Genomic DNA, 72,089 nt, shown 5'->3' with positions numbered 1-72,089 from the left:
TTCTTTTCTCATTTTTCTCTTTTTCTTATCTCTATCTCTCCCTTTCTCTCTTCTCATACTCATCTCTATCTCTCTTTTTCTCTCATCTTTCTTTCTTTCTATCTCTTCTTCTCATCTTTATCTCTCTCCTTTCTCATCTATCTCCCTTTCTCTCTTCTCTTTCTCGTCTTTATCTCTCTCCTCTTTTTCATCTCTACCTCCCTTTCTCTCTCCTCTTTATCATCTCTATCTTTCTTTCTCTCTCTTCTTCTCATCTTTATCTCTCTGCTCGCTCTCCTTTAAAACATAGCTGACGATGCTACTACCGACTGTGTTTTCCTTCTTCTCTTCCTCTAAACACAGTCGACAAAGCCTAAGCGCCGACTGCATCTTCTCTCTCTTCTCTGACTAACACAGCCGATGATGCCCAACGTCGACTGTATCTTCTCTCTTCTCTCTTCTCTTTTCTTTAAACATAGTTGACAAAGCCTAGTGTCGACTGTGTCCTTTCTCTCTTATATCTGATTAGCATAACCGACGATGCCCTGCACCTATTGCATCTTCTCTCTCCTCTTTTCTTAAAACATAACGAACGAAGCCAGTGCCAATTGTGTCCATTCACTCTCTTCTTTGATTAGTACAGCCGGTAATGCCCAACGCCGATTGTGTCTTCCCTCTCCTCACTTCTTAAATACAACCGATGAAGCCTAGTGATGACTGTGTTTGTCTCTCTCTTCTCTTTCCAACCCAGCCAGCAATGCCTAGCGTTACCTGTATCTTTCCTTCTCATCCTCGTCCAACACAGTCGGCGATGCTTAGTGTCGACTATGTCTTTCACCTTATTTTCTTTTTCTTTCTCCCTTTCTTTCTCTTCTCTTTGTTATTCTCTTACTTCTTACTCTCTCTTTATGATTTTAATTCTTTTTGTTATCCTTTCGTTTGATTAAGAAGGGTTGAGATTAGCCTCTTATGGTAGTCCTGTCGTCTAGTTGTAATGTTGTTGTGTCAAAATTACTGCACTCGCTTTATCACCTTGACAGACTAACCATCGAGTCTAACTAGTCAGTATCAGTATTGACATCTAGTAGCAATTCTGTTGAGCCGGTCTGAGTTATCGAGCCCGTTTTACTACCACGTCAGGCCAATTACCCACCAGCTTAGTCAGTGTGTTGATCTCTCTGCTTGGTCGAATTCTTCTTTCCCGCAATCTTTCTTCTCTCGTTCTTTCTATCTTCTTTTGAATGTGCACACCTGTGTACGTTCACCCGAAAGGCCAAGTGAGGTCCACTGACACAATTGTCCTATAACCTTTGCCATATATGTGGGATTGCAGAAAATAGGAGAATACAAGCCAAGGGAGGTGATTCCAAACCAATTTTATTACTAGGGGCTTTCTTCGTGATCTAAGAGGGCGCCCACGTGAGCCAGCCCGAGTAAGTTCCGAACCCACCTTAAGTTTCTCTCTCAATGGTTAGTAATACTTGCTCTTGTTCTCGAACGAGGTTTTCGAGAGAGCGATTTCAAAAGTCTCGAGTCTCCCCTAAAACCTGAGATGCGTGCCGCTCAATCATCCAGATCCGGAGGGCGAGATCAAGGCACCTAACAAGTGACCCTAGATGCTAGAAGGTCTTTCGTAGTCTCAGGGGTTGCTTCTTGCCTGCCATTTTGTTCTGGGCAATTAGAGTTAGTGGGGGAAGCTTTGTCTTAAGGGGATGACATCATGACCTCGGAGAGGTGGTAAGGTATACTTGGGTAGATAGGTGTTAAAGAGAGGATTTTGCCTTGTCTTTCATCTTCTTTGAACATGTCTGTGATCATTCACCCCAGATCTTCAACATCATCATGAGACGAGGGTCCTGTCTCTCTCACAAGCTTCCCATCATCATCCTTTGACTTTTCTGGTGCTAAAAGGTCTATGAAATAACACTTAACATCAATATAATGAGTCTTGGCTATAGGGAACAGTCTTTTATCAGCATAGACCATGTGTTGTCCTCCATCTCGACTGTACTTAAAGCATTGGTGTAGTGTGGAAGGAACCACCCCCTGATCATGAAGTCAAGGGATGCTGAGGAGGACGTTGTAAGATGTATTGGTGTCAATTAAATGAAACTGAGCGTAATCATTTAGGTCACCAAACTGTCCCAACTATCTTTTCTCTTGATTGGTTGAACCCTCATACAGTGATGTGAGTAAGAGTGAGGTCATCAAATCCTAATCCCAATCAAGTGAGGATTCTTCTTGAGATTAGGTTGACTGCTGATCCTCCATCCAGCATGATCCGATTGATAGGGAAGGCGTGTAGTTCACCATTCACGAAGAGGGGGTGATTATGAAATTTTCCTCCCAACTAAAGGTCGTCTTCAGAAAAAGAGATTGTCAAGCACCCACTCAGGACAACTGGGACAACCTCAATAGGCTCCAATTTAGTCTCGTATACCTCTGGGTTAGAAAGAGCTTACACCAGGGCCATACGATAGTCTCTACACAGCAGAAGGGCATCATAGATACTTAAAAGGACTGGAAGCTTTCTCAAGTGCGCACTTACGTGCTATTTTACTTTATCCTCATTAGTCTTCTGGGTTCTTGATCTGGTCATTTGTGTAGGTGGTAGGGTAGGCTTAGGAACAGGTTTTGGTTGATTTTTGGTTTGTAGCACTGGCTGACTTTGTTGTTCAGCCGGTGCAGTCTGAGTTGATGGGGATGTAATAGGGATTTGTACTAGGGATGTAGAGGTATGAGGTTGAGGCCTAGGGAAAAGTGAAGGATCTTGAAACTTGAGGACCTTGAACTTTTGAGGTGTGGGATGTAGCTTCTTCCCCGATCTCAGGTCCATTTGCCTCGTGATGGATGGTACTTTCAAGATCTGCACCATGTAGGAGGCCTCTTTGGAAGAGGATCTTGAGGATGGCTCGATTTTGGCATGGGGAGCCAGGGTGTCAGCGACTGTAGAGAATCCAACCGACTGGGCCAGCATCTTTCTTAGGTGTTTCCGTTGCGACCTACTAAGGCTGGTACCTCCAAGCTCTTTGTTTAGAGCATCGAAGTTTGGGCATTGTCGAGTTGTACCTGCATAAGAAATAGAAGAGGAGGGAGGAGAAGAAGAGTTAGATTGTTCTGGGCAGCTTTTTACGTTGTCGTCGGAATTGAACGTGTGCAGGGGGTATTATAGGCCTTTCCCCGGCTTTGACCGTTGTAGGGTGCTTTTATCATCGTCACCCATATTTGATGACTCTCGAGTCGTTGATAACTCAGGGTCGTCCATCAATTTGGACGATAAGATAAGGTGAGCTGCACCCGGGATGAAGTTCTGTAAGGTTGGCAGTGGTGGAAAAGCCTGAGGAATTCTTACTCAACTGGTGGCTGAGGATGTGGTTCCTTCAACGGGCTGACCTGGGTGCTCGTCTCCATCTAAATCCCTAAGGAAGTGTTTGGTCCACCTTATAGGGATGATGAGTAGTCCTAGCTTTGTGGACTGCATCACACTTCAGAGATTTGAGCCTACTTCGACCACGGTAAACTTCTAGGGGTTGAGAAGTCAAGGGCTCTGAAGGATCCGGTGTATGCTCGTAAGGGACAAACAATGTGGCCTTCTTATACCTTATGAGTGACTATAGCTTCGAACCCAGTGCAGTCTTTTAGCTCGTGGCCCCATACTTGGTGATATGGGCACCAGAGATTTTCCGTTGCATGGGTAAGGTGCTTAGGTTGCCCAGCGGGCTTGGGAGTGACTAGACCCTATTGGCGCATCACCTCGAAGAGGGCCTACAGAGGGTCTAACTCGACGCTTCCCAAGGCTTGCGTCGGAAGATCCTCTTACACTGATGGGGGAGGGACTTGAGGATGTCCTTCTGAGTTACCATGGACTTCCTGACATTGCTTCATGTTCTTTAACAAGAGCTCATGGAAGCCAATGCATTCGCTCAGGTCATGGCCTCGTATCAGGTGATACGCGCACCAGAGGTTATCAGTTCCTGGAGGCAAGAACTTGGGCTACCTTGTCGACTTTGACGTGATGTGTCCATCTTCGAGCATTATGAAAAATAGTGCACGAAGGATAGCAGGTGCCCCATCATCTTCTTGGATGGTCACTATGTGAGAAGCCTCAATTTTCCTGAACGCCTTCTTTAACTCTTCGAGTTTTATCTGACCCTTGTTAATAAGGGCTTCGATAGTGTCTTTGAGCTTATATCAGTCCTGATTGGGGTGGCCTACTTTCATGTGATAAAGGCAGTACCTCTCGTGTGTCTCTTGTCCCGCTTGTTCTTCAGTGTTGACCTCTGTTGTAATAGTAGTTGAAGCAGTGCAATCACCCACTCCTTATCGAAGGGGTACACCTTATTCTGGTGCTGGATCCAAAAGTCATTTCGGTTAATATTTTTAGGAAGTGAGACGTTATTGTAGGACTACTGCTTGCCCCCTGCTTAAGGCGTTTGTTCCTTAGAGACGTCCAGGGTTTGATAGGCGGCATTCTTAGTGTCAGCCACAGTGACACCCGCATTGATCATCGCTTTTTGCTTGTTGCCCAGACTGTTGGAACGAGAATTCGAGCCGGAGGGTTGCTGATGAGATCTTCCATGGTACTTGAACAGACCCTCAATACAAACTGCTTTAGAGATAAGCTCTGACATTGAGGGTGGATTGGAGGCCTCGACATGTCAAGCGATCTCGGGAAGCATATTTCGTATGCAGGTCTGGCAACTTCGTTTTCGGTCATGGGAGTGACATGAAAGGTTGCCAACTCTCTCCATCAGGCGATGAACTTGTCAACCAGCTCATCTGGGTTTTGAGTCAGAGCGAGGAGCTCGATGGCTTCCATGTTTCTTTGGACTTCATAGAAGCCTTGATAAAACAACTTCTCCATTTCCTTCCTGGTGTGCACCGAGTTTGGAGACAGCTGAGCATACCACTGGAAGGTTGGCCCTTAGAGAAACTCAACGAACTGACGGAGGAGGAGTGGCCCGTTAGTTGTCGTTTCTTGACAAGCTGCTTGGAAGTGAGCTGTATGCTGATGCAGGGATATAGTGTTTCCCCTTTTGGCATTTTGGGGGAAACGACACTTGGTCGATGTAGGAGGGGTACGACTTTTAGAAAGCCACGCCTCTTGCATGCCCGGGACTTTGTTCTTGAGACTATGGGCCAACATGGCATCTATCTCGGTTTGGGAGACCCCACAAGAAGCAGAGCTGTCTTAAGAGACCGGGGGAGTTTGCTTGGGAACCATGTCTTCCCTAGATGGGGGACCGGTCTCATGGTGAGAAGAAGCGGGCCTGGAGGCTTCTAGGCGATCCATCTTTTTGAGGATGGACTGCATCATTACCTCGAACCTGTTCATCTACTCTTCTTGGTCTTCGTCAAGCTCCTTGATTACCATGACACTGACCATTTCTTTTGAAGGATCAGAGCCAAGTGGAGTAGTAGACTACCGGGGTTGGCACGTCATACGAGGCAAGTCGGTCTGCAGGGGCTTGGCATGCCCCGACTAAAGTCTAGCCTTATATGTTGACCGTGTGAGGAGAAGTTCTTGACGATCTTAGAACCGTGGCTTCTTAGCAATGATCACCGACAAATATTCTTGAACCTGCTCAAGATCTGAGATCCGCAGAGGGAAGAAGAGATTATGAGGAAGGAAGTCACCAAAGGTGGTAGCCTCAACTGCCTTAGGGGCTTGTTTGGTCAGGATCTGAAGACCTTTCCTCTGCTTAATCTTGAGGCCGTTATGGACCTCACTCCAAAACTGAGCCTGAGACTTGGACTGCCCCATATTTCTTGAGCTGGCGAGGGCCGTGTCAATTAGCTAGAGCAAAGAATGGGGTCCAAGGACAGAGAGCAACCTAGGTCGCTGCCTTGGAGGCTGCTGGCTGTAATATGACATCAAGCCCTTGCCCCGCATTCCCTTGTGAGTCTCGAATGTATGTCTAACCTGGGGCTGCTGACTTAAGATGGTATTCTTAGAGAAGACCTTTGAGTATCAGGTCTCGAGGTACTTGCCTGGTGAAGGAAGAGTGACAGAAGAAAGAGTCGGTTCATGACTCTGCCATAGTCGGGATCAGGGAGGAACCTGCAAAGTCGGTGCCTATGCATCTTTGAGGTTAGCCGTCTGGGTGACTTGGGGTTCAGCCCAGGTTTTCTCAATTAATTAGACCTTAGGAGGTCGAGACCCACGAGATTGTGACTGTGAGAGACTAGGTAGGAACCTATCTCTCACAAGGTGAAGTTGTGTGTGGTGAAAGGGAGGACGAAGTGGACAACCCTCTTGTGCTCGAGCTGGTGCAGAACTAGTGCTGCACTGAGCTGTGGGATGCATGGCGCACACAGGGTTTGGCCTGAGAAGGCCTAGCCCTAAACGCGAGCTCGAGGTAGCATGAAAGTTGCCCCAAGGTGTGGCTCGAGTGGTTGGACCACAAGCCTTTAAGTGTGTGTGAGAGGTGGAGGCCATAGGGTCTCTCCGGCTCTGTGTGCCGAGCCTCTAGGTGTAGAGGTTCGGGGTAGTGAAAGAGTTCGGGGGGTAGCCTTGTGGCGACCCTCAGAAGCGATGTCAACTTACTTGCCTTTTGCAAGAGTGGGCAGGGCAACCTTCTAGCGTACCTCAACAATATGACATGCAAGGGACTTGCCAGTAGCGGGGAGCGTGTTGCGTACGGCAGTGAATGTGCTGCCAATGCAAGGGGCCTTGGTAAAGAGTCCACCAGGGCGAGGAAGCGGGGAGTCAAGGACCTTTATGTCCCTTCTCGTACCAACTCAGGAAAGTACTGAGAGTCGGACTGTGGGTCCTGAGTCAAAAGGATAGTAGGGAAGGAGGCTTGCTCAGCTCGCTTCCCTAGGACAGCCATGAATGCAGGGATGAGAAAATCCTCGACATGGATGAACGAGTTGAATAACCCAGATGCCAAAGAAAGTAATGCAGAAAGTAAAAGTGATACTGATCAAACAAGAGCGAACCGATGAAAGGGTAATAAGTCCCTAGTGGAGTAGCCAAGCTGGTTAGGTTCCTCGATCTCGCCCCCTCGGATCTAGGCGATTAGGTGACACGTGTTTCGGGTTCGATAAACCCAGAACCTGAGTTCACTCTCTAGGGAACCTCGTTCATAGAACAAGGGCAGGTATCCAGCCAGTGAGAGAGGAATTTTGGATGTGAGGTGGGGACAAACCTCACCTGGGTCTGTGACTCACTCGGGATGACTCGTGTGGGTGCCTTCTTAGATCACGATAGAAATCCCCCCAGCTGCTTCGCTGGTTCGGAATCATCTCTCTTGACTTGCAATCTCCTTGTTTTCTACACAACACTACTGTGATTAATTTACAAGACAAGTTGGCCAAAGGACCCACCTTTGTCTTAGGGCAATGCACCTTCATATGGATGAGAAGGTGAGAAGTTAGGGTGATGAAAAGAAGAGGGTTTGAATGAGAAGAGAAAAGAAGAGGGGACTCGACAAGGAGACGGGACTAGCATGATAGATGTACCAGTGCAATGACAGACTCGGAGTGGTAGCATGACAGGCAAGGTGACTTAAACCGGCGCGACAACATTACTACTCGAAACCAAGTTCGATATGACTGTCCTAATCTGGTTTGGTAGCAAGACGGGCATGGTACTCAGGACCAACACGACGAAAATACTGCTCGACAGTCAAACCGTTATGACAACGCTAGACCAAGTCTACCTTCAGCCAAGTGAGAAGGGAAGAGAATGAGTAGAAGGCACGAGATGGTAAAGGGAGGAGGTCCCGATGGCGTTGGAAACTGTTACTCACGGTGAAAGGGAGCAAACAGTGGACTGTAGTCGGTATTAAGTATCACCGTGGGCAACGCGAGAAGGTAGCATGTCCCTTTGCAGGCGATGATAGCTTCTTGTGAAGCGCATGACGATAGTCGTAGGACGTAGAGAGGGGCATGTGCATGGCTATAAGCACCGAGCGCACGAAGAAAGATCGCGGACTGCGATAGGCACCGAGTGCAAGGAGAAGCTCGCAGTCAACGATAGGCATCGAGCATGTGAAGAATGCTAACGGATAGCGATAGGAACCGAGCTCGAAGAAAGCTCGCGGACAGTGATAGGCACCGAGCATGCAAAGAAAGCTCACGAACGACGATAGGCACCGAGCTCGTGAAGAGAGCTCGTGGACAGCGGTAGGCACCTATCATGCAAAGAAAGCTCGCATATGGCGGTAGACACCGAGCGCAAGGAGAAAGCTCGCAGACTTGATTGGAATTGTCGCAACCCTTCATGGGCGGCGATAGGCATCACCGTCTGTGATAGGCACCCACAGGATGAGATCCATGAGGGCGACAATGGGCTTCACCATCTGTACTCCTCACTGAGGTGTCAAGAACATATTTGAGGATGGCGATGAGCAGCGGCGTCTGGAAACCATGCTGAGAGATAGAAGGAACGAAAAGGAAGAAGAAAAGAGCTCGCGCATAACACTACCATCGCCATGCATGACCTGTGAAACCATAGGAAGGTGAGAAGGAAAGAGGCATGCATGGCACTGCCACTGCCTTGCATAGCCTCTAAGAGAAGCTAGACGAAGAAGAAGAAGAAAGAAAATAAGAGAGAGAAGATTTACCATGAGCCTAAGGGTACCGATCCAAAAGTTTCTCTCTCCTTTCTCTCTCTCTCTCTCTCTCTCCAAACATGACGCAACAATGAGAAGAAAGAGAAATTTTATTAACCAAAGTTCTCCTTCATGAATGAATGAGGGGGTTTGTGTACAATGATAGTACGTGGTATATATAGAACTGTGCCCAAACATGGGTGGATTGATCAAAATTAAACCTAATTGCTAGAAATTAATATTTAATTGAATTAAAAGAAATAGGAAAATAAGTTGAAAAATGACAGATTTCCCCCTTCCTAACAATTTATGGAATTTCAAAACAGTTCATGTACTGTCCTAGAACGTGTGTGATTTTTCATGGATGGTCCAGGGTTGTTTTGATGCCCGCTTGATAGAAAGATACTTGTTTTCTTGTAGGGCCCGATATGACGATCGATTTGATACCAACTTCGAGCCATGGATTATGCTTTTAGGCCACGATCATGTGACTTGAAATTTGAATGAATCTTGAAACTTTGGATCGATAGTGTGCTCGTTCCTTAATGTTTTTCACTAATTTCTTAGCTAGATCACACTAAGCATGCTGTCACGATCACGTGACAACAAACACAGCTCGATTCCATGTCCGGACAAAGATTTTGCAACTTTGGAGTTTTGGTCGGAATCTGGAATTTCATTGCCAGAATTTGCAGTCACTTCGTCGGCTTCGTGTGCGGAATTCGATTATTCATCATGTACCCAGGACCCATGATGATGAAGAATTTCTTTCAACAATAATCAATCTAAAAAGTTATAATAAAGTAAAGAACCATAGACACCATCCACAACAGTAGATAAATATAATGAAAGAAAGTAAGAGAGGGAGTACTCAAAATGAATGCCCCAAATCCTAAGCAACAACCCATCTATGAGAAATTTACTAAACAAGGAAACATCCACATTTTTTATTTGAATCCCCTCATCTATGAAAGAAATCAAATGTTATTTAAAAGTGAGTCATGGAGAAACATGATCCAACCATATTAAAACCAATGCCCAACAAATGCAACATAAATTACTAGGTAACAATCAAAACAAAGAAGCACACAATGTAGCCACATGACACTCGCCCCACTACACATATGAGCATGTACTGCGCTACACTTAGCGCTCCCATGTGACTTCAACTCACTCACGGGTTTATGCTCAACATCAACATGGTTAGGGGTGCCATACTTGTGCGACCCCTGACCAATCATGTGAGGTGCACCCATGCACCTTTATTCGATGCCTGTGCAGCTTCAGGAGATGAGTCCATGTGGCTTGCACATTCTGTGAGCCCTTGCATTTGCACGGCCTCTGTAGAAGACCAGCTTGGGCTAGTGCACGCATGAACTATGAGATCAAAGGCTCTCATATAAAGGTTCTCTAATATGGTGTGAGAAAATATTGATTTTGTGTGTGAACTGTATAGGGAGTTAGGTCTAAGATATAACTCACTGGATATGGCTTTATGAGAGGATTTGATTTTCTCATCCTCTATAAGTGAACCTCTATAAGGAACTTCACTGCCAATGTTCGCCTTGTAGGTGATTCACGAGACCTCAAATATCACACACGGAACTAATAGAGATTTTATACCTTTCAAAGCGTGATCTTCTTTTCTTTGGATTTTTTTCATTCCTTCACAGCTCTGTACTAGTATTCAAAAAATCGACTTGGCCAACGTACTCAGTCCTTAGCTGACGCGATTTATTAAGGTGAGTTCGAGTAGCTCCTCCGAGTCTAGCTCACTTTTTACTTTAAGAAAAATCAAGAGAAAAATTGTGTATATAATATGAGTGTTAGTTTTTAGTCTACTCAAAACTATTCTAGAGACACCTCTACAATATTCTAGGACAAGAATCCAAACCTGGCTGCTCTGATACCATAACTGTCACGACCCCACCACCTAACCCCTGTCGTTCCCAACCAGAGGGCGACAGAGTGCGGGATCACAAACGGAGTTCATGTACGTCACTCAGGTGAGAGTGGCATCAACACAGTTTATAAATGTGGAATCAAAGCAAACCATAAATGAAAATAACTCATAAATAAAGGGCCACAAGAAAAGTAGAAAAGAACCTTTTATACATATTCAGTCTTCAAAAATTCTTCTACAAAAGGTTCAAGGCGCTATTGGTCTAACAAGAAAGATATTGTGGCAACGCCACCAGACACCTACAATCAATAGATTTCTAGTTAGAACTTGAACTTTAAAAGTCTGCTACCACCGTCCAGTATTCCACACATGAGCTATTGGCTCTCACTCTACAAAGAAGGGGAAAAGAGAGGTATGAGCTAAAGCCCAATAAGTAGGTCACAACTCTTGTGTTCTTGACTATTAGCATATAAAACCATAACATGGTCGATGGATCATCAAAGGTCGTAATTGCATCAAAAAGTAGAGTCATGCATCAGAATATGCATACTAGTAGTATAAAATGAGTATTGCTCAGTGTTTGAACGTATTTTTCAGCACCTTGATCCCTAGTAGGGAGCAAGTCAATAAAAGCTTACAAAATAGTGGAAATTCTTGAAAGTCTCATAATGGCTCCAGCATCGGTCAGGATCATTATCAGTACTTTAAAAGACCACTTGCCAAGTTTCATGGCAATCAGACATGCCTAAGGTAGTGAACACAAAGAAACAATTTCAGTAAAATCGGTCTTTGGCACCCTAAAATGGACCCCATAATTAGAGCTATACTTTTGGTGCATCAAACAACTATGGGACTACTGCCATTAGATCTGACACAGTAGAAAACCCCTATGGGTCAAGTTTCGGCTCAATCAGGCACTCCAAGACAAAGTTATGGGTAAAATACTGAAAAGGGGTAGGCTGCACACTATTCCCATGTGGCCACCTTGCACTAAAACACCATTAAAGGTGGCTGTTTTCAAAGTCGCGAGCAGTCACTTTCGGAGCCTATATCTCACTCATTCCAAGTCAGATCGCTCCCAAATTTGGTGAGCATGTTCGTCTCATCAAGATGAACAATTCGATATGTGGTACGCCCCGTGACGACACCCAAGCAGAGAGAAAAAATAAATGAAAGTCTATGATCCATGAAGGAAGTTGGAGAAAAATTGGCAGTAGCATGCCTCGTTCAAGCAACCAGATCACGATGCTTGCATACCTAATCGGCACGAAATCAATTGCATTACGTACCTGAGGTCTGAGGCTATCTCTGATCCGAACCTCGTGTATGATAAACTGTTGGATTTCACACGCGAAGGCGTCACAGCTACTATAAGTTCTGGCCACCGGATTTCAAGATTCTAGTCGAAAACTAGATTACAAAATCTTCATCCGAACATGAAATCATGCTACGTTCAATCGTAAAGGCATGCTCAGTGTGATTCAATGAAGAAATCACTAAGAAACATCAAGGACCGAGCACACAATTGATCTGAAGTTTTCAAGATTCATCCACGATTATAGTCTCATGATCATGGCTCAAAAACATGATTCATGGCTTGAAGTTGGTATCAAAATGATTGCCATGTCGAGCCCTACAAGAAAATAGTAATCTTTCGATCAAACGGCATCAAAACGATCTCATGTCAGCCACAGAGGATCACGCAAGTTCTCGGGCAGCAGCAGGGACTATTCTGGAGTTCCACACATTGTTAGGAACGGAAAAACAGTCCTTTTGCACCCATTTTTAGAATTTTTTAAATTCAATTAAATTGTAATTTCCTAATTTCTAGGTAGTTTTTCGGCACCCATGTTTTGGCCCAATTCTATATAAACATGCAAAGCAAACTTGTAAAGAACCTTCAGTTCATTTTTTATTGATTCATTAAAATTTCTATTTCTGCTTAAGTTTGTGGGTACGTCTTGAAGAGAGAGAGCAAAGAGAAGATAAGGGCCGATACCTTTGGGGCAGGTAGCTTTCTCTCTCCTCTCATCTTTCTCTCCTCTCCCTTTCTCTCTCTTCTTCTCATCTTTATCTCTTTCTCTCTCCTCCTCTCTTCTCATCTCTATCTCTTTCTCTCTCTTCTCATCTCTATCTCTTTCTCTCTACTCCTCTCTATCTTTTTCCCTTTCTTTTTCTCTTTTTTTCTCATCTTTATCTCTTTCTTTCTCCTCCTCTCTTCTTGCATCTATCTCTTTCTCTCCCCTCCTCTCTTCTCATCTCTATCTCTTTCTCTCTCTTCCTCTCTGCTCGTCTCTATCCTTTTCTCACTTTTCTTCTCATCTCTATCTTCATCCGTCCTCTTCTAATGCAAACGGCAAAAATTAGCACCGATTGGTTTTCTCTCTCTTCTTTTATCAATCAGTAAAATCTAGCTTCGACTGGTTTTCTCTCTCTTTTTATGTCATTCGATCAAACCTAACGTCGACTGGTTTTCTCTTCTTTTGTCAGTCGGTGAAATCTAGTACCGTCTGGTTTTCTCTCTCTTCTTCGGTCAGTCAACAAAACCTAACGTTGACTGATTCCTTCTCTCTTCTTCTGTTAATGAGTGAAACCTAGCACCAACTGGTTTTCTCTCTCCTCTTCTATTAGTCCACAAAACTTAACATCAACAGGTTTTCTCTCTCTTCTTCTGTCAATCAGTGAAACCTAGCACCGACTGATTTTCTCTCTCCTCTTCTACTAATCGGTAAAGCTTAGCACCGATTGGTTTTCTCTCTCCTCTTCTGTTAATCGATGAAGCATAGTATCAACTGAATTTCTCTCTCCTCTTCTATCACAATCGATGAAGCTTAGCATCGACTACACCTCCTCTCTCTTCTCCTCTGTATAACACAGTCGGTGAAGCCTAACGCCTTTTCTCTCTCTTCCTTTAACACAGTCGACAATGCTTAGCCCTGACTGTGCCTTCCTTACCTCTCTCTCCTTTATCCTCTCGTCTTTCATACTCTTCTCTTCCTTTCTTCTCCCTCCTTTATTTCCCTTCTTCTCTTCTCATTCTTTCCTCATTCGTTCAACTAAGAGGGATTGAGGTTAGCCTCTCATGGCAGTCCTGTCGTCTAGTCGTAATGTTGTTGTGTCAGGATTACTTGACCCGCTTTATTGCCACAACATACTGACCATTGTGCCTAGCTAGTCGGTATTGGTAATGATGTCTAGTAGTAATCTTATGAGCCGGTCTTAGTTACCGAGCCCATTTTTCTACCACGTCAAGCCAATTATCCACCAGCCTAGTCATCGCTCTGATCCTCTCACTTAGTCAAATTCTTCTCTTCCCCGTCTTTCTTCTCTTCGTCTTTTTGAATGGGCATGCTTGTGTACGTTCATCAAAGATGAAAAGGATGAGGTCTGGCACACCTGTCTTATAACCTTTGCTATATATGTGTATGATTGCAGAAAAGTAGAAAAATAAGAAGAATACAAGCTAAGGGAGGCGATTCAGAACAAGTAATATGCGGAGGGGCTTTCTTCGTGATCTAAGAGGGTGCCCACGTGAGTCGGCCTTAGTAAGTCTCAAACCCATTCTCGAACGAGGTTCCCGAGAGAGCAATCTCAAAATCGCCCCAGGTTTTCCCTTGAAACCTGAGACGCATGTTGCCCGATCCCCTGAGGATATGGAGGGTGAGATCGAGGCACCTAACCAACTTGGCGACTCCACTAGGTCGGATCATTCTAGTTTGTCTAGTTTCTTCTTTTATTATCTGCTTTCATTATCTGTTCACATTTTATTATGGCTTGCAGGTTTTGTAACTCATTTACCTGGATCGGGGATTTTCTTATCCCCGTATTCGAGAGCGTCCCTTGGGAAGTTCCTTCAACTTCATTCCCAACCATCCTCTTGAGTAAAGACCCCTTGTCTAGCTCCCAAGTCTTAACTTGGACCGGTGTGAGGCGGGACCTAAAAATCCCTCACTCTCCATCTCCTCGCTCTAGTGGAAACTCCACCAAGGTGCCCTGCATCGGCAACACTTCTGTTGCCCCACACAACAAGCACCCAACCACTGGCAAGTCACTTGCCGGTCATGTTTTTGAGGTACGTCGGAAGGCTGCTCAGTCCCTTTCTGCAAAAGGCAAACAAGCTGCCATAGCTTCTGTGGGCCGCCATAGTCCCCCACGTTTCTACACCAATGGTCTCTATCCCTAGAGGCTCAACACGTCGAGGCAAACACCCCACGGTCTCCATCCCTCACACTCACCATAAGGCTTGTGGGTTACCCACTCGAGCCACACCTCGGGGCAACCCCTCTTTCATCTCAAGTTTGTGTTCAAGATTGAATCTTCCAAGGCTAGGTCCTGCTCATGCTACTCATATGCATCTCACTGCTCGCTACTCATATGCATTTCACTGCTCGGGACAATGCCATTGCCACGCCAACCCGAGTACACTGGCACACACACGCGCACCCTGTAAGGGACAGGCCTACATCTGTTCTCTCACAGTTGCTTGCCAGACCACTTGCTCGACCCCAGGTTGACCCTCAAATCACCCGTAAACCTTCTTCAAGGTGCACATGCATCGCCACCACATATGCCCTCTCACCCTCAATTCAGGCCTCCTTATGATTCAACCCTGCTCTGGTCCACTCCTTCTTCATCGAGAAAGCACCTTCAGCTTTGTTTCTCAAAGGTTTTGCCTAAGAGTACCATCTTGAACCAGCCCCGTCACTTTGGTCATGTCTTTCAAGCCCATAAGAGACCTCGGGGCATCAACCTGACGGAAGATCGAGTCCTTCATCTTCCCCGACCCAAGATGACTCTAGTTCTGGACCCTCATCCATTGCCGCACCTGATAGAGACAACTCTCTCCAATGCAAGAAGAGCTGACCAGTCGCGACCTAGATCGCAGTTTTGGTGCGAGGTCCATCAAAACCTCAAGGCTAAACACAATAGAGGTCTGCAAATTTTGACTAAGGAGGCGACCGAGGCAGTCAAAACAACCAATTCTGACGACCCTCTTTGCCTGAATCCCTTCTAGCCCCTTCAGACAATGAAGCCTAAAGAAGAGCACCATGAGCCCTGTGTTGTGGTTACTGTTGTAGAAAAAGACCCAGCCACTCAACAGCCACGGTCCCAAGACTATCGAGAACCGATCCAAACACGATCAGCATACAAGAGTCAAGTTCAGTTAGAGCATGCTGGCTCCCAGCTGACTAATTTACCACGTAGGACCCGTCAAGTTTGCAAGCCTTCTGTTGCCAGTAACGTCGACCTCCACAGAGAAATGGTCAGCGTAATGGTCGTAAGCAAGCCCAGTGATGCACAGGAAGTGCGCATGAACAAGTTTGAAGATATGGTGCGCACGATGATGGAAAGGATAGATCGTATCGACGCCGCACGCCAGTCAGCTAACCATGAGGTCAATTCTCATCACTCTGATGGTGCACCTCTACGGCATTCCCCTCCTTCTACCTCATAGGACAATTATGTCCCTCATCCCGTCTCTCAGACAGACATTGACTCTATGGCCACCCATAGCTAAAAGAACAAACAAATCCTTAGGATACAAGGCGTGTTGCCTTATCAAAGGCCATACCCCTCGTATATTAATGAGGTCTCATTTCCCTCAGATTATAAGAAAGGGAAGTTTCTTTTATTCAACGGGACCATGTTCCTGAACCAGCATATTGCTCACTTCTAGGCAGCACGTCAAGAAACAGCGGCTGACGGGAGACTTCTACTCCGACAGTTCATTGAGACCCTTGACGGCCCAAGCATTTCAATGGTATGCCCGATTTCCTCCAAACTCAGTACATACATGGGAGGAGATGGAGAAACTATTATATCAATGCTTCAATGAGGTAAAGAGAGAGGTTCAAACCATCGAACTTCTCACCCTGACTCAAGACCCTGATGAGCCCGTAGATCAGTTCATATCAGGATGGAGAAACTTAGCTTCCCGCTATCCTAATCCTATGCCTGAGATGGAAGCAATTCAAACTTGTGTGCGAAACATGTGACCCGAGATCGCTCTACATGTTGAGGTCTCTAATCCGACCTCCATGTCAGAGCTGATCTCTAAATCAGTCCGCATAGAACTTCTATCATTCCACCATGGTGCGACACGACAACCATCTACAAGTTCAGCAAACAACCGGAGCAATGGTATCTCTCGGAATGACACTTGGGGCAGTCAACATAAAGGAGTAATCAGTGCAGCCGTCATGGTTTCTGATTCAAAGAAGTCTCCCTCCCAAACTTTGGACCTCTCTAAAGGGGTAAGCACAGCAAAGGTAACACACCAATCTGGCAAGCAACAACAGTCATAAAATCGGGTACCCCCAACCTTGATCGGGGTAATTATTTCACCAAGCATAGGAACAAGGTCTACCCCTTTGAGAAGGAATGGGTCCCTGCATTGCTCCGGTTATTATTGGAACAGAATATGATCCAGCTTTCAAAAACCAAATTCCCTGAGCAACCTGGACTGACAATTAGGTGAATTATTGTGCCTACCATCAGAGGATCAATCATCACGTAGATGACTGCTACACACTGAAGGATACTATCGAGGCCCTGATTCTGGAAGGTTAGATAAAGCTTGAAGACTTAAAGAAGGCCTGCGGGGCAGCCGAAGCCTCTCATGTTGTAACTATGCAAAAGGAAGACGAAATGCCTGATATCCTTTACGCCTTCTTCATTATAATGCTTCAAGAAGGCATAATTACACTGAAGCAAGCAAGGCAACCTCGCCGCCTTGCTAAGGGGATTGTTGGTGCCCATACCATCAGATAAGAGGCCATTACCTATCAAAATGCACAAGTTTCCTTGATATATTTGCAAAGAAAAAGGGGCACTGTCAGGAGTTTTACAATCTCCCCGTAAGTGACCCCCAAGTCACTTCTCCATCGGGGAGAGGAGATCTCCTAAAGCAGGACCTTTCTATCAATGATTTAGACTCTGTGAAACCCTCGATTCCCCAACAATGGATACTCTACCATGGCAAAAGCAAACTCAAGTCTTTCAAGCAGTTCTCCAAGCTAGGGTTGTTGCCAGCCCAGCGAGATGAATCAAACATCACCTCAAAAAACTAGAAAAAGACGGGCACTAAGGGCTATTCACCAAAGAAAAAAGACCGATCAACCCACAATTGAGTAGGAATTTCTCAGGCCCCTTCCTCCACTGTCAACTTTATTGGAGTTCATCCCTGACACGATCCTTCTTCCTTCTTCATCCTGTAAAGAAGACATCTCCATGCCATCTCCAACTCAGCATATGTCCGATGAGGCTGATGACATTAAAAGCATTCCCCAACGGGCAAAGCAAGGGAAAGACCTAAACGGCCCTCTGCACCCGTCCAACCTTGATGATGACGTAAAAAGCTACCCAGATTGGTCTAATGAGGGGAACGACCTTGAAAGTCCCCCACCTTCTAACCCTTCTTGTCCTTCTTCTCTTGCTTCTCATTCTCCCTCTTCTACATTCCCTGTAGGTACAACCTTGATATGTCCGTACTTCGAGGCTCTAAACCGAGAACTTGCAGAATCCAATATAAGAAGGAGGCAGCAAAAACCATTGAGAAAGACCCTCGCATAGGTAGCAGGATTCCTAACAGTTGCTGATGCCCTGGCAACTAAAGCCAAGGCAGAGCCTCCTTCTTCAAAGAAGCACAAGAAGTCGAAGTCAAAGAAGCCCCTCTAGCCACCTGAGCCTAACTTGAAGCAAAGACTGAGAGAATCAGATGGGCAAAACTCCTATCCTCATGAAGCTTGCCAAATGGTGCAAATCTCAAGAGAAACACCCAACATGAGGCAGATAAATCTCAGATCGGGGTGGACGCTGCAACCTCTACCGTAGAAATCGGGCACCTTGAAGTTCTCTAGTCCACCACTGCCCCCTAATCTAAAGACTAGTCTGCCTATCTTACAGCTCCCTGGCCTCCTTCCTAATCCCAATACTTCAAATAATACACCTATTCTCCAATTCCTTGGGACCCCCTTGACCCCATGTACTCAGTCTCTTTTAAAACCTCAAACTTCCATTACTAAAAACCAAGCCCGCTGTGCAATCAAGTCTGCCAACTGGCCAAAATAAACCTTCTCAACCCAAACCTGCTCCTCAACCCAACATACCATCCAAATCAGTGGCAGGACCAGGAGCACAAGGCCTTGATAAAAAAAAGGTGAAATATGATGTGATAGGGCATCTACGGAAATGTCCGGCTCTTCTTATTGTTTACGATGCCCTCATGCTCTCAAAGGACTACCAGATGGCTTTGATTCAAGGTCTCTCTAACCCAGAAGTGTACGAAGTAGAAGTAGAACCCATAAAGGTAGGCTAAGCGATTCTACAAGGATGTATGCAAATCACCTTTTCAGAGGACGATCTGCTGCTGGGAGAAAAGTTTTATAATCTCCCTCTCTTCATTACTGGCAAATTACATGCATGTCCCATCAACTAAATTATGTTAGATGGAGGGTCGGCAGTTAACCTTATTCCGAGGAGGATCCTTACTCGATTAGGGTTGGGGTCCGAAGATCTTACCCCGACCCATGTCACAGTTCAAGGGTTCAACCATTCAGGAGAGAAGCCAACTGGCACGGTACGCCTTCGTTTTAAGATCAGTGAGCAGAACGATTACGCCCAGTTTCATGAAATCGACACCGACACTTCTTACAATATCATCCTTGATCGGCCATGGCTCAACGACCAGGGGATGGTTCAATCGACATTACACCTATGTTTCAAGTATAGCCGAGATGGGAGACAGCATACGATCTATGTTGACAAAAGACTGTTCCTTGTGGTCGAAACTCACTATGCCGATGCTAAATATTACTTCACAGATTTGGCATCACCTCAGAAGTCGAATGATGAAGGTCACAAGTCTACAAGGAAGACTACGTCCTTGCCTCATGGAGATGTTGAGGATGTTGGGAGGATGTTAGTGAACATGTTCAAAGAGGAAGAAAGGTAGGGCAGAATTTTACCCAAATGTCATCCAAGAAACTCCTTCTTCGCTTGAAAAGGAGTCTTCCCCCTCTGCCCCCAGTTCAGAGACACCTTGGACGGAAGATGAGCCAGAGGTCATCCCTGAGATTGAGCAAGACATGGGGATAGAATTCTCGGCTCCAAGGATCACCTATACGCCAGACTAGCAGAAAGTATTGTACATCCCCATTGCACTCTTAAAAGCTGAAGCGACGCGGCAGCCGCTGCGAAATATTCTTCAAAATCTGATCGTTATAAATATAGAGGATGTCCCTTAGACCAGTGACCAGTTGAAAATTCCATTTTTCCCTGACCTCTCAAGAGGAGAGCAGTTCTATGAAAAGCAACTTTCTTCCCCTCAAGGGGAGGATCCCCTAGCAAACTTAAAAACCGATGTTCATAGTCTCTAGAGTTAATTGAAGGTCATTCGTATTGCTTCAAAACATCTCAAGGAGTTCGTGCTGGAGACTAAAAACTATGATGAGCTTGAGCTAAATGCGCCACTAATGAAGGTCAAGGCCCCTCCTGGCTGAACTATCTATAGCAATCAGGCTCACCAAATCATGAGGAAAATGAACTATGAGCCCTTGGCCAATCAAACATTAAGAGGAGACAAATCAACGAATCCCCATTTCAAAGTTATCCTAGCCGCTGCAGCCTAACAAGGGGCTAAATAAGGCCTAGGGCATTAGCCTCTTGAAAGAAATCACATGAGGTGCACCAAAAGTAAGAAGAGAATGAAATCATGCAGTAAAGTCAAAAGAAAGAAGTGCTTTATTCATCAGTTAAAAACTTTTACAAGTACTGGCGAAAGGAAATGACATGTTCAGAAATGATCAATCATCTTATTGAACTCTGCGTTGCGCATTGCAAGAGAGGTTTCGGTAGTTAGGTGCCTCGATCTCGCCCTCCAAATCCTTGGAGGATTGGGCAGCACGTGTCTCGGGGTTTCGGGAGAGACCCGGGACATTTGTGAGATCTCTCTCTTGGGAACCTCGTTCGAAAATGGGGGCAAGTGTTACAAACCGGTGAGACAGGAATTTAAAAGTGGGTTCGGGGCTTACTCAGCCTGACTCACATGGGTGCTCTCTTAGATCACGAAGAAAGCCTCCCAGTAATGAAACTGGTTTGGAATCGCCTCCCATGGCTTGTATTCTTCTTGTTTTCTGCTTTCCTACAATCACACACATATACGGCAAAGGTTACGAGACAGGTGGGTCAGACCTCACCCTTTTCCTCTTTGATGATCATACGCAAGCGTGCGTATTCAAAAAGAAGAAAGAAAGACGGGGGGAGAGAAGAATTCGACCTAGCGATCAGATCAGAGCAGTGACTAGGCAGGTGGATAATTGGCTTAACGTGGTAGCAAAATGAGATTGGTAACTAAGACTAGCTCATTGAATTGCTACTTGAAGCTATTTCCAATATCGACTAGGTAAGCACGATGGTTGGTCTGTCGTGCATTAAAGCAGAACAAGCAAACCTGACGCAACAACATTACGGGTAGACGACAAGACCGTCATGAGATGCTAACCTCAATCCCTCTTGATCGCGTGAAAGACCAGCAGAGGAATGGCTAAAGAGAAGAAGGGAATGGACAGGAAGGAGAGAGAAGAAGGAAGAGAGGAAGGAGAAGAAGGAAGAGGAGATGCAGTCGGCGCTAGACATTGGCGGTTGTTTCAAGAGATTGGAGAGAAAGAAAGCAGTTAGCGTCAAGCTTCACCAACTGTCTCAGATGAGAAGAGAGGAAGAGAACCAACTGGTGCTAATTCTCGCCAACTGACAGAAGAAGAGAGGGAAAACCAGATGGTGTTAAGTGTCGCAAACTGATAGAAGAGGAGAGAGAGAAGAACAACTGGCGTCAAGTCTCGCTAATTGATAGAAGAGATAAGGGAAGGCCAACCAGCGCTACGTCTCACCGATTGATAGATGAGGAGAGGGAAGAAGGTCTCGCCTACTGATAGAAGAAGAGATGGAAGACCAACCAGCGTTAGGTCTCACCGATTGATAGAAGAAGAGAGAGAAGACCAACCGGTGCTAGGTCTCGTCGATTGATAGAAGAAGAGAAAGAAGGCCAACTAGTGCTAGGTCTCACCGATTGATAGAAAAAGAGAGAGAAGACCAATTGGCGCTAAGCCTTACTAATTGATAGAAGAAGAGACAAAAGACCAACTAGCGCCAGGTCTCACCAGTTGATAGAAGAAGAGACAGAAGACTATCGGGAGTTGGGCCTCACCAGTTGATAAAAGAAGAGACAGAATACCAACTAGCGCTAGGCCTCACCAGTTGACATAAGAAGAGACAGAAGACCAATCGGCACTAAGTCTCGCCAGTTGACAGAAGAAGTTAGAGAAGACCAACTGGTGCTAGGTCTCTCCAGTTGACAGAAGAAGTTAGAGACGAGAAGAAAAGCTGAGAGAGAAAGAGATAGAGATGAAAAGAGAGAGAAAAGAGAGAGAAAGAGAAGAGAGAGAAAGAGAGAAGGAAGAGAAAGAGAGAATAAAGTGAGAAGAAAGACAAAAGAGAGAGGAGGAGAGAAAGAGAGAAGATAGAGAAAGAGAGAGAAGAGAGTGAAAGAGAGAAGAAAGAGAGAGAGAGAGAAGAGAGAAAAAGAAGAGAGAAGATAGCGAAAGAAAGAGAGAGAAAGAGAAGAGAGAAGAGAAAGAAATATTTGAAATGAACCTTAAATATAGGTCAACTGTCCTTAGAGAGACCACAATTCATGTAGGGTTGTAGGCAGGGGCATGATCTGAATTGCCTTGATTTGCCTGGCTTGATCTTCAGTCCACGGTACCTCACGATGAACCTTAAGAATTTTCTTGAGCGTACGCCAAAGGCTTTCAAGGGGTTCATCTTGAGTTAGTGATGTCGCAGTCGTTCAAATACTTTTTTAAGTTCTTGTATGTGAGCATCCTTTATTTTTTATTTCACCACCAAGTCATCCTCATAGCACTCGGCCTCCTTGTGGATCATATCCTTGAAGATGGTTGTCATGGCACGCTGGTACGTGGCACCAGCATTCTTTAAACCAAAATGCATAATAGGATAGAAAAAGACACCTTTTGGGGTCAAAAATGTAGTGGCCCCTTCATCCTTTAGTGCCTCTGTTCTGATTATAACCAGAATACCCATCCATAAAGGAGAAGATCTGACAATGAGCCATAGAGTCGACAAGCATCTCAGTGAACGACAGGGGGAAGTCATCATTGAGGCAGGCGGTGTTCAAGTCGTGAAAGTCAATACAGACCCTGATTTGGCCATTTTTCTTCTTGACTGGGACAACATTTGTCAGCCATCTCGAGTATTTGACTTCACGTATGAATCTAGCTTGTCTGATCTTGTTCACCTCAGCATCAATCTACATCTTGAGGTCGGATCTAAACCTTCTTGATTTCTGCTTAATGGGTTTAATGGACGGATCAATGCCGAGATGGTGGAGAGAAAATTGAGGGTCTAGACCGGGCATCTCATGATAATGCCAGGCAAAGACCTCATGGTTTTCTCGGAGGAGGGAGATATAACTTTCTTTCTCTTCTGGGGACATTTTTTTTAGATGAAAGTTGGCCTTAAGTCTGCCTCATCCCCTAAGTTTATCTCTTCAAGCTCGTCATCTGTGGCCTGACCACCTCCTTCCCACTCTTTTGGAGCCTCTAGCAAGTCTTTGTCTATGGATTCATGATGCTTCTCATCAATCTCGAGTGCAGAGACACACGATCCTGACATCTATGCTTCTAGGAGGAGTCAGTGTGGGAGATGATTTTTGGTCCCTGCCTGAACCAAGCAATGAAAGGGTCGGCTTTGAACGAGGAGTCCATGACCTCGTGACTGGGGTCACTTAGTACATGCCCCAAGCAGGGTGACACTCCATGAACTTGAATCATGTGACAGGCCTCGTGAGAATAGGAGCTTGGAGATGGCTTGGTCTTGACATGGGGAGCCAGAGCATTGGCAACTGATGAGAATCCAACCCCTAGGCCATCATCTTTCTTAAGCGCTTCCACTATGTCCTGCTGAGGCTGGTGCCTCTGAGCTCTCTATTTAAAGCGTCGAAGTCTGGGCGCTACCGAGATGCACCTGTGGAAGAAATAGAAGAGGAGGGAGTAGAAGAAGAGTTAAAATGTTCTGGGAAGCTTTTTACATCATCGCCAAAATTGGACATGTGCAGGGGGTAGGTCTTGCCCCAGCTTGGACCGTTGTGGGGTGCTTTTAACGTCGTCACCCATAGTGGACGGCTCCAGAGCTATTGATCACTCGGGGGTGTTCATCTTATTGGACGACAGGATAAGGCAAGCTGCACTCGGGATGAAGTCTTGTAAGGTTGGCAACGGAGGAAGGGGCTTGAGGAATTCTGCCTCAACTGATGGTTGAGGTATGTGGTTCCTTCGACGAGCTGACCTGGGTACTCGTCTCCTTCTGGATTCCTTGAGGAGGGGTTTGGTTCATCCCATCGGGCTGACGAGTAACCCTAGCTTAGTGGATTTCCTCACGCTTCAATGACTTGAGTCTACTTCATCCATGATAGACTTCCGAGGGCTGAGAAGTCGACGGCTCTAAAGGACTCAGTGTAGGCTCATAAGGGACCTGTAGTGGGATTTCCTCTTGGACGGGAGTGACGGTTTGGAAGTGCTCTGAGAGAACGGCGCAAACGATGTCGCCTTCCTGTACCTTATGAGTGACTATAGGTTCGAACTCAGAGCATTCTTTCATTTCGCGACTCCATACTTGGTGATATGGGCACTAGAGATTTTCGTTCCCTAGGCAAGATGCCTCGGCTGCCTGACGGCCTTGGAAGTGACGAGACCCTGTTGGAGCATCGTCTCGAAGAGGGCCTGCAGAGAGTCTAGTTCAGCGCTTCTCGGGGCTTTTGTCAAGAGCTCTTCTTACGCTAGTGGAAGAGGGACTTGAGGGTGTCCTTTTGGGTTACCACGGACTTCCTGACATTGCCACATCTTCTTTAACAACATCTCATAGAAGCCAGTGCATTCACTCAGGTCATGGCTTCATATCAAGTGATATGAGCACCAGAGGTTCTCATTTCCTGGAGGCAGGAAATGGGCTGCCTTGTCAACTTTCGCGTGATGTGTCGCTCTTCGAGTATTATGGAAAATAGTGCACAGAGGATGGAGGGTGCCCATCATCTTCTTAGATTGTCAATATGTGAGAAGCCTTAGTTGCTCCAAATGCCTTGTTTAACTTTTCGAGCTTTATCTAACCCTTGTTAATAAGGGCTTCGATAATGTCTTTGAGCTTATAGTAGTCATGAGTGGGGTGGCCTACTTTCCTATGATAGGTGCAATACCCCTCATGTGTTTCCTGTCTAGCTTGTTCTTCAGTGTCTCTGACAGCTGGATCATGTTTTGCTCCAATAGTAGTCGATGTTGTGCAGGAACCCACTCCTTGTCAAAAGGATACACCTTGTTCTAATACTGGATCCAATAGTCACTTCGATTAATATTTTTGAGAGGCAGGACCCTATTATAGGACTATTGCTTGCCCCTGGCCTGAGACGTTTGTGTCATGGAGAGGTCCATGTGTTTGAATGTATTTTTCAGCACCTTGGTCCCTAGTAAGAAGCAGGTCAAAAAAGCCTACAAAACAATGGAAATTCTTGATAGTCTCAAAATGGCTCCAAAATTGGTCAAGATCTTCATCAGCACTTCAAAATACCACCTGTTAAGTTTCATCATGACTAGACATGTCTATGGCACTAAACATAAAGAAACAATTTCAGCAAAATCAGTCTCTAGCACCCTAAAATGGATCTTGTAACTAGAGATGCACTTTTAGTGTATCAAACAGTTGTGGGACCACCGCCATTAGATTCGGCACGGTCAAAAACCCCAATGGGTCAAGTTTCGACTTAATCGAGCATTCCAAGATAAAGTAATGGGTAAAATATCGAAAAGGGGTAGGTCGCATACTATTCCCGTGTGGCCACCCTGCACTAAAACACCATTAAAGGTGGTTGTTCTCACAGTCACGGACAGTCACTTTCAAGGCCTATATCTAACTCATTTCAAGTCGAATCGTGCCCAAATTTGGTGAGTGTGTTCGTCTCATCAAGACAAACAATTTGATATGTGATACACCATATGACGACGCCCGAGCAGAGAGAAAAACGTAATGAAAGTTGCTGATCCGTGAAGAAAGTTGCAGAAAATTCAGCAGCAGCATGCCTTGTTTGAGCAACCAGATCACGACACTCGTTTACCTGATCGACACAAAACCAATTGCATTAGATGCGTGAGATCCGAAGCTATCTCTAGTCCGAACCTCGCATACGATGAACGATTGGATTTCACACACGAAGGCGTCAAAGCTGCTGTAAATTTTGACTGTCGGATTTCAAGATTCTGGCTGAAAACTCAAGACGAAAAAATCTTCATCCGGACACGAAATCAAGTTACGTTCATTGCAACATGATCATGACGGCATGCTCAATGTGATTCAATGAAGAAATCATGAAGAAACATCAAGAGACAAGCACACAATCGATCTGAGTTTTCAAGATGCATCCAAAATTCAAGTCTCATGATCATGGCTCAAAAACATGATTCATGGCTAGAAGTTGATATCAAAATAATGGCCATGTCGATCCCTACTAGAAAACAATAATCTTTTGATCAAACGGGCATCAAAACGACCTTGGGTTAGCCACAGAAGATCACGCAAGTTCTCAGGCAACAACAGGGACTGTTCTGAAATTTTTTACATTGTTAGGCAGGGGCAAAACAGTTCTTTTACACCCATTTTTAGAATTTCTTTAAATTCAATTAAATTATGATTATCTTCAATTCTAGGTAGTTTTTGAGCGTACGCCTACATTTTTAGCCCAATTCTATATAAACAGGCACTGCCTCATTGTACAAACGATATATTCATTCTTCTTGGATCAATCAATAAAATTTTGATTTTGCTTGAGTTTGTGGGAACGTCTTAGAGAGGGAGAGAGTAGAGAGAAGAAAAGGGCTGGTACCCTTTGGGCAGGTAGCTTTCTCTCTCCTCCCCTCTTTTTCTCTCCTCCCTTTATTCTCTCTCCTCCCCTTTTTCTCTCTCCTCCTCTCTTCTCATCTTTATCTCTTTCTCTCTCCTTATCTCTATCTCTCTCCTCCTATCTTCTCATCTTTATCTCCTTCTCTCTCATTTCTTCTCATCTCTATCTCTCTCCTTCTCATCTCTATCTCTCTCCTTCTCATCTCTATATCTTTCTCTCTTCCTGTCTTCTCATCTTTATTTCTCTCTTCTTCTCATCTCTTTCTCTCTCCTCCTCTCTTCTCATCTCTATCTCTCTCCCCTTCTTCTCGCTCCTCTTATGTTAGTTGGCGAAGCTTAATGTCGACTAGTTTTCTCTCTCTTCTTCTATCAGTTATTGAAACCTGGTGTCAACTAGTTTTCTCTCTCCTCTTCTATCAATTGGTGAAACTTAACACTGATTGGTTTTCTCTCTCCTCTTTTATCAGTCAATAAAGCTTAGCATCAACTGGTTTTCTCTCTCATCTTTTGTCAATCGACGAGGTCTAACACCAACTGAATATCTCTCTCCTCTTCTGTCACAATCATCGAAGCTTAGTGTCGATTGTGTCTCCTCTCTCTTCTCCTCTGTACAACACAGTCGGTGAAGTCTAACGTCAATTGCATTTTCTCTCTCTTCCTTCTAACATAATCGGCAATGCTTAGCCTTGACTGCGCCTTCCTTCCCTCTCTCTCCCTTAGCCTCTCATTTTTCATGCTCTTCTCTTCCTTTCTTTTCCCTCCTTCTTTCTTTCTCTTCTTCACTTCTTATTCTTTCCTCATAGCCTTAATTCTACCACTCCTTCATTCCATTAAGAGGGATTGAGGTTAGCCTATCATGGTAGTCCTGTCATCTAGCCATATTGTTATTGTGTTAAGATTACTTTGCTCTCTTTATTGCCACGATAGACCGATCATCATGCCTAGCTAATCAGTATTAGTAATGACGTCTAGTAGTAATCCTGTGAGCCAGTCTTAGTTACCGAGCCCACTTTGCTACCACATTAAGCGAATTATCCACTAGCCTAGTCACCGCTCTAATCCTCTCTGCTAGTCGAATTCATCTCGCCCCCATCTTTCTTCTCTTCTTCCTTTTCAATGCGCATGCTTGTGTACGTTCATCAAAGAGGAAAAGGGTGAGGTCTGACCCACCTGTCCTATAACTTTTGCCATATATGTGTGTGATTGCAGAAAATAAGAGGAATACAAGCCAAGGGAGCCATTTTCGAACCAATTTTATTACTGGGGGGCTTTCTTCGTGATCTAAGAGGGTGCCCACGCGAGTCAACCCACATTTAAATTCCTCTCTCACCGATTGGTAACACTTGCCCCTGTTCTCGAATGAGGTTCTCGAGAGAACGATCTCAAAAACGTCTCGGGTCTTCTCTCGAAACCTAAGATGCGGGCTGCCCGATCCTCAGAGGATCCGAACGGTGAGATCAAGGCACCTAACCACCAGGGTTTGAGGGGCGGTATTCTTAGTGTCGGTTACAGTGACAGCCGCACTAATCACTGCTTTTTGCTGGTTTCCCATATTGTTGGAGCGGGTGTTTGAGCTAGAGGGTTGCTGATGAGATCCACCATGGTGCTTGGACAGACCTTTTATACGAACTGCTTTAGAGATGAGCTCTGATATGGAGGGTGGATTGGAGACCTCAACATGCAGCATATTTCTTATGTAGGTCTGAACAGCTTCTTTTGCAGTCATGAGAGTGGCATGAAAGGTTGCAAGCTCTCTCCATCGAGCGATGAACTTGTCAACTGGCTCACCAAGGTCTTGAGTTAAAGTGAGGAGCTCGATGGTTTCCACGTTCCTTTAGACTTCATAGAAAAGTTGGTAAAACAACTGCTTCATTTCCTGCTAGGTGTGCACCGAGTTTGGAGGCAGCCGATTATACCACTAGAAGGCTGGCCCTTCGAGAGTCTCGATAAATTGACAGAGGAGGAGTCGCCCTTCAGTTGCCGTCTCTCGAATAGGGGGAGCTTCCCTCTTTTATAGTTTGGGGGAAACGACACTTGGTTTATGTATTAGGAGTATGGCTTTTGGTAAAGCGGTGCCTTGTGCATGCTCGGGACCTTGTTCTTGAGGCTATGGGCCACCATGGAATCTATGTCGGTTTGCGAAACCCCGTGAGAAGGAGAGATGTCTTGGAAGACTAGTGGGGGAGTTTTCTTGGGAACAGTGTCCTCACCAAACGGAGCCTCGGTCTCATGGTGAGAAGAAGGGGATCTGGAGGCTTCTAGACATTCCATCTTTCGAGGATGGACTGCATTATTGCCTTGAACCTGTTCATCCACTCTTCTTCGGCATCATCTTGCTCATTGATTACCATGACACTGACCGTTTCTTCTAGAGCTTCAGAGCCAACTGGAGTAATGGACGATCGGGGTTGGCGAGTCGTACATGACAAGTCAGTCTGCAAGAGCTCAGCATGCCCCAATTGGACTCGAGCCTTATATGCCGATAGTGTGAGGACCGGTTCTTGACGATCTTGGGACCGTGGCTTCTTGACAGTGATCACTGAGCAATATTCTTGGACTCGCTCAGGTTTTGGGATCCGCAAAGGGAAGAAGGGATTATGAGGCAAGAGGTCGCCAAGGGTGGTGACATCTGCTGTCTTACGGGCTTCTTTGGTCAGGATCTGTAGGCCTCTCTTCTACTTAATCTTGAGGCTGCTATGGATCTCACTCCAAAACCGAGCCTAAGATTTAGACTGCCCCGCTTTTCTTTAGTAGGCGAGGGTCGTGTTTATTAGCTGAAGCAAAGAGTGGGGTCCAAGGATAGAGGGCAACCCGGTTCGCTGCTTTGAAGGCTGTAGGCTTCTGTTTGAAATCAGGCCATTGCCCCATATTCCCTTGTGAGGCTCAGGTGCATACTCTTAAGGAAAACCTTTGAGTACCAAGTCTCGAGGTGCTTGCCTGGTGTAGGAAGAGCAACAGAAGAAGGAGCTGGTTCATGACACTGCCTGAGTCGGGATCGGGGAGGAAGCTGAAAAGTCGGTGCGTGTTCACCTTTAGGGTTAGCCATCCGGGTGACTTGGGGGTGAACCCGGGTTTACTCAACCGGTTCTACCTTAGGAGGTCAAGACCCACGTGGTTGTGTCTGTGAGGGACCGAGTAGGAACCTATCTCTCACAGGGTGAAGCTATGTGTGGTAAGAGGGAGGACGAAGTGGTCGACCCTCATGCGCTCAAGCTGACGCAGAACTTGCACTACCCCGAGCTGTGGGATGCGTGGCGCGCACAGGGTTTGGCCCATGAAGGCCTAGCCTTGAACACGAGTTCAAGACAGCATGAAAGTTACCCCAAGGTGTGGCATGAGTGGATGGGCCAAGAGCCTTTAGGTGTGTGTGTGGGGTGGAGACCTCAAGATCTCCACCTCTATGTGCCGAGCCTCCATGTGTAGAGGTTCGGGGTAGTGAAGGAGTTCAGGGGGTAGCCTTGCGGTGACCCTCAAAAGCGATGGCACTTGGTTGCTGTTTGCGAGAGTGGACAGGACAGTCTTCCAGCGTACCTCAGCAATACGACTGGCAAGGGACTTGCCGATAGTAGGGTGAGTGTTGTGTGCGGTAGAGAATGTGCTACCAATGCAAGGGGCCTTGGTGGAGGGTCCACCGAGGTGAGGAAGCAGGGAGTCAGACACCTTTAAGTCCCTTCTTGCACCAACCCAGGAAAGCACCTGGGAGCCAAACTGTGAGTTCTGACTCAGAAGGAGGTTAGGGAAGGAGGCTCGAGGAGCTTGCTTCCCTAGGACAATCACAAGTGCAGGGATGAGAAAATCCCCAAATCGGATGAACGGGTTGAATAACCCATATTCCATTGAAAGTAGTGTAGAAAGTAAAACTTCATACTGATCAAGTAAGATCAAACCGGTGAAGGGGTAATAAGTCCCCAGTGGAGTTGCCAAGTTAGTTAGGTACCTTGATCTCGCCTCCCCAAATCTAGGTGATCGGGTGACAAGTGTCTCAGGTTCGGAAGACCCGAGACTTGAGATCACTCTCTTGGGAACCTTGTTCCCAAAACAAGGGCAGGTGTCCAACTAGTGAGAGAGAAATTTTGGATGTGAGGTGGGGACCAACCTCACCTAGGTTTGTGACTTACTTGGGCTGACTCGCGTCAGCGGGCGCCCTCTTAGATTACGACGAAAAGCTTCCCAGCTACTTCAGCTGATTTGAAATCACCTCCCTTGACTTGCAATCTCCTTGTTTTCTAGACAACACTATTATGGTTAATTTGTAAGACAAGTGGGCCGAATGACCCACCCTTGGCTTAGGGCAATGTACCTTCATATGGCTAAGAAGGTGAGAAGTTAAGGTGATGAAAAGAAGGAGGTTTGAATGTGAAGAGAAAAGAAGAGGGGACTCGAAAAGGGGACGAGACTAGCATGATAGCCGGACCAGTATAATGACCGAAAGAATGGTAGCAAGACGAACATGGTGACTCAGACAGGCACGACCGCAATACTACTTGAAACCAAAGTCGATATGATTGTCCTAATCTGATATGGCAGCAAGACGGGCATGGTGCTCAGGACCAACGCGACTGCAATAATGCTCGATAGCCAGACCACTATAGCAGTGTTAGACTGAGTCTACCCTCAATCAAGTGAGGAGAGAAGAAAATGGAAAGAAGGCACAAGACGGTGAAGAAATAGAATCCCCATGACGCTAAGCATCGCCACCCTCAACTGTGAAGTAGCAGTGTCACAGCCCTTGGACGGTGCTAGACACTATTGCGCACGACTAAAGAATGATCAGTGAACTACAGGAGGCACTAAGCATCACCGTTTGGCAACACATGAAGGCAGCACGCGCTCTCGTGGGTGACGATAACCTCTTGTGAAGCACGCGGGGATAGCCACTTGTGAAGCATGCGGTGATAGTTCCTTCTGAGGCACATGACGATGGGTGCGGGACGCAAGAATGAGGCTTGTGAGTGGTGATAGACATCAAGTCAAGAAAGAAGCTCGCAGATGGTGATAGGCACCAAGCGCACAAAGGGAGCTCACGGACGACGATATGTGCTGAGCGCACAAAGAAAGCTTGTGGACGGCGATAGGTACCAAGAGCATGAAGAAGCTCGCGGACAGCGATAGGCACCGAGCATGTGAAGGAAGCCCGCGGACGGTGATAAGTGTTGTGGCGATCCCTCGTAGGCAGTGATTGGCATCGTCATTTGCGATAGGCACGCAACGGGGGGAGACCCTTACAGGCGGCAATAAGTTTGGCCATTTGTGCTCTTCACTGTGACGTCGAGGACACCTCTGCATACGGCGAAGAGCAACGCCGTCTGCGAGCCTCACTGAGAGATAAAGATGAACGAACAGAAGGGGAAAGCAGTTCGCACATGGTGCTGCCATCGCCATACGCGATCTATGAAACCACAGAGGGGAGAAAAGAGAAGAAAGAGGCATGCATGGCACTGCCACTGCCATGCATGGCCTCTGAGAGGAGTTCAGATGAAGAAGAAGAGGAAGAAAGAAAAGAAGAGAGAGAAGATTTACCTTGAGCCAAGGGGTACCGATCAAAAGTTTCTCTCTCCTATCTCTCTCTATCTCTAAATGTGACCCAACAATGAGAAGAAAGAGAAATTTTATTAAGCAAAGTTCTCCTTGGTGAATGAATGAGGGGTCTACGTACAATGGTAGTATGTGGTATATATAGAATTGCCCAAACATGGGTGGATTGATCAAAATTAAACCTAATTGCTTGAAATTAATATTTAACTGAATTAAAAGAAATTAGAAAATAGGGTACAAAATGATAGATTTGTCCCTTCTTAACAATTCATGGAATTTCAAAACAGTCCAAGTGCTGTCGTAGAACTTGCATGATTCTTCATGGATGATTCAAAGTTGTTCTGATACCCATTTTATCGAAAGATGATTGTTTTCTTATAGGGCATGGCATGGCGATCGTTTTGATACCAACTTCGAGCCATGGATCGTGTTTTTAGGGCACGATCATGCGTCTTTAAATTTCGATGAATCTTGAAACTTTGAATTGATAATGTGCTCATTCCTTGATGTTTTTCTATGATTTCTTCACTGGATCACACTGAGCATGCCATCACGATGGTGTGGCAACAAACGCAGCTCAATTCCATGTCCGGACGAAGATTTTGCAACTTTGGAGTTTTGGTCGGAATCTGAAATTCAATGCCAGAATTTACAGTCACTTCATTGGCTTTATATGGGGAATCCGACCGTTCATCATGTACAGGGTTCGAACTAGAGATAGACCTAGACCTTACGCACATGATGGAACTAGTTTCACATCGATCAGGTTCGCGAGCGACGTGATTTGGCCGCTCGAGCGAGGTGCGACAATACTGATTTTCCTGTAACTTTCTTCACGGATCAGCAATATCTCTCTAGCTTTTCATCACCCTCAGGCGTCGTCGCGGGGCGTGCCATATATGAAACACTCATTTTGACGAGATGAACATGCTCACAAAATATGCATGCATTTTGACTCGAGACGGGTGATATATGAGCATCCAAAGTCACTAGTCATGACTTCCCCTGTAATGGAGTTGAGTTTGAGGGCAGCCGCACGAGAATAGCGTGCAGCTCCTCCTTTTTCGCTCTTTTGCCTATAACTTCTTCCTAAAATTTTTGTTTAAGCTGAAACTTTACTCCTAGGGATTTTCAACCATGTCGAATGCATTTCAGGGTGTCAGAGGCTGATTATGTCGAAACTGTTTCTCAATCCGCACTGCCTTAGACATGTCAGAATGCGATGAAACTTGGCAAGAGACTTTTAGGAGTCCACATGAAGATCCTAAGTAGTTTTGGGGCCATTCCACTATTTGCTAGACTTTATTGATCGGGGACCAAGCTGTTGAAAAATGTATTCAAACATGGATCCCTTGAGGCAATATGAGGCAAGATCATCCTTTTATGTGTGTATGATGACCCAATAGCCGAAAATTTGAGACAAAAACCCTACAGCTAAGGGACTGAATGTATAGGAATTCAGTTTGAAAAGTGCGTGCAAAGAAAGTGTTCCACTATGCTTCGGCAAATACAATCGCACACTTACAGATGAGTAAGAACCCTTCAACAGGGGCAAGTTGAACAAGGACCACCCAACAGGGGCAATAAAAAAAAAAATGAATAGACGGGATTTCACAATCCCATAAGATCAATCAAAATGGGAAACAAAATTTTGGGTATCTCGAAACTCTGATTTTATTCATCCATTAAAATGGGCTTATTATAAGTGTTCATGCCATCAAACTTGGTCTTATGACTGAAATTTCTATCGTCCTAACAGACTTCAATGAAAATAAAACTAATGAAAAATAAGGGTGATCATGAGATCAACTTATTCATGTCAAAAAAAAAAAAAAAAAAGGAAAATATCTTGGCTATTCAGTTTTCGGCTTCGAATCAACATCCTTCTCCTTGAGTTCCGCCACGAAGGCTGCCCATGGAGCCAATTTAACTTCCGCATCTTCCAAACTGATGCCAAAAACATCCTCATTCGATTTCACCCGTTTATTTGAAGAAGAGGCATCGTCCTCTAGAGAAGACACGGATCCCGAGCAGGAGCAGAAGATTCATCACGAAGTCTTGAAGCCTTGAGACATAGTGGAAGAGGGCAGCCACGTTCCCACCAAGAATCATAGTTGAAAGTGGTTGTGGCTTGTCTTTCTTAACCAATCCCTCCCTAGAAGAGGACTTTTTCCCCTTCTACGACAAATCCACCTTGACCAGAAGGCTGGAAGAGTGTCGTCGAAGAGGAAAAATAGGGCGGTGATCGATTGCCTCTCCAAGAGAAGTATAATGCTGAATATGGCGAAACTGACGAAGTACCCTTTGAGGGAAATACTCCTCTGTGAAGTATTTCCCTGCCAGAATAAGACATGAATACCCCAAAGCAGGTAGAAATAAGGGCACATTCTCAAGATCCCTGATCACCAATCAAAGGAGGACAACTCATCCAAAACCCGCCGATAATAAAAGACGTCTTGAGGTTGGGTGGTATCACTGACATATGCCAAACCCAAAGCAGCAGACATAGCCGTCATTGATCGAGGAGGACAGACAACGGTGATGTGTTCATAGGCCTAAATCTACAGAAAACAGGAGCAAAAAACACCCCAATAGGTCACAAAATAGCATCTCAGAACCTCGGAGCCATCTGGGGCAAATTGACCAGGGCGACACTACTGGTGTCGCCCAGCTTGTGTGGGCGACACTACCAGTGCCGCCCGGGCGGCACTACCAGTGCTGCCCCGTTTAATCGGGGCCTTTTCAAGTGACTTTCTATGGCAAAAATATGGGATCCAAGGGCCGAAACCATAAGAAAAAATAAGTTGTAGGGGAAAAATAAAGTAAAATTGAGTTCAAAAATATACCTGCCATATCAAGTTACTGCCCTCAATGAATCGGTCACCTCGGGTGACCCGGTAGTGAAGACCCGAGTATATGCTTGCCAACACGGCCGGAACAATGACGTAACCGGCTCGCTCCCAGAAGGCATGGGCTAAAGGAACAAGAGAACTACAAATCGTCTTACGACCACTCAAAAAAAGAACGGATCTCAACAACATAAAAAGGAAAATACGAATCTGTTCGGTGGCCCGAGACAGCTCTCGATTCCGGACCAGCAACTCCATATCGACCCACTAACCATGTGAAGAGTAGGCAGCCCCAATAGCCACGCACCTATGATGGAATGATTGTTGGTGGCAATAGAAGGTTGATACGCAATCCTGGCCAAACTCAAGCCAGAAACCCTGGCAACGTCGTCAAGAGTCGGTGCTCTCGCCAGTTGGAAGGAAGAAGGTGTTTGTTCGATTGTTGAACCTCTCAGCAAGAGCCTCGAGGAGCGAAATCAGTTACCGCAAAAGGGGAATTGTTTCTTCGGAATAAAGAATTCCCTCGTAAAATCAGCATCATTAAACTCTTAGCTCCTTGCTCTATCAGCCTTAAAAGATGTAGCATGGATGTAGCTGAACAACATAAGTGGTTGCAGTCCACTGACAATGCAAATAAATCCCTGATTCTGCTCCCACGAGATCATGAGGTTCGAAGGTTTGAAATTCAAAAGACAAGCATCAGTAATTGTCTCTACGGGAACAACCCAATAGTGAGATCAACAACGTGAAAAGATAAACACAAGAGGTAAATAGCATTACAGAGATAAGGATTACGCCCTGCAGGATCTGTGATTCAAATGAGTTGGCTGACTCATGATAAAGATGGAGGGTGAAGATTCGAAAATGGGATATATGTGGTTGTCCCTTGAAAACCATAATTTAGCATATAAACAAGGGACTTATCAATTAAAGGGAGTCACACTTTTATGATAGACACAGTCTAGTAGAGATAAAGTGTTGTTCAGAGGTTTTACCTCGGTAACTACTAAGAGTAGAAAAAAAAGTGATATTCAAGATAGGAAGAGAGAGAGAATTGTTTCCTACGACTCATTTGAGACTCATTCTCTTAGGAAGACTAGACTTGAAGGATAACACATCCTTGCGTATATCTATAGGTATATGGGCCAATATGCCCTTGATGTTATCTTTTCCTTTTAATATGTCTATATTTTCTTCTTTAAAAGCAAATGTATAAGTTTCAAAGCCAAAATCAAAGGTTTTCGGCTTTTTTCCTTTTCTTAAATCGATGTAAACTGTAACAGATGATTAAACCTTTGGAATTGCTCAGTGCCCAATACAAATATAAAGCCTATGTTTTTTATATAAAGTGCATGAGTGAATTTAGCCCCGAATGTGATGTCCATTGCATTTCTATTTGGAGTCTAATATTTATCTATATATATATATATATATATATATATATATATATGGGAGTGGATTCTATCAGTCCATGATCTAGGCTGATTTGATGGTTACAATCTCATTTCGTATTTGAATTTTCATTTTGTTTCTACAAATCCAAATCACTTGGAATTTTAAGCGTTAATGTTTCTCATCAACACGCACCTAATAAAAATATAAAAATAATAATTCACTAACTATAAATTGATCCAAATACCCTCGAAATGCTCTGGGGGATATTTTTATCAATTTATATTTGGTGAATTATTTTTTGTATATTTTTATTAGATTCTTCTATTTTTGAAAAATAGACGCTCCAAATTTTAAGTGATTTGGAATTGTATAAAAAAATATGAAAATTCAAACACGAAATGAGGTTGTGACGGTTAGTTTTGCTCAAATTCAATCTGGGCCATTGGCTAACACTGTAGCTATCAGCCGGTGGGTTGACATGCTCTTTTCCTTATATATATATATACTCTTCCCAATGCCTATAAGTGCAAATGAACAGTGATTTCGCCTACCCTCATCACTATCCAAATTTCATCACTATCCAAATTTCATCGTACGATCACAGCTGTCTGGTAGTATTTCAATTTTCAATTTTTTTTTACAAATCTAAATTACTTGAAATTTGGAGCGTGTTTATATCTTAGTGATACGTACCTAATAAAAATATGAAAAAAAAAATTCGTAAAATATAAATTGACCAAAATAACCCCAACACTTTACGGGGATATTTTGGTAAATTTCTATTTTGGAAATTATTGTTTTCATATTTTTATTATGTGCACCTCACTAAGATGTATGTACACTCTAAATTTCAAATCATTCTGATTTATATAAAAAAATGAAAATTAAAGTACTACAAGACAACTGTAACGATGCAATGAAGTTTGCATGGTGATGAGAGTACACAAAATTACTGTTCATTTTCACCTATAAGCACTTTGTAGGTTCTTTATATATATATATATAAAAGCTTGGGTGAGCCCACTAGCACACAGGAAAAAATGAGCCCAACGGCCCAGCTTGAATCTGGACCGATCTGACGATCATGGATGTCTGGTAGTGTTTGAATTTTAATTGTTTTTTTACAAATCCAAATTACTTGAAATTTTAGGTGTGTATTCTTCTCATCAAGCCACGCCTAACAAAAATATAAAAATATAAATCGTGAAAAAAACATTGACGAAAATACCCCCAAAACCTTTCAGGGTTATTTTGGTCAATTTATTTTATGGAAAATATTTTTTTGACATTATTCAAAGATTCACCTATTTTTTATGTACACACGCTCAAAATTTAAAATGATTTGGATTTATAGAAAAAAAACTTAAAACTAAAACACTACTGGACATCCGTGAATATATATATATATATATATATATATATATATATATATATATATATATATATATATATATATATATATATATATATATATATATATATAGATAAACAAAGTGAGGCTAATATTTACAGCACATCAAACCCGCCTCTATGGCAATTTAACACCTTAGGTATAAAGGGCAAGGCCACAAAAAGCCTACCCTGCCCTTATCCTCTGTAAGACTGTCTAGTGTGGTGTAATTGGTCTCACCAGTGGGCTAGAGCATAGAGAATAATTAACTAACTTATAATAAAAGTAATTATTTAGTATTATAGAAAGGAAAAAGTTTATATAGAGCCGAGGTTCTAAACAATTAAATTTAAGCTTACCTAAAAACTTTCACTAGAAGAGGTTGTTTTGATGCCTAAATATCCTCAAATTAATCATCTTGGCATCAAGATGCAAGGACATGAGAGAAAAATAGATTTCAAGTTTTGAAAATAGTATATTTTGTAGAGCATTTTTGGACCGTCAATTTTTAAGATTTTCAAGTTTTCATAGATTTGTCGATCTACACTATTTTTGAAGCTATAAATAAAGATGGAAATATATGTGAAGGCTATCACAAAGATTTTCAGTATTGAAACCACATTTCTCGACACTATTTGAAGGTAGGCTCTAATTTGATTGCTTAGAGACAAACCACACCCTTATAAAATTTGTGGTGTAAACAATGAATATATTTTTATAATTCTGTAAGCATTTATTTATAGTAACTTCAAACTAAAGAATATTACTAAAGTTGATAAATAAAATAGCGCAAACAATAATTGTAGGGGCTAGCTTATATAGATGGTTGTGGTTAAGGGAAAAGAGGTTCAAATTCAAGTAGGCAAGAGTCTTGCCTTAGCCTGTTTGCTCCAAAATAAAAATTTAGTTTGTATGAACTAGCCAGTCTAACTAATTAAACCACCAGTAACTACCTTGCTGATCTGGTTCAACTTAAAAATTAAATTTGGTTGAAGCTGGCCAAAACCAAAATTTGAAGAGTCTAGTCGGCAAGTTTTAATCGAATATACTGGCCAAACGTTGTTGGCCAAACTTTGTTTTGTGATACATTTCATCATTTTCAACTATTATTTTTATTTTTATTTTTATTATTAAAATTTGATACAAATGATTTGATCGATAGTTGAGCTGTTTTTTATTTACCAAACCACTCACTAGTTTAATGTTTGCTCTGATAGCACTTGGCAAGACAAACATGTGTTTTCAAGTAACAGGGCAAGACTTACTCATGAAGCTGGGGCCAACCCAATAATGCCTTGGAAGTTTCGTTGTGGGGCAAAGATAAAAAAAATGGCAGACCGTTCAAACCAGGCCGTTAGCTTGTTAATCGGTTTGTAAGAGGAAATGCTCCAAAAAAAAAAAAAAAAAAAAAAAAAAATCTAAGAAAAGACACTGGTTTTGGGCAGAGGGATCTATCAAAACCAATAGACTCAACCTTCTAAGGGTGAGTTCGAACCTCCACCATAGAGTATTCATAATAGCACTATTCTATAATACAAGAAAAACGTACTTTTTCTCTCCTCCTACTACTTTTGATTACTCCCTTTTTTTTAATGTTTTTCTTTGCTCAAAAAGGGGCAGTAATAAATGTGTTGCGGAAATATTCCTACACAAGTATGAGGCTAGCAATGGCCCGTTATGACCCTTGCCAGCGCTAACCTCTAAAGGGATGGCCCGAACACGTCCAACCCTGATTGGTTTGAAGAAGTTTTGCCTGGCCTTAGCTCAGTTATGGCCAGCCTAAATACACTTCGAGTGAAAAATAAAAAAATAAAAATAAAATAAAATAAAAGGTAGATAACGCCGGGATGGTCCTTGCCATGGTGGCCATGGCTTTGGCCCAGGCCAAGTTCGGCCTACCCTTGAGCCGTGATTGGTCGGATACGTCCCAGCCCTCAGGCTACAATTCGTAGCCTAGGACCTAGTTTTATAGGACTGGGCTGGTCCACCCGGCCCATTGTTAGCGTACAAAAGTAGCAGAGTTTTCATTTAGTGGTGCAAATAAACAAATTCTCAAGTACGCATCTAGGATGAGGCATGACACTTCGAAGTTTTACCCAGTTCACCTTTCTCAAATGACTTCTAAGAGGCATAAAAAACTTCATTACGGGAAGACAACTTGGTGAGGACTTTCAGCTTTTGAGAGCCTCGAGACCCTCAGTTACAACCTCTTCTTGAGTTTTGCATGTGCTGTGTGAAAGGAAAGTGTATATTATTTATGAGGTTTAAATGGAAGGTGTATTATAATCTATATATTTGGAAATAGTAGATACAATATATTGTATTTTAATAAGTCTAGGTATAGTATAAGAATCTGTGATTTATTACTATTCTTGTTATCTGTATTTGTCTATACAAGCCAAACTTGTATATTCATATTCATTAATAGATAAAGAGAGTCTCTTCATAGAAACCTGAGACTCTTCACATGGTATCAGAGCCAAAAAAACACATCTTGAGTTTTTGTATGATCGAGTTTTGCTTTGAAAAAGACATATAGAGTTGGTGGTCCGCATTGTTCTTCGTGGTCCACTGTGTTGATTTGGTCTTTTAGCTATAGGTAATAAATATTGTTTCTCGCTCGATCCAATGGAAAGTCCGAATCTTTTAGGTTTGTGCCAGAAAATTGTGGATTGTAAACTATGACGACCAATTTTCTTTGTTAAAAAAAGAAAAAGAAATCTTTTATGTATGATTGAATGTTTGTTATGTTACCCGATCATGTCTGTTCTGATCTGCGAACTGTCCAATTTATTTCGGATATACACCGAGTTTTGTTGGCTATTCCAATTGTTATTCTATTTTCTCAACTGTCTCGACTGTTTTTCTGTCTCTGGTGAAGGTTTGGAATTTTGGAGTTTTGTCTGATTGAGTAAGCCTACTTTGATATGGCCGTCTCTTCCTGAGGCCATCTTTTCTTGAGGCTTGTTGATTTGTTGTTAGTTGTATCTTCTCTATTCAAGCATCCTGTTTCTGAGGCTTGGTGATCTTCCGCTGCATTTTGTGCTTGTTGATCAAGCAATCTAAGCATGGGAATCAGTGCTTCTACTGGTCACGCTCTGCACCTAAAGCTTCAACTGCTCATTTCTTCAATTAGTATTCAAGCAACCGTTGCTCTCTCATAGCATCTTGAGTTTGAGAGAGTGTGAAAAGAAATTATATATTGTTTATCAAGTTAATATGGAAAGTGCATATTGTAATTTGTATATTTGAGAAGGTTAGATGTAATATCTTGTATTTACGTTAAGTCTGGGTACAATATAAGGATCTCTGATTTATTTATATTTTTGTTATTTGTATTTGTCCATAAACAAATTTGTATATTCATAATGATTAATGGACGCAGGGAGTCTCTTCCGAGAAACCTAAAACTCTGCACATGCTTAAGTTTTTCAATATCCAACTTTTTAAATGGCTTCATGTCATCAACGTTCCAATTTGCATACTTGGTCAAAAGGAAGACCTTCATATCAGTGCGATACAGCTAAAAATATTGATATAAAGGCCAAAAAGAACCCGCCGAACTTGCTAGTTGGATTGTCGACATATGCCTAAATTAGACTCGTCCAAAGGAAAAATCGGATTTCTTAAAAAATAATCAAAACCATTACTTGACGATTTTGACCAGTTTGACTGGCCATTTTTTACCAGTTAGACCAGCCAAACAAAGGCAGCTTTTTTTTATAATATATTTTATATCTTTAAGTAGCTCTTCATATTTCCTTTTATATTTTAAAATCCAGTCCAACCAGTTTGATTAGTAGTCGGACCAATTTTGATTGAACCAAACCCACCGATTCTATGCTTAGACTAGTCCTGATAATAATGATTAAAAATGAGTGTATATGAGTGAGTGTGTGTGTGTGAGAGAGAGAGAAAGAAAGATAGAAAAATCAATTAAATTATTGAATTGGTTCAAAAAATTGAAAATTTGCACAGATATCATATGTGAAAGAGCGACTCAGGCTGAGCGCTCGGCCCAAGCCGGAGCCAAGTACTTGGTCAAGTCCGAGTAACTCAGATCGAGTTGGGCCGAGTTCTGACCAAGGCCAAAAAGTATTTGAAAAATAAAAAAAAATACTAAAGAAATCTAAAAATAGGAAAATATCTTCGAAGTAAAATTAAACAAAACACTTGAGGTTAAAAAAGTAGTAAAAAAAATGGATTTGAAAAAAATCAATTTGTGAGAGGGGTATTTTAGAAATAATCAGAAAAGAAGGAAAAAATGTAAAAATAAGTTTATCAAAATGATATAAAACATAAAAAACATACTATTAATTAATTACTTTTTAAAAAAAAAAATTATATTTGTTTGAAATTCTTTACGATCCCCTGGACATCCAACTTTGGGATACCTGGGCTTGCCAGGGTAGTGAACCCAAGTTACTCGCCCAAGTATTCTGGATATCATTGCCAAGCAATGCAGCAATTGCATGCAAATTAGGAGATCGAAACTTCCATACACAGACTATAAAAGCACCGTAAAGATACACTTTCTTAATTTCATTCAGAGGATAACAAGTCATCAGTGTTGCCGCATGTTGATCATCCAATCCCACAAAAGTGGAACTAGAACAAGATTTCTACTCATTCTAACCAATTTCACTCAATGCATCACACGGTGTTGTGATTCACATCACACCCATTAATGCAGCCTTCTAAGCAAACGAATGCAGTTTCATTCCTTCTCACATTTCAAAGTTCAAACCACCTGCCCCCTTAGATCCATTCCATCAAACTCATTCTGCATTCATTGCTTCTTTCTCCTACGTTAACCAACTGCAGTTGCATCTTCTCACGCCCCCTCTTGCACCCTGCTCGTCAAACAATCCTAATATCTGAACTTCATTGCACGGTATGAAAATCATAGCACTGCAAATCCAATTGAAATCCAACAATGAACCATTCCATCTTCAGGATGCTCCTCATTTTTATTAGCCATCACCTCCTCTAACTAGGAAGAGGTGATCACCATCTCTCACTGCCTCAATGTCCTCGACCTCTGCATCCTCTGAATTGACCACCTTTGTGGGCGAAAACCCAAACTTCTCCCCCCCAATCCTCAACAACTCTGCAATTGAATCAGGTAAAAGAATCAGCTTCCCACTACCTCTCTCCTTTTCCACGCCATGAATTGTCACCCTCCTCCTCAACCTCTCCACATTACCCGGTGTGTCCCAAAAACCTATCATTCTGTCCCCACCATACATGACCCCGAACAATGAGTTTTGGTAGTTATTTGTGCGCCGTCGTCTCGGCATTGAGCTCCCAACTCCATTTTCGGGCATATACTTTCGAATGAAAGGCTCACTATGAATTTTCTTCACATTTTCAAAGTTCACATTTGGTCGAATAGCAGAGGCAAGATCTACATTTTCAGATACATTTTGGAAAAGGACCTTTATTTCATCATGACCTTGTTGATCAGCTAAAGCTCTAGGAGTCCACCCAATGAGGTCAGGCTTGTCAAAATCAGCTCCAAGGTTTAGGAGGGCTTTGACAGCTTCGACATTGCCTTCAGAAACTGCAGTGTGGAGCGCAGTTGAGCCTGTCAAAGGAGCAGGTAGTGCGGGATTGCCTCCATGGTGTATGATGGCATCGAGGGTGTCAAGGCAATTTTTCTCAACTGCCATGCATGCATAGAGGCCTGCATCACTTTGGTTGAGTCTTGCGCCTTTCTCAAACATTAGGGTTTTTACCTCCTCATGACCTCCGAGCATTGCTTCCCATAGAGGAACCCTGCCTTCAAAATCTGTTGAGTATTGAAGATGGTGGGTGAGCTCCAAATCAAAACTGATTAGATGATATTTTATGTAAAGGGGGAAAAGATACTATTGGCTAGTCGGAGGCACAATGGAATTAATAACATACATGACGGAAAACTTTTTTTTTGTTTATTGATATGTTTACGGTGGGAATGGAGGGTGGGACATTATATTGAAGCATCGACCCCCTAATCATCGATGCCCTGACCCCGTTCCCTGAGGATTCATCTGAGAATTTGGAACAGCTAAGGATTAATCCAAACATATCTATAAGAGGAAACATATTTTGAACACATAATAAACCTTCCCATTAATTATCTGTTATTTAATTAAAGGTGAAGTGAAAAGTAGCCAGTACACCCTACACTTGACACTACACATTTTCTTGTAACCTTCTACATGGGAGGCCCTTTATAAACCAATGGCAGAATGAGAATCCCCAGACCACACAAGCAAATCATACCAACCATTGATAGAATCCTAGTCATCATAACGGCTCCATAACTTTGTGTATATTAGCGAGATCTTTGATAGCCTTTTAGATCATCTTGATAAATTCAATCAGGGTGTCAAGTTCCATTTTAAATCTTAGAAATCCTTTAAAAGGCATTAATATTCCTTCTCATCTTCCGAATTCATATTTTTCATCTCATCCCCATCATCTCAATCCCTTCAGGTTAAGGACATCATATAGAACTGACTACCCTTCAAAGAGTTACATAACTAATTTCAAATAATGCACATGTTCTTGAGTGAATCAAGTTTGATTTTTATTTTGATCCATCAATTCTTTCTATGGAATCCATATTAGTATGAGTAGACGCTTCAGCCTAGCATTTCTTTTCCAAAAACCTCTACCAAGTCTACCAATTGAACTCTCACCAGCAAGCATATTTTATGGTACATTTCCCTTTTGTGGTTTGTGATGAACACCAAGGTAAAAATTTCGGATTACCTTTTCTAAGTATGTACAAATTCAGAATTGTTGAGAAGAGTAGTATTTCCATTCTATATGCAAATATAAGAAATTTTTCGAACCTTTTCCCATATTCATGTTAAGGATTACTGGAGTCATCTGTTACTTTAACGGAAAATATATCTCTTTTATCATATACTTTTTCTTTTTAGAAACATACAATGTAATAATAAAAAATTGAATAATCTCTCTCTCTCTCTCTCTCTCTCTCTCTCTCTCTCTCTCTCACACACACACAAGCACAAACAACCACAAATAAATCCATCAGGTCTGTCAAATGTTTTAAACAAACCAAATGAGTTAAATGCTGTATATGCACACTAACTTGAGGAAATGAACCAAATTACAAAATCTTGCAAAAGCATGTGTTACCTTTGATATTGGGGTCAGCCCCCTGATCTAGTAGCAAACGAACACATTCTTTAAATCCTTTTGCTGCTGCCAAATGCTGTAAAAAGTTCCCAAGCAAACAGTTAGTCTTCGCAAGAGATAAAACAAGAATCATATTGCAGCAGTCTATCATGATGAAAACTATGCCTTTGTCTACTCTCTCTCATGGGTAGCACATATGGCCAGCCCACCTAAGTCTACTCTCTCTCATTTTATCACCTATTGGTGCCACGCATAAATTCTCTCAAATAGATTCATTGCAAATTCTATCCCTTCTTGTCTTGTCACTCATCCATCTCAACATCCTCATCCGCTACCCTCATTCTTTGGGTATATTGTTTTTTGTCCGCCCAACATTTCGGCCCATAAAATAAAGTTGGTATCACCGCTGTCCTATAGAACTTGCCTTTCAGCCTTATTGGTATGCAGTGATCACACAAAATTCCAGTTGCACATCTCCACTTCACCCACCCACCACTAATTCTATGTGTGACATCATCCTTGATCTCTCCATTTGTCTAAATTATCGACCCAAGATATCGAAAGTATGGTCTTTTTTGTACTTCGTAGTCATCAATCTTTACTACTTCTCATCTCTACTTCTATTATTACTAAATTTGCACTCCATTTACTTTGTCTTAGTCAAACTAATTTTAAAACCTTTGGATTCTAGAGCATCCCTCCAAAGTTCGTTCTAACTTTATGTTGACGTCATTTCGAGTTTCACCAATCAAAGCTATATCATTTGCGAAGAATATGAACCACAATACCTCATCTTTTAGATGCCTAGTTAAGTCGTCCATAACTAATATAAAGAGGTACGGGCTCAATGCTATGTAAACCTATTGTTACTAAAAACTCACTCGTCTCTCTACTAGTTGAACTTACACTAGTAACTGCTCCATCGTACATATCTCTTACCAAGTCAATGTAGTGTATAGAGACGCCTTTCTTTTTCAACACCTGCCAAATCAATTCTCGATGTACTCGATCATAAGCTTTCTCTAGATCAATAAAGACCATATGGAGGTCTTTTCCCTTCGCCCTAAACTTTTCAATCAGTTGCCTAAGCAGGAAAATAGCCTCAGTTGTTGACCTTCCTGGCATAAAACCAAATTGGTTTTATATATATATATATATATATATATATATATATATATATATAGAGAGAGAGAGAGAGAGAGAGAGAAAGAGTGGCAAAAAGCACAAATCTAAAAAAGACATCAGGAGCACATAAGACTATTATCATCTTTCTATTTTGCACATATAATCAAAGAAATTACAGAACAAACAAATTAAAAACATTAGAAAACATCTTCTCAAAAAACAAAAAAGGAGAATGGGAAGATGAAGTGTTACTCACTAGAGCAGTGCGTCCACAGTGATCAGTTTCATTGGCATCTAATCCCTGTTGAAGAAGCTGTTCCAATAGCTTATCATCTCCTGCACTTGCTACAGAACAAACTCCAAAAGGAAGGTCTGTTCTCCCTCTAGCAAGCATACTTTCAGTCTCTATCATGACATCTTCCGTTGAGGGATCCTTCATATCCCTCATATGCTATACATACAATCATAAAATATATGACCTCTCAGTGCATAAATGCAGTAAACTAATGACATAAGTGTGTGGTATTATTTGCATTGGATGTTTTTTATAATCAGAATCTAGGCATCAAAAGTGGCCGAAAAAGAAGAAAGCAACAAACCTGAAGAAGATTTCTCATGATTATGGTCCCATCTTCAACATTTGACTGAACAATATTCATGAGGGAGGTTCGGTTGAGACGCAACAGCTGACACAGCCGTTTGGTCCTTACGGTGAACGTTTGTGGCCTGTAACATAGTACCCCTATCTCACCAAATACATCCCCCATTTGTGCCTCCCCAACCACCTGTAATTGTTATTTATTCACTATTCAGTCACTAGAATTTATTATAATCTGCGAAAGAAAATTAATTTGGAGGACACTAGTTGCATCATTGTTCAGGAATGAAGCTCCTCGCACAAAAAAGTTTTCAATATTTACATAGAATTTTAGAAAGGACAAGAATTTGCACCAAGAAGAATTTAGCAATCATCTACAATTTGAGACAAAATGGGTATAGTACTAACCCTTAGCGATCCATCCTTGTATTCCATCAGATCCTGCAAGAAAGACCCACTCATCAGACAAACTGATGCCATTTATGTTTTTCTTCAAGAACAAGGGAAGCAAAGAGTTGCAGTAAATTAGAATTAAATTTGAGTTAAATTAGAATCGAATTTGAAAAGATTCTGAGAAGTTCAGGAATTACCACAGCACCAGTGACCAATATATAAAAGTCTGTGGGCGCCTCATTATGCAATATTACATCTTCTCTAGGAGGAAAATACTCTGCTTTCATCTCCGAGACCTTTCACAAACATTTTCAAACACCCAAGAACAAAAAGAACTAATTGAGATCGAAGGACAAATAATAAAGACCTTTGATAAACACTCACAAACATACCAGAACTGAGAGAAACAAAATGCATAGAGATTGAATGGAAAGAAGAAAGCATGCGGGTTTTATCTCCAATGACTGCTTACCAATTGGAATAGGAAATCATTAGAGACTCCTTGGAAGAGATAAACTTTATCGACAAGGGCATAAAAGAGGTAGTTGGAGATGCCAGATCTGATGGCTTTAGGAAGAGATTCAAGTGTCTCCTGTTGTTGTAATCCCTCTGTTCTGAACTTGAGGCAGAGGTGAGAGAGCATCTGGTCTTCCAATCTCAAAGGTAGCTGATTCCTCTGAGCAAAGCTTGAAGCAGCTTGAACTGTGTCTCTCTGATGAAACATCCCACCCACCATGATATGGTTATGAAAGTTACATGTATTTCATTGGGCTAGTGTCACTCACACACCAAATAAGCAGCTCAAGAAAAAATATAGAAATAACAGAAAATACTTTCAGTGAGAATACAATGATCAACATTTGGAAAGAAATATGGTTTTTGAGGGGTATTCCTGACTCCTAATTTTGTAGATGTCTCCCACATCCCCTAATTAACAATTCCAAAGGAAACAATTATTTTAGTTCTCCAAGGCTGAGATCAGAAATAGATGGCCAGCATTCAGCCGATTTTCTATCTACTTAACATTTTCTAAGCTTCTTTTATTTATTTCTTTGTTTTGAAATTGTTCAACAGGTTCAAGAAAGTGCATATAGGGCCAAGGAAATCTCCTTAAATTTTTAGGACTTTCTGAGCCATGAGCGAATGCTATAGAAAGTAGCTCATCGGCACATACAAGCATTTCCCTACACGCACACACTAGCTATGGGATGCTCCTGCAATGACTAGATGAAAAATAATCGTTGAAAATTTTATTTTATTTATTTCTATTTTATAGTTATTCAATGCCTTATCTCACCTTTTCCAATTTTAAATTTGTTTGGATAAACTGAATACTTCTACAAAAATTTCTGTTTTGACAATTCCTATTTTTGATAAGTATAATTAGCATACAAACCTTTCCTAAATTTTTCTTAAGTTTTCCTTATGTTCACTCCTATTTCTTGTCCATAATAATTTTTCTTTTAATCATATGATTGCATAAAACATGAAAGAGCCTCTCAAGGAGAGATGAAAAAGGTTGTTTGGCAACTTTATCACTTCTAAAAAAGGGAATGAGGTTTTAGGATATTTGGAATAAAACCTAAGAGCAGTACGAAATTTAAAACTCATGCTCCTATTTCTGAATTGGAACAAGTATAACAGAATCTAGTGGATTACAGAAAATCATATTCCATTGGGTTCATGACCATTCAACAAAATTATATACGGATGGGAGAATGAATGGCACCCACATTGTCCTTGGTTGGTCCCACTCTCTCCATCACCATCCCTCGTTTCATCCGCTGGTGATGATCCTGATGAGCTATAGTTTTTCATGGTTAAATGAACTAGACTAGATCATCTTCATTTTGGAAAGGAATGTAAACCAACATGGTTTTTCTCTCCTCTTCCATGGAACAATTTGGCATGTATGTTGGCAGTTACCGATGCATGTCAATCTCCACAAGAGAACATGATATAGCCAGAGAGAACTCACGAATTTCCTAGTTCGACTGGTGCCATGAACAACGAGGTTGGTCATGTTGCCAATGAGATAAGCAGTAAGGCCAAGGTTGAAGAGCATGTAAAAGGTGTCAAAGACCATCTCTCTCGTGTTCTCTGGGTGCAGATCACCATAACCCACAGTGGTGAGAGTGGTGATGGACCAGTACATAGAGGTCACATAGCGAATCCAAAGGCTCTTCTCCTTGAAGTTTGGTATAGAAGCCCCAATCCATGTCCTCCTCCAGTCATAGTACCTTGCAGCCAAGAGATAGTAAAAGCACCCAGCACAGTGGACCGCAAAGAGGGTTACCTGTCGACAAAAACAGAGAAATTTACATAAAGATACGTTATTACAGCATGGTCTGTATTCTGGACCATTAAAACATGAGTATTTAAGATTTTACTGAGAATCTGATGAAGAAAATGTTTAGGACATGAAGTCTAGTGGATTATGGAAAAAGTATGGCCTTTTTGGGGTCAGAACTGTGAGATGAAATGATGGAGAAAGAGTGTGGGACCCACTAGAACAGGAGAATGTGGGTTCCCAATCTTCCATTGCTTCATCAGCAGGTCATGGTTTACCAGAACAGGAGAATGTGGGTCCCATTGCTTCTCTCATTCTTTCCTTTCTTCGGAGGGTGGTAACGGTTTTTTATAATCAAATTGGAGTGCAGGATATTGTTTCTTGCTGAACCTAGTTCGTTGGTTTCTGTTTTTGTTTTCTTTCTTTTTCTTTTTTTTTTGTTAAAAAAAAAGAAAAAACAACCGTTAATGAGATTTCATTGAGATAATGAAAAGTAGACAGTGACACAGGGTTTGCTGAACCTCCATCATGTGCAGCATAGATTGTTTCATGATGGCATGAAGAGGAGAGTACTTACACAGACAAGCTTGGCACAACGCGTCCAAAAGTAGTTGAACCTTATATCCTTCTCCAACCTACAAAGAAAGGGAGAGAGATATGCATTAGTTGTACTTGAGAGAGAAACAGAGAGTCACCTTGGTACCTGGCAAAGAGGGCGCTGACTCTCCTGAGACGCCAAAGTCGTAGCATGTTGAGGATGCCGGAGGCAAGAGGCGAGATTCGGAAGAGCCTCGACGCGAACAACTCAAAGGGAATGGTAGAGGCAACGTCGAAAGCGAACCAGGTGGAGATATAGCGGAAGGCAATCATCTTTGGCTCATCAACTAAGAGATAGGTGCGCCGATCCAAGAAGGCAACAAAGAAGGTGAGAAGGATGTCGATTGCGAAGAAGCCATTGACGACGTTGTCGGCCACCAGGAGGCCACCCTCGGCCTTCGTCATGAACCCCAGCTCGAAAGGAGATACCCAAGCCGAGTACACCACCAACACTATCAGGAAAGTTTCCCACGCCCTGCTTTGTTTTTGTCAGAGACAGAAACTAAGAGTTAACCAACCATTCTTTCAACTCATTCACTGTAACTCTCCGAATTGTATACAATGAGACCACTAACCTTTGAGACACGGATTGTATACAATGAGACCACTTACCTTTGAGACAAAAAGGTTACAATTATACATAACCATTTCATGTGAAATCTGATTGCTTAAGTGTGTCGCAAAGATGGGAAAATGTCTTTTGAATGCAATAAATGTAGCCATCTAATTCATATCTAATGGTCAAGATTAATTGTCACTACTTTATACCAAAGGTAATTAGTCTTATTGTGTACTTTTCCCTTAAAATATTGATGGATCCCCGTGATGTGATGAGTGGGGTGATCTAATTTCAACTTCGAAGAGGGTCCAATTGGCTTGGTTTAAAGTTCCAAAAAAAATATTTGAACTATTTGACATCCCAAATTATTATATTTCAAATCTTATGGCTATAGATAATTTCTCAAATTATTATATTTCAAATCTTATGGCTATAGATAATTGTAACATCCATGTATCAAAAGTAAATATCTTATAATATACAATCAATTTTTTCATTATGTATATCTAAATCGGGTGTTTGCCAATTTAAATGAGGACAATCAAGAATTAGTCACATCGATGCAGGATCCCATTTTGACTTTAAAAGATCAACGCCAACTCAATAATGAATAAAAAAAGGCTCTCTTCTCTCCTCGCCTAATGATTGTTTTGAAGGCAGTTTAAGTTTCAATGCTCAAATGTCTAGCGCTCTCTTAATTTTATTTAATTACGAGAATATATGTGTCAAATTTGAGGTAGAGTTGTTGGATTTCGAGTCTGCTACTAGTGGATGTAAAGATCTCTGTAGATTTTTTTCATGTTCTTAGTAATTAGGACATCTCTATATAGTATCGTTGGATTTGTTCAAAGTAGAGAAAAATAAAAGAGTATCCTATGTAATATGGATTTCCAATTGGAGATAAATATAGCTGGGGGAAATATTATTCAAAATAGAAAAAAAAAAAAACTCACAATTAAGATAGAATTACCTGTAGAAGAAAATTTAGGTAAATTAAAAAAAATTAGGTCTTTTCATAATTAATGGTAATTACATCTTTTTATAATTAACGTGAGACCTAATTTTACCTTAAAAGGCACGAGGACTTTCTCTCATAGAAGAAAAATTAGGTCCCACGTGCCTCTTAAAAACCAAGCAATTTCTCTCTATAGGGCTGGCAACGGCCGGGGCATGCCTGGCCTGGCCCTAGCCTTGGCCCGACCCTATCCTCATAAGGCCGGCCTAGGCCCTTCTCGACCTTGACAGGACGAAAGAGGCCCAAGCCTAGGTCAGGTCAAATGGGAAAAATAAAAGATAAAAAAATAAAAAAAAATATAAAGTACAAAAGGGTTGGACTGCGCCAGTTCAAACCGGGCTGGCCTTGTCTTGGCCTACCCCTCAAGCCTTGAAGATCCAGCCCTCAGGCCACATTTTGTAGTCCAGGCCCTAACTTTTTTAGGGTCGAGCCAACCATTCCAGGCCGGGCCACCCACCCATTGCCACCCCTGCTCCATACCTTAATTCTCTTCTCTGATAGTTTTTAATCTCTAGAGACCCAGTTAATGAAAACCCATATTTGTGATTCAAGAACACTCAAGCTTTCCATTAAAGGCTCCGGATTTGCATTAGGTACATTATAACTTTAGTTCTTGTAATTAAAAATTGGAATTAGCTTGAGGTTGTGGGCATCGAATTCTTGACCTAGAGGAACCATGCCCGAAAAGGAAGAAAAAGATCAGCGCCAACTACAAGAGGACAGTCAAATTCTAAAAAGGTGAGTCATCTCTATTTGATTTTTAATTTGTATTTTAACTTTGTTAAAATTCACCTGATGAATGAACATTGGTATCAGATGGAGGTTGGCCACCCCAAGTGTTTGGCAAGTATTTAGCCTATTTTTCTATTTCTTGGTATTTTCTACAAATTGGGCCTTAATAGCATTGTATAGTCCTTAGGGAGTCTGGTGGTACATGTGCAATCAGGAAGTGCAAAACAAGCGCAAAACAGGTATTAGACGAGCGTAAACCCGTCCTAGATGGTCCCTCGCTTTGGTCATTTAGGTGCCCAAGGGATCACAAAAGAGAGGCAGTAGCATACTCGGTGGGTACCTACACCCTCTGGACCATGTGGTTGATCATGGTGGTCTAGCATGTGCAACCACGTTTTCTTGTGATCGAGCGCCACCAAGGAGTTAGTCGCATGGGGCAACATAGAGTAGGAGTCCGGCGCCTTAAAAAAAATAAAAAAAATCCAGCCACGTTTGGATTACACATGTGAGACCCCATGTGTGGTATCACATGGGTGGAACTAAACATTAGTTATTCGTGTGAGACCACATGTGTGGTGCCTCATGTATGAGGTCACTGGTATCCCCTACTAAAGCAACACGGTTTATTGTGCAGCAGCAGCTGCACATTATCAGTGTCCGACGTGGGTGCTACCTGGATCTACACAGTTCACGGTTTATTGTGCAGGTGCGGCTGCACATTATCAGTGTCCGACTTTAATGGTATCTGAATCCACACAGTAACTATGTGCAACCAGGCCTTACAAGCATGCTATAATGCCTCAATGAAGCAAAATTGGACCCTCACCCTCGAAAGGGCATAACTTGGCATCTGGTTTTAAACATATAATATATGTTTTTACAGTAGCTCGTGAAATACAATGCAATCAGTAGGGTCTGATTAAACTCTTATGACCTATTTTGGTCTGAAAAATTTTAGATATGCTTTATGATACCTATTGTATGCCATCAATGCCGCTAAACAGTTTAGGCATTCTGATTGTGTCCCTTTGGCAAGTAAATACAATTAGCTTGCACCAAATACTGGGATTTTGTATTCGCAAAGCATACATTCCCTTGATGAGGAGGATCAGAAAGCCTTACTCCCAAGTCGGACGCGATGCTGATTACAAACCCTGGCCCCTTCTGGCTGTGTTAAATTTCACTCCTGGTTGTATAAATGTTTTGATTCTTGAAGATTCAAGAGTGCTAGAAATGATAACACATATTTATTGAATTAAGGAAAACATCAGTATATCTCTTATTTTTAAATTGCATTTCTTAATAAATCCAATTTTTTAAAAAATATCTTCCACTTTAAACCTAATTTTTAAACTAAACAAATGTCAAAAAGACACTCTTTTTAAACCCAACCCCTTTTCTCTCTTCATTTATATATTCAAAACTTCTCTCTTTTTCTCTCTTACAACTTCTTTAACTCTCTCTCCTCTCGTCTTAATCCACACACCTCTTTCTCTCCTCTTACAACCTCTCACTTCTCTTTCTTCCCCATAACCTCTCAACTCTCTCTCATAAATGAGCATCACCTTACTCTTTGATCTATATTTCTCAACATTTTCGGTATTTTTTCTCTCTAAAATACAACATCTCAAGCTCTGTTTCTTTGCTTTTCATGGCTATTCCATTTAATGCATGAAAACCTACAGGGAAAAGTGGGTAGTCCGAGGTCCACTCCCCCATCTCTCTCTCTCTAAATCCAAAACAAGAATTCTATCGCTCCCCCCTCTGCCCATATCAAAAACAAAAATTCCACCACTCTATCTCTCTAAATAAATCCCATATTTCCAATACTCTCTCTAAACAAATATCAAAACTAGAATTCCATCTCTCCTTTTCCAATACTCTCTCCTAGAAAACCCAAACCCAAATAAAAAACTTAGATTCCACCTCCCTTGAAAACCCAAAACTAAGATAGTGTTTAGGCTCAATAGGCCAAAAACTCAGCAAAATAATTCTCCGGTGAGTTCCAGCGTATTAGAACCCATTATCAGCGCGGATTATTGAAAATTCGAAAACCATAAGAATTGCCACTTTCATTGCTGCTCTGTTTTCACTGCTTTGCTTTCAATGGCATAAGCAGATCCAAAGTCTCTCTCATCAGAGGAGAGCATTAGAGAGATGGACCTCAAGGGGAAGCATTGGCCAAAGAGCATCCTAAAGCAAAAATCAATTTCAATTCTGAATGATCCTACTGAGTTCTCTCTTTAAGCTATACAAGGCCCAAAGTTCGACATTACGGATCTCATTGAGAGAGGGTAGAAGGAGAAAGATTGAGAAAAATGGTGCGGGAAGGTAGAGAGAGAAAGAGAGAAAAAAAGTGCGGTAGGGTAAAGAGAGAAAGAGAGAAAAACGGTGAGGAAGGGTAGAGAGAGCAGAAGGAGAGAGAATTTGAGGTTAGAGATGGTAAATATGGAGAGGGAGAGAAAAGGTACGTGGAGAGAGAAAGAAGTTTGGGACGATTGCTTCTAGAAAAGGTATGTTTTTTTAGATTTATTTGGCCTAAAAAGAACAAGGTTAAAGTAGCTCATGGGGTTAGAAGAAATAAAATCTATAATTTCTATATCCTAATATATCTTATAAAATGTTGGATCTATTGTGAAATGAAACTTAAAATAAAATATGAAAATATTTTCTCTTGACTTAATGTGTGAACAAATTAGACATCTATATAATGCAATGGTTTAAAAAACGGATCGGTGACCCGGATCGGGCTTCCAAAAAACCGATCCGGATCGGTGAATCGGCGATCCGGATCGAGAATCGGGTGAATCGGTCAGAATAAAGCTTAAAAAAAATTCGAAAAAATTATTAAAATTCATTATAAATATTGTTTTTTAGGAATTCAATAAAAAATGAGGGTACTCCATTAAGAATTTTCATGTTTTTGAATGAATATGCGAATATTGATATGTTCTTTCCCTGCATGAACCGCCATTCAGCATTTAATTTACAGTATTTCGTGGTCATCCCTACACTGTTGCTGTTGGGACTCGATATGTGAATAATATGGCTAGGATAGGGTGGCCTCAGAATCATCATCTCTCTCGTTTTCTTTTTGAATAATATGGATTAAAAAATAAATAAATAAATTTTCAAAAAAATCGATCATGGATTAAAAAAAAAATCACAAATTTTCAAAAAATTCTATCATGGATTACAAAAAAAAATTCGATCATGGATTAAACAAAAAAAATCACAAATTTTCAAAAAATTCAATCATGGATTACATAAAATTCGATCATGGATTACATAAAATTCGATCATGGATTATAAAAAAAAACAAACAAAAAAAACAAACAAAAAAAAACAAAAAATTCAATCGTGGATTACAAAAAAAGAAAAAAATAGTTCAATCATGGATTACAAAAAATTCAATCATGAATTACAAAAAACTCTATCATGGGTTACAAAAAAAGCAAAAAACAAAAAATTCAATCATGGATTACAAAAAAAAAAACAAACATTTCGATCATGGATTACAAAAAAAAAACAAACATTTCGATCATGTATTACAAAACATTCGATCATGGATTACAAAAAATTCTATCATGGGTTACAAAAAAAAAAAAAAAAACAAAAAAATCGATCATGGATTACAAGAAAAGAAAACAAACATTTCGATCATGGATTACAAAAAACTCTATTATGGGTTACAAAAAACCAAAAAATTCGATCATGGATTACAAAAAAACAAAAACAATTCGATCATGGATTACAAAAAAATCGATCAAGTATTACAAAAAAATCTATCATGGATTACAAAAAAACAAAAAAACAAAAAAACAAAAAAACAAAAAAACAAAAAAACAAAAAAACAAAAAAACAAAAAAACAAAAAAACAAAAAAAAAAAAAAAAAAAAAAAAAAAAAAAAAAAAAAAAAAAATCCGTACGTAATCGCCTATTCACTGCTCGGACTCGCCGATTCCGTACAGTGAATCGGCGATTCACTGTACAGAATCGTCCGATTCTCTCTAGAACCGGACGATTTCCGATTTTTTGGGCGATCTGGTCCCTTTTCACGATTTTCCGAGTCGAACCGGGCGAGTCCGGTTCGACTCGGCGTTTTTTAAAACGCTGATATAATGTATTATGATTTCCCATTTATATTCACGAACCTAAATTGTCGGTACATTAAAAGGATGTACTCACTGACATCCTTAGAGGGGAAATACTAGATAGTAGGAATTTTGATATGTGTTTGTCCATTACATACATTAAAAGGATGTAATCGCTAATATCCTTAGAGGGGAAATGCTAGATAGTAGGAATTTTGATATGCGTTGTCCATTACGTACTTGATTAGGAAGCAATATTAGAGAGCCTCACTGTCAGCATGGACCCCTCCTGAGGAAGGGAAGCGTACATAGCCAAGCTAGTCATGAGATTATGACTTATAAAACATGGATCATCATCTATCGTTGTGCACTCATATCTATATTGATTAGCATGCACAATGACCAAAAAGGCAAGCCTTATAGATCTGGTTTGCGAGCACCTCAACTACCAGATTGCAAGCACTGAGGTAGGCATTTAGTGTGCATTGAATAAATGTTGTCAATTGTCTACATGATGGAGCATTTGAGAAAAGTGTTCTATGACATGAGTTGGGCTAATATTTTTTTGAGTGAATAAGCAATAGATAGTAATTGTACTCTAGTCACCTCCTCATTCCTAGGAACTAGATGGAGAAATTGATAATTTTATACTTAGAGTAACACTAATCTCAACATCTAGAGTTAGGAGCAGGGTGCCTCTCCGTGAAGTGAAAGCAGTGTCATTATGCTTGCAAAATTGGGAGGCCCAAGGGTGGTGACAAACCTAAGAGCAGGCTTGAGGGCAACATTTCCAAGAGGAAAGAAGAAATGGAGGTCAAGGATGCCAAGGGAAAATATAGGCAAGAATATTGAAGCATTCCGATGGAAAACACTATCCTTCCTATAACGATTGCAGAATAGACTAGCCACTTGCTTGTGAATGCATGAAGCTAAAGGTGGCACAAACTATTTATGTCATTGTATGTTAGTGGATGCACTGGGTGTTGGATGCTCATTCAATTTCCATTAGTTAGATTGTGCATTTGGAGTATCAGAATACATAGCAAGGGAGGTTGAAGAATACATAGCAAGGGAGGTTGATGGGTCCATTCAACTTCCCATGTTCCAATGGAAGGCATAAGCACTTAATATGAAACAATATTGCTAAGGATGTGGTCGTTATGGGATCATTTGGATCATTGTTTTGTTCATGTTGGACCATGTCCACTCTTAGTGTCCAAGACCCTTTTCAATATAACGTTCTTTTTTTTATTTTTTAAGGCGATAGAGTTTAGAAATGTGTGATTACTTGTCCCAGCGGGCTTGTTTAAAGTGAAAGTGAACCTGCCCAAGCCGATACCTTGTTCAATGGAAATATCCACTAGATTGCCCCTCTTCTAAGGTACAAATATTTGAAGAGCATTAGATATTATCTTTACCTACAAGGTCTCTTGGATGTGAAGGCCCAGCTATAAATCCCAGTATGAATACTTATGCCATCAATATCTATACTTAGTTTTGCTTGAATCTGAGGCAACGTATTACTTAATAGAATTGAGTTGCACGTTGAATTAGTTCTGGAAGAGAATTATAATTCTTAGAATTGACAAGGGAAGTAAGAACATATTTGAATCGTAAGGGACAATTCTCTCAGGATCATGGGATTCATCAGCAGGAATGAAGTTATGTACTATGCAGCAATATGGTGTTACAAAGATAAGGAACCATACCCTACTAGATATCATGATGTCCATAATACATAAGCAAGTCTCTATGTGAGCTCTTAAGAGATGCTATACGGACTACTATGTGCACCAGAATAAGGTTCCTTAAACTCTAAAACCCCCTAAAGAGTTATAAACCACTAAGAGACCCTATGTTGTTTGAGTCTTTAGGTGTCCATTGATCTTGTCACCCCATCCGAAAATGAGGTAAATTGGACGTCCATAGCATAAACCCTCACTAGATATCCTGAGGATGCTAATCGGCATGCTTTTAGGTTATGAGTTTGAAGAGGGTGGCGTGAGAGAAGTTGAATTCCATGATGGGGATTTTGTTGAGTTGGAGCCCCTAGGCAGAAGGTCTTAGATGTCACCAGATACGTATAAGATTGTTGGATCTCAAATAAAGAATGGTGAGGATATTCCTCCACTAAAGGATCATAGTTGGAGTGTTTTCATTGTCATTGAGAATAATGGAGGTGAACTACCATTCATTCTTGAGCCTCATGGGAATGCATGTGTCAGAATTCTTTGGAGACACTTTGCTATGAGGAGTTTCGGACAAGCATCCCCATTAATAAGGATGAATGGGATTCATATAAGGAAATACCAAGATCATTTGTTGCTAGCAATTAGATTGCCGCAATGGACTAGGATATTTGTTCTATAGAAATAAGCGAGTCGAGAATTCGTAAATCTTCCTCCAAGTAGAAAACCCATGAGGAACAAGTTGTCTTGAAAATTAAAATAACAGGGATGGGACTATATATAAGCATAAGGCTCAATAAGTTGTGAATTGTTTGACATAATGGATTTTGTGGACTAAAATGAAACATTCTTCACAATGGTAAGAATGGTATCAATTCGCCTCATAGTTTGCCATTGTAGTGAGTTAGACTCTGGAACTTGACTGTATGGTTGTTCAAATGACATTTCCTGACAAGGAGAACAGTTATGATCTCAACATTGTTGAACAATGAGATCCTAATAGCCAAAAATGACAAGGAGATTATCAACACCACTAAACAATTGTCATTTAACTTTGATGTGAAGGACATAAGCAAGGCGCATCATGTCCCAATATTGAGTTCGAGACAATCACTCTTTGAGGTTCCAATATGTCATAAGTGACTTACATTAGAAAAATCTTAGAATGATTTATGATGCATTTCAGTGGTGCCATCAGTACTCCTGTCTAGAAGGATCATGTGCTTAGCCATAATCTCTACCACATACAGAGGCTAATAATTGAAAAGATAATATGTATCCCATATGAAAGTATGGTAGACAATCTAATGTATGCCATGTTCGAAACGTGACAGGTTGTATCCTACAACATATAAAGTCACTACCATAGTAATCCAGATGGTGAACATTGACAGATTATGAATGGGATACTCTGATATCTCCAAAAAACCATACACTATTTATAGATTTTTTGGGAAATGATCAGTCACTACCATAGTAATCCAGATGGTGAACATTGACAGATTATGAATGGGATACTCTGATATCTCCAAAAAACCATACACTATTTATAGATTTTTTGGAAAATGATCTGCTATTGCGAAGATAGAGTATGTCGGATTAGATGGGTGGCCTAGAGTATTGATGGTTGACATTAAGAAAGTCCTTCACTCTGAGAATGAGAGTGATTTCTTAGTACAATAAGAAAGCGACATGAGTGACATATCCAATGTGAAATCGAAATATAGTGATTGTTGTGCTGCAATGCAAGAGGGCATGTGGCTAATGTAGATCTTGTAAAGCTTAAGGATCATATTGAGTACTAGAGAGTATGTGAGCATGTTTTGTGACAATATAGCAACATTAGCTTTCGCAAAAAGCCACAGGTAGTACAGTAAGATATAGCACGTTGATATGGGGTATCATTTTTTGTAAAATTCTAATGAGAGAAAAAGAGACGGTCTTGACATATACAATCCCATGAACAGGATGGTAGCAGACCCCATGACTAAGCCTATATAGCTTAAAAGAAGTATAGAGCTCATGCCAAGGGATTGAGACCTGGAAGTCCTTAATTGATTTTTTGTACCATTGTCAATGTCTTACTCTTTTGGTACATGGATGTTTTCTTTAATAGACTTTTACCGTTTATTTGATAGTTTTATGGTATTGTGGTTTGTTCAATACACACTCATGATTTGATTGCACATTCACACTTGCGTACTAGGATGCATACCCATTGCTAGATAAATCACGCGCTTGCTCGGTCCACTTTCTTGCATAGTGTTGACCACCATCAATGTCTGAGATATTGGAGAATAAGATACACACAGGGTGTGTGAATATTGATATGATAACAGATCGAGACGACGTTCTGTAGTTGGGAATTGACATGATCCATATGGTATCCCAGCAGATCATATAGCGTGCGCGACAACTAAGTGTGAGCATTGAGGATGCTCATGTTAATTACTTGGATGCAACCCTAGATGCATTGGCTGTGACAAGATGAATAGCTTGAAGGCACTAGGACTTGTATGGTGTAGATCCAACGTAATCGTAATATTATTTGTCGTTTACATTGTGGCATGTAACTCATATCACATGTTACTTGGATGCAACCCTAGATGCATTGGTTGTGACAAGATGAATAGCTTGAAGGCACTAAGACCCGTATGGTGTAGATCCAACGTAATCATAATATTATTTGTCATTTACGTTGTGGCATGTAACTCATATCACATGTGATCAAGGAGACTGCTTTTACTCTATAGAGAGGTGTATGCGAAGATCCTTATTTCCAATTACATTATGCAAGAAATAGTAGGGCACACGTTGACCTTATGCGCCTTATAGCCCTTGAGATTGTATTACGAAGTGGAAGCTTAATCCCAGCCTATTAAAAGTTGTAGGCCCCAATTTTGAGGCATGACCTAAACCGACATGCCCCAATATAGGACTAGACCTATCATGTGTCAAATCTGGCATGTGTCGAGCCGAGCCTGCTCGGCGGCCCACTTGCAGCGCTGATCACATGTTGATATTCCATTTAGTATGCCGTATAACCTACAAAAGACATGAGGCGTGAGATGTCCCCATGTTTTGAACGTTGGTGTTCCAATTAGTATGCCATATAACCTACAAAAGACGCGTAAGATCTCCCCATGTTTTAAACCCTTAAACTAAGTCACTCCGGTTTAAACCAAGTCACTAACTCTCTCTCAAGCTTTTGCCCCTCCTACATTTTCAAAGGTGGCCGCCAAAATAAGTGCCATTTGAGCCATCCTCCTATTTCAACGCATTTCACATTCTTGCTACAACACCAGACTCAGTGACAAAACATGAGCTACTTTGGTGGTCCTTTATTCATTCAACCACCTTAAATTATTGCTATAATCGTAAACTTGGTGGTAGGGTGGCAATGGACCAGAACGACCCATACCCACCGGGTATATCTGACATGGGTCCGGGTATGGGTCCAAGGTTTGGACCTACGGGTAAAGTCCGGGTCCAATAAAGGATATCCGGATAGTCCCAGGTCCGGGTATGAGTCCTGCTATACACGATCGGATGGGTACCCGGACCCCAATTTTTAGTTTATCCAAAAGCCAAAGCTCCAACCCTAAAATCCTTTCAATGCTTTTCATCTTTCCCGGTTCTCCAACCGCCAAACCCCATCACCATCCTCCCTCTCTCAGTTTCTTGGAGACATAGCTCTCTTTCTCTGGATGTCGATTGTGTCCCTCTTTCTCGCTCTAATCGCTCACACTTCAAAAATCAGCTACAAAAAAAGAAGCTCCAAATGAAGGTGGCAATGGACCCAACCATACCCGAGACCCGATGGATACAGGTATAGGTATGGGTTCAACTTTTGAACCCCACGGATCAAGTCCGAGTCCAAAACCTGGACCCAAGTCCATTCAGGTCTAAGTCCGAATCCAGTTGGACCCGACCCGACCCATTCCCGACCATTGCCACCCCTACTTGGTGGGACGTAATTACATTTATTCAACCCACTTTTGCATTCAAGTTACAGTCCTAAGCTAAACCCCTAAGCATAGGATAGTGGACCCACTTTTATGCTCTTATTGCAACCCTAACTTTGGGAAAAGTGATGGCTCACATAGCATGAAGGTCCTAAGGCACAACTCATTTTGTCCTTTTTAAAAATGTAGTGCGGTCTTCGAACTTTGACCTCTGTATATGACCTAGGATGCTCAGCCTCATTTATACCATGATTATTTGATAAAGAAGCCAAAATATATTTTATCCCTTTGGTAGTATACTATCCATTTACTCCCTCAAGTAAAATCCCACCAAAGAATATTTTGGGAGCCCAATTTTTTGAAGATATAACCTCTTTAGCACATAGATTAACCTTAATAAAAGGATTTTCCTAATTGCATCCTCTAAGCAGTTGAAAAAACTAATGTCTCGACCTTTTAAAAAAAAAATAATAATTAAGATTGAATAGAAACCACCCGATTTTTTAGAGGGTGAGATCTAAGTATTAGATAACTCAAATTTCAATAATTTTCTTTTGGAAATATTTATCTAGTGCTTTCACATTCTAGCCCTACTAAAGCATGCCTCCGATGAAAGAAACATGATTCCCTATGTTTTTGAAAAAGATGGTTTCTATGAGTCCATGTAAAAATTAGTCACCTCTTAGAAATTTATTTTTGAGATGAATTTTTAAATAAAGGACATGTAATCTCTAATGTGGAGATCATGAATATGAAAAGTGAATAAATTTTCAAAATTAAAAATAATGATTTTATTAAGAAAATAAATATTAAGACCGTAAGTTTCAATTGTTTTTAAATGGACCACCTATCTACGTCTATCCTTAAAATGGATACTTTATACCGAAAACCACAAATGAAGAAATGTTGTCCCCGCCCGATGGAATAATTTTCCTTTTGAAAAGGTATTAACATAGTGCTCTTGAAATCATAAACCGTCGTACAAATCCCACAAACGAAAATGGGTCACTTTGGTCATGCTAACAGATTTCATGCTCCCTCCTTGAGCATATTGTTTATTTACTCACGCAAAATCTAATCCAGAAGTATTTTAGAACTTCAAATTTTGGGGATTTAACCACTTCACACTACTCAATTAAAAAATAAATAAAAAAAGCCTAAATTACATTCTTGATGGGCTTGAACAAAATAATGTATTAAGATTGAATGAAAACCGTCCAATTTTTAAAGGGGAGATCTAGGTGTCAGAAAATTTGAAACTCAACTTTATTCTTTTAAAGCGAATCATCTAGTCGGTTTTAGGAGCTTCCCCAAATTTTGCCATATCAAGAAAATCATTCCAAATTAGTTTTCCGTCCGAGGGAGGAAGTGAACAGTATGCTCCCGCGGCAGCATCGCTACGTGTCCAGTAGTCACATCATTCATAACAAGGGGAGAGGGTCTTCGATTTAACGCGTACAAGTCCGAAAGCAGTTTTTACTTCTCAGTTCTCTAATGATAATCCGAAAGCACTTCTTTTCGCAAACGAAGCATTTTGATCGGATCTTTACAAAACCTTTGAAACCAGAGAGAGAGAGACCAGTTTTTCTTTTCTTTGAAATGCAGAGAAAAATCCACTTTCAAAATTGGTCAATGGCAATAGGTAGAGAGGAGAAACAGAGAGAGTACCTGTAGCGACGATCATAGGGAGAGACGATGAACTTTCGGAGCTTGACCATGCGGTTGCTTCGAGCCCCAAGAGAAGGGAGGAAACCGCTTGAGAGACTGTAATGACTTCCCTCTCTGGATATTCTATCGCTCTCGAACAGCCCAGTCCCACAAACGTAGTGCCCCATCTCTCTAATTCTTCTTACTTGCTCAGTAGAGAGAGCTATTCCTTTTACAGATAGAAAGCCCCTATCTCTTTAAGTCTTCGTCTTACTGAGTGGAGAGAGAGAGAACCAAACTCTTTACTCTTAGCAGAGAGAGAAAGTCCCCACCTTCGCCCTCCTGCTAATTCAGGCTAAACTTATAAATCACGCCTGCCATTGTTACAGGTCATCCATTGAATTCATGACAGTGCAGAGAGAGACAGAGAGTTTTCTATTAGAGACAGAATTAGAAGAGAGAGAGAGGTGGAGTTATTGATGGGAGAGAGGTGGAGTTCATTAATGGGAGAGAGAGAAAGTTAGAGAGAGTTCCTATTGATCCTCGTCGGCCGGCGCGTTCCACTTGTCGGAACGCCTCTTTAAATACGACTCCTTCAATGGGATTGAGGACTCCCGTATTTCTCTTAATGCCAATACTAACCCTGTCATTTACCGTAATTACCACAGGAAGAAGTATACATAAGGGTGCGGTTTGTACAGAGCCGAGGCTCTAAACAATCGAATAAGAGCCCTCCTCCAAATAGTGTCGAGAATTATAATTTCAATATTTAAAAATTTTTGTGATATTAATTATAAAATTTAAAACTTCAAAAATAGTGTAGACAAAGGAGATTTATGAAAATCTTGAAAATTGACGGTTTAAAATGCGTTATAAGATGTACTATTTTTAAAACTTGAAATCCATTTTTTTCTTATGTCCATATATCTCGATGCCGAAATGATCAATTTGATTATATTCGGGCATGAAAACAATTTCTTCTAGTGAATGTTTTGAGATAGGCTCTAATTTGATTTGAGATAGGCTCTAATTTGATTGTGCTCTATATAAACTTTTCCCCCATTGTATAAAGCCTTAACCTTGCATGCACACAAGTTTTTTATATTGTTGTTTTTTAATACCAACACTACTCCGGTTATCCCGTTATCCGAGCGTGATTAAATACTCCTTGTGGGTGGACCTATATCGAATTCTCAATATTCGTAGTGGCCAATAGAGAAGAAAACCTCAATTGTTGCACTTATACAGGAAAAAAAATTAAAAAAATAAATAGCATCCCCTAGTAATATACATTTTGAATTTTAGATAAAGTTGACTTGAAGAAATATCATTTAAAAAATAAAAAATAACTCTAATAACTTTTTTTTTTTTTTTGGTACAGGAGTACTAATATTATTAGATAAGTGGAGTAATTACCATGACAATATTAAAAAAAAATTAGAAGAAACAATCAAGAACTTAATGAAACACTCTTTTTGGCTAAATCATCTGCAATGAAATTTGTTTCTATATAAACATGGTTGAAAGTAAAATTGCAAAGATGAATCCTAAACTTACAGCCATAAAGATTGAATATGCCAAAACGGTCTAGACAGACAGTTGCACCAGTTGATAACATTAATCGAATCTCCTTCATTTAATAAAATATACCCCAAGCTTGTGTCTTTCCAATTCAACCATCCTTTAGCAAAGCTGCCATATCGGCATCGTTAGCCCAAGCCTTTATCTCCACAAGAGGCAGCATAGAATAATATCATAATACCCTTATAATCTCTACATACACCTCCCACCCCCGCATGTTCAGGATTACTAAATAAAGAGCTATCAAAATTAAGTTTATAACAACTCAAAGATAGTGGAGCCCAAATAAGATTAATTGGTGTGATATTCTTACATAAAGGTCTTAAAAGAGTAAAATATAGGAAATTATTATGGGATGTATATACTCTCAACTTTTAAAGCCTCCCATTGCCTCCTAGCTTTCTCAAGAGCTCTAGGGCCTTATGTCAAATGCTCGATGTTTGAGTTGTATATACTACGTCTTTAGTTTTAATAATCGAAAGTTGGCCTAGAGATACAAGTATGGAACTCTTGAACCAGACGAAACATGTGCAGAAAGAAAATAGAAAAAAAGTGCACTAACCACAAGAAAAGGACTACAGCAACAACAAAAAAGTGATTTTCATCCAATCCATTTCTTCATTGTTTTTTTGATGCTCTGGGGATTACGTAGAATCCCACAATTCTGGTGCCGAAAAACCTCAAATCGATCATCTTGACCTCAATATGTATGAATATGAAAAACAAAATGGCTTTGAAAGCCACAAATATTGCATCTTGTAATACATTATCTGAAACGTCCATTTTCAAAATTTTAAAGTATTCATGAATATGCGCGATCTATATTACTTAGGAGATTTTAATATTATAAATAAAAAATTTTATACAGACCTTAGGCTCTAAACAATCAAATTAGAACTCACATAAAAAATTTTCCTAGAAGATGTTGTTTTGAGGCCCAAATATCTTCAAGTTGATCATCTTGACATCAAGATGGACATGAGAAAAGAATGGATTTTAAGTTTTATATATAGTTCATCTTGTAACACATTTTTTGACTGTCAATTTTCAAGTTTTTCAAGTTTTCATAGATCTACTTGATCTACACTATTTTTTAAGATTTAAATTTTATAATTAAAGATAAAAATATATTTTAAAGCTATCACAAAGATTTCTAGTATTCAAACTACATTGCACTATTTGAAGGTGCCCTTTATTTTGATTGTTTAGAGCCTCGGCTCTACATAAAGTGCATCTTTATAATTATAAATAAGGGTGTGGTTTGTATAGAGCTTAGGCTCTAAACAATCACACCAGAGCGTACCTTCAAATGGTGTCGAGAAACGTTGTTTCAATACTGAAAATAGTTGTGATAGCCTTAAAATATATGTTCATCTTTATTAACGTTTAAAGTTTAAAAATAATGTAGATCGATAGATCTATGAAAATTTGAAAAACATGAAAATTGATGGTCTGAAAATGGGTTGCAAAATACATTATTTTCAAAACTTGAAATCCATTTTTTTCTTATGTCCATGCATCTTGATGTCGAGATTATCAATTTGAAGATATTTGGGCATCAAAACAACCTCTTCTAGTATAGTTTTTTAGGTAAGCTCAAATTTGATTGTTTAAAGCCTCGAACTATATAAACTTTTCCCTATAAATAAGATTTTCGGATTATCATATGAGTTTCTGCCAACCTAAATTGCATCTATAAATAGAATTGGAAGTGCGCCTCACTTTGATTAATTTTGTTGGATACATTGGGTAATCCGTACCCTACTAAAAGGCGCCCTTGGAGCTCGTCCCTTTCCGAAACAACCTGTCACGAGTTATTTGTGCCTTTTCCTGAGCTTTAAATGCTAATGAACTTTCTAAAGACAAAAGCCAAAACCGGAAACCAATCGCCCACTTTATCTCTCTCACTTCTCTCTTTTTGTAGTCTTCTTTCTCTCTCTCTGAAATCTGGTCGAAGATACCTAACTCCTTTCCCTTGGTTCATCTTTCTTATTCCACTTTTTGGAAAAAGAAAGCTCCAACCCCCCGGGTTCACGCCTCTCATTCCAAAAGGGAGAAATTTATATAGAGCTGAGGCTCTAAATAATCAAATTAGAGCCTACCTCAAAAATTTCATTAAAAGAGGTTGTTTTGATACTCAAATTTCTCAGATTGATCATCCCGACATCAAGATGCATAAACACGAGAAAATGGATTTCAAGCTTTGAAAATAATACATTTTGTAACATATTTTTGGATCGTCAATTTGCAAGATTTTCAAGTTTTCATAAATCTGTCGATCTACATTATTTTTTGATGCTTTAAACTCTATAAATAAATAAAAAATATATTTTAAGGCTATTACAAAGTTTTCCAGTATTGAAACCACATTTCTTGACATTATTTGAAGGTAGGCTGTAATTTGATTGGCTAGCGCCTAGGCTCTATACAAACTGTACCCTTTGAAAAAAGAAAACTCCAACCCACGTTTAAAAATTAATAATGATGAAAGATTTAATAATGATGAATGATTAAGTTGAAGAAACATATGAATTATTATTACCATAGACCCATGTGTGACAAACTTTGTCTCTCCACCCGTCTAAAGTAAAGGGGAAGAATGCTTCTCTCTAGAAAATTATAAATATATTTTTTGGTTCCCATCGTTTTCCAATGGAGAGGAATGCCGCGTGATTGTTGGAGATTCTGAGCACCTTATTTGTTTGAGTGATTTACAAAATATGAAATACTTTATTTATAGGAAAAAATTACAAAAAAAATCAGTCAACTTTATTTATGTATTTATTTATTTCCTTTTGGATAGAGGATTCTATCCTCAGATTGATTTTTTTTTTTTAGTTTTTTTTTTTATTAGTTGGGCATTTCCCCAAGTTTTAAGAAAAAACTTAAAAAAAAATTAAAATTTGATGCGAAGATGGAATCCTCATACCAAAAGGAAATTTTGAAAAAAATAAAAAAAAAGTGGATTGACCAACCTTCTTTATAATTTTTGCCTATAAACAGAGCATTTCATATGTTACCTAAAATTTTAAGATCCATAGATAAATCACTCTCAAGTAAAATACGAAATGCTCCATTTATAAACGGAAATTGGAAAGAAGGTTGTCAACCCACATTTTTTTATTTTCTCAAAATTGTCCTCTGGATTGTGGAACCGAATTTTAATTTCCTTTTTTGTTTTAGTTTTTCATTGGTAGGGCGGTGCCCCAAACTTTACGAAAAAACTAAACAAAATTTTAAAGTTAGTATTCTCCATGACCGAGACCACATGCGGCTGCATGCCTTGCACCATCGGATACAAACAAGATATCAGCATAGGATGTGCTCCAAATGACACTTCAATGTAAGTGCAACCCATAGAGTCTATCTATAACAAACGGAACATAGCATGCAGCTACATATGCATGTGGCCATACAAACTTAGACATCGGAATTTCAAAGTTGCCTGGGCCCATACAAACGTTTACGTATACCACGAATATAAGCCACCTCATCATTTTGTTTTTTAGTTCACTTGTAGGAGGTGAACTAGGAAGCTAGTGTTGCTAAGGGCAATAGCTAATCAATCAAGCCCCTCGACTCCCAAGGTAGGGTAAGAATTCAAGCCCTTGACCTCCCTCACTAAAACAAGTTTTACTTTTGCTATAAACATATTAGTTGTTATTAAATAATATGTTTTTGTATTATATTATTTTTGGAAAGTGATGTTTAAATACATAAATACCCTATTCTCATATATTCTAGAGAAAATTATAAAAACCCCCCAAATATACTATCTATGCAACTTACCCCCCAGCTAACATTTTCTCTCACTTTTTTTTTCTACAACCACCTTACCTCGTAAAACCCCCCCAAGGTAAAAATTTGTTCTTGTTTGGACGAAAATGCCCTTCCTGTACAAAAAAATCAATTGGCCGTCCCAAGTAGCATATTGCCAGAGCGACAAATTCAACTGCAGGAGCGATGTGGCTTCAGAATGTGTACTGCCGGAGCGCTTGTCTTCATTGCTAGAGCGACCTATTCAACTGCCGGAACGCTGTGGCTCTAGAAAGTGTACTGCTAGAGCCAGTCTTTGCATTGCTGAAGTGCATCTCTTCATTGCCGGAACGACCCTCTGCATTGCAGCAGTGCTGGTTTTCATTGCCGGAGCGACCTATTCAACAGCCAGAGCGCTGTGGCTCCAGAAAGTTTACTGCCAGAGCATGTTATTGCATTGTTGGAGCGCGTATCTTCATTACTGAAGAGACCCTCTGCATTGCTGGAGCGTGTGTCTTCATTGCCGAAGCGAGTCTCTGCATTGCTGGAGCATGTGTCTTCATTGCTGGAGCGAGTCTCTGCATTGCTGGAGTGAACGTACGAGGAGAGAGTCGTGGGTAAAAGCCATGAGGAGAGAGTCGTGGGTAAAAGCCACGAGGAGAGATGGGGGTAGTTTAGTCTCTTTTTTCTTTTTTTTTTGGATTGGGGGGGGGGGGGGGGGGGGGGGGGGGTGTGGTATTTGGAGGAAAGGTGGTTGTCGGGAAAAAAATGAGAGGAAAGGTTAGCTGGGGGGGGGGGGGGGGGGGGGGGGTAAGTTAGCATGTGCATGCTGGAAAGTAGTTGAAACATACTTTGCACTTCATTTACCATTATGGGCATTGCCAATAGTGGCCGATAGTGGTGAGATATTGTATTTTTCCTACTAAAATTTATTGTATTTTTCCTAATTTGCACTTCACCTCCCTCACTCAAATTTATTGTATTTTTCGTACTCAAATACTAGGTGACATTTTAAAATAATATGTTTTTGAACTATAGTATTTTGGAACTGTTTCTTCTCGTATTTGTAGAAAGAGAAGTAGTGAGTCATTTATCTCACATTGAAGAATGAAGAAAGGAAACTTATGCTTAAATATGGAAATACCTTCTTCCCTTGTATTATTAGAACCAGGGACGCATATGAATAGGACAGTTGAGATGCACTTTACACTTCGTTTACCACTACGGGCATGAAAGTTTGACTATGTGATAAGGCACAGTGTATATGTATTTAAAATTTTTCTTTTCCTACACCCGTAAGATCACTTACAATGTTTAATTACAAATAAATCACTCTTGGAATAAACAAATAAAAATGATTTGTACTTGCTACCACTTAAACACAACTTTTTATTCAATAAACAAAAACTTTGATACATTGCTTTATGAGAATAAAAAGGGATAATAAAGAAACAAGATTTAAATAAGTAAAATTGTTGGAGATTACCTCAACCTGGCTTAGTACATCCCACGCTGAGTCTCCTCCTTCCAATGGTGCTCGGGATCAATGATTGGTTTCTCAAAGATATGGATCTCAGTCTAAAACTAAATTGCTAAGTCCTCAATGCTTTAGTCTTTCTCAAGCCCCCTTGTCTTGATCATAGAGAGATGAAAGACTAATCAAGAGAGAGAAATTTCTTAGCTTAAGCGTGCCCCCTTTTTAGCCAACTAGAGAGAGAGAGAGATCTCTTACTTGGGGCGTGCCCCCTTTTTGGAACCCACTAAGAGAGAGAGAGAGAGAGAGAGAGAGAGAGAGAGAGAGAGAGAGAGATAACCCTTGGTAGGGCATGGTCCCTAGAGAGAAAGAGAGCTTAGAGAAAAGAGATCTTAAAGAGAGAAGAGAGAAGATGTGTACAAAATTATAAGGGCGAAGAGCCTCTATTTATATATTTTCTATACTTTAGGGTTTATCATCTTTACTGACAAAAATATAGACCATTGATCTAAATAGACTTGTGGGATGAGAGTTGTGAGTCATCCATTCCTTAGATCCACCATCAATATTCAAAGCAATGTACTAGAAATTTATCCTCCATTTCCTAAACATATTCCTATCAAATATTCAAATAAAGAAAATATTACTCATACTTTCTCTTTTATGGATATTTATTGTTTATTCACATAATCTTTGAATAATAAAAATTCCTTAAATCATGAAACATTATATTCTTATTTCAATCAAAATATCTACAAAACGCTTTTCATAAATTTTCAAGTTAATTGATTGCCTTGATCACAAGGTTAGAAAATAAGAAAGTACCCCCAATAAGTGGCTTGCGCCACCCATGGGGACCTTATGCGGGTCCCACGTCCCACACACATCACAATAGTGGGCTTGGAGGGCCCCCATGGGTCCTCTCAAATATTTATGAATTATAAATTATTAAAATGAGTTTCAGAAATAATATTTTATTTCTCTTTGATTATTTAAAATATTGTAAAATGGTTTTCTCTTATTTATAAATCTAAATGATCAAAAATAAAATACCAAGATAATCACAAAAATTCAAATAATCATTCTAAACTTCATATAACATAAAATTATTTAAAACTAATTAGTTTTGAAGGGAATCACATCCATATAAATCTAGGAATTATCAATAAACTGGAGCACTCTACCTTCAACTGTGGACCACGAACCACACTAGCTTTCTCAAACCGACCCAGCGATTTTTATGACCCATAGTCCACTATAGGGGTTCATGATTGGGCCACCAAATTCAGCCAATAGGCTAGGAGACGTAATCCCAGTCTATAGATTTCAGGTGCTCCCCTAAAGACAACTCTATGGTTCTTCAGACCATGATGCAACCACAGCTCCACGGTGCATAGGGGTAATCTCTCGTACATGTACACACTTCACCCTCAATGGTGGATTGCTATCTCGATACGTCCAGCAATATACATGCTGTGTGATGGTATGATGATGAGGTTTTTGCCTGTCTCTATAGGGACTATCCATTACACACAAGGGCTGCATAATCCCTTGACTCACTCATCCGGGCATGCTCCGACATCATCGAGGGCTATCCCACTAAACCCTCATCGATTTTAGCTTTATGTCTAGGTACTTTGGGTTTTCAACTCGATTGGTCTAGCACTTAAGCCTAGTCCGAGTATCGACAAATAATGTTTGCTTAGTATGGTCTAAGAGAGGACTACACTCCCATTGAGTTTATATTTCACAATATAAAATTCTTGTACAAGCTCTCATAAGGCCTTTAATGACCACATAAGCCCAACAAGGGATTGCGAGTGGTAGGGCGAGGGGTGGTTATGATAATTTGG

At 41.0% G+C, this 72,089-nt stretch overlaps 1 protein-coding gene across 2 annotated transcripts; it reads right to left on the bottom strand.

Annotated features, from left to right (window-relative positions):
- Positions 1-42,079: 42,079 nt before the first annotated feature.
- On the bottom strand, positions 42,080-63,991 carry LOC18431749 (potassium channel AKT1). Of its 2 annotated transcripts, none has more exons than XM_020665718.2 (11): positions 63,447-63,991; positions 49,831-50,199; positions 49,705-49,762; positions 48,816-49,133; positions 47,310-47,549; positions 47,035-47,133; positions 46,853-46,885; positions 46,446-46,631; positions 46,103-46,297; positions 44,722-44,797; positions 42,080-43,360 (listed from the first exon to the last, which is right to left on the bottom strand). In XM_020665718.2, the coding sequence occupies exons 1-11, from the start codon at positions 63,611-63,613 to the stop codon at positions 42,543-42,545; spliced, it is 2,559 nt and encodes an 852-aa protein (XP_020521377.1). In that variant the 5' UTR covers positions 63,614-63,991; the 3' UTR covers positions 42,080-42,542. The 2 variants fall into 2 exon arrangements, with proteins under 2 accessions (XP_020521377.1, XP_088722557.1); XM_088866431.1 differs by having other exon boundaries at positions 48,571-49,133; positions 63,447-63,982.
- Positions 63,992-72,089: the final 8,098 nt, after the last annotated feature.

The sequence above is a fragment of the Amborella trichopoda genome, chromosome 5 (genome assembly GCF_054954075.1).
Source record: "Amborella trichopoda isolate Santa Cruz 75 chromosome 5, AtrichopodaSantaCruz75HAP2 v2.0, whole genome shotgun sequence".
Lineage (NCBI taxonomy): Eukaryota > Viridiplantae > Streptophyta > Magnoliopsida > Amborellales > Amborellaceae > Amborella > Amborella trichopoda.
The sequence above is the reverse complement of the archived record's forward strand: the minus strand, read 5'-3'. Positions and strand labels throughout refer to the sequence as shown.

Excerpts from the sequence above, each read along its gene's own strand:
- LOC18431749 (XM_020665718.2), bottom strand. The coding sequence starts at position 63,613 with ATGGGGCACTACGTTTGTGGGACTGGGCTGTTCGAGAGCGATAGAATA. Across the intron at positions 47,550-48,815 it reads CCAGTCGAACTAGGAAATTC|AGAGACACAGTTCAAGCTGC; the intron begins GTGAGTTCTCTC and ends ATGTTTCATCAG. Across the intron at positions 46,886-47,034 it reads TATTGGTCACTGGTGCTGTG|GATCTGATGGAATACAAGGA; the intron begins GTAATTCCTGAA and ends TCTTTCTTGCAG.